The 60,948-nt window shown below is 36.3% G+C and overlaps 1 protein-coding gene across 1 annotated transcript; it reads right to left on the bottom strand.

The window, feature by feature from the left end:
- Positions 1–32,250: 32,250 nt before the first annotated feature.
- Positions 32,251–60,273, bottom strand: XKR9 (XK related 9; the record flags this gene model as incomplete). Its single annotated transcript, XM_084230329.1, has 3 exons — positions 32,251–32,939; positions 42,230–42,438; positions 60,002–60,273. 3 exons carry the CDS (start codon positions 60,271–60,273, stop codon positions 32,335–32,337), a joined length of 1,086 nt encoding a protein of 361 aa, XP_084086455.1. The 3' UTR covers positions 32,251–32,334.
- Between the last annotated feature and the right edge of the window lie 675 nt (positions 60,274–60,948).

The raw sequence follows: 60,948 nt of genomic DNA on the forward strand, positions 1-60,948 counted from the left end.
CTAAAGAGAGAACAACTAAACCAATCTTCAAGAAAATGTCCCTCTCAGTAAAAGATGAAGATAATCTTTCCAAGATGAGATATCTTGTCAGGATCTGCGATAACAATGTATGAGTTTAAAATATTTTATTATGTTAAGGAAAACTTTGAGGGAAGGTATAAAAGGAGAAAATAAACTTCCTAGAAATGAAACTCAGAAAGGAATTTAGGCGGAGAAATTATCAAGGTTCTGAGCAGGTCACTCAATGAAGTAAAGATGAGAAGACTGACCAAGTCTAACCAAGAATCCAGCAGGAAAAAGCTTGAGAATATGATTTCTTCAGGAGTCAGGCAATAAGGGGGAGGGAAAGGCTACAAATTATAATTTATCATGCATCAAACAACTCAAACGAGGCAAGAAAATTTCTAAAGAAACTTCAAATATCAGAGAATCCACATTGAGAAAAAAAATAGCTTCATGGATAAATGTGGAACTGACTCAGCTCAATATAAAATACTCTTGCCAATGAAAGTATGCTGAACATTTTAACCTTTCTTTGATGATTGAGAAAGCACCAAAATCTTTTAGGGGTTCTGCTAGATTGTTGTTATTATTATTAACATCTCTATTAATACCAGTTAGATTTTACCTTAAATGCATCCTTGTGGGTGAGATACATCTCTCAAGAAATTCTTTCATTTAAATCAAGTCCATTAAAATCTGAAACCATATACACAATTGAAAAAAATTACAAAGAGCCGCCTTCATGTAATCATAGATATTTACCAGGCACTATTTTTTGCCCTTGCAAAATGTTCTAGGGTATAAATTTGTAGTCATGGCTCCTACATGGAAAAGAGAAAGAGAGAGAAAAAGAATTTAATGTTCATTTTCTTTTAGTTCCTCATAATACTGTTGGAAAGATGATACGATCTCCTTTACAGATTTTCAAATCTACCTAATCCTTGCTCTTTTGCATAAACCTATTTGATAGTCTGACTGAATTATTGAAGCAGTAAAAGGCATTTTGCTCAAGGTGATTGTATGGACTGAATTACATCTCTCCCAAAATTCAAATATTGAAGTCTTAACTCCTAGAATCTTGAACCATGTTTGAGATTGGGTCTTTATAGAGGTAGTCAAGATAAAATGAGGTCATATATGTTGGTCCTAATCCAACATAACTGTTAACCTTTTAGTAAGGGGAGATTAATGCACAGACAGCACATACAGACCAAGGAGAAACCATTTGCGGTCACAAAGAGAAGGTGGCCATCTACAAGGCAAGGAGACAGTCCTCAAAAGAAATCAAACATGCCAACACCTTGGTCATGAATTTCCAGACTCCAGAACCGTGAGAAAATAAATTTGTGTTTAAATCAACTAATTGGTGTTATTTTTAATTTGTGTTGTTTAAACCAATTAATCGGTGTTATTTTGTTAAAGCACCCCTAACAAGCCAACACAGTGATAATGAAAAACCTTAAGAATAAGATTATTAGGCTATGAAATAGAGAACTAAATATGTCAGCCCTGAATAAGGAAAAAAAACCATAAAAACTAATGAAAAGCAAACAAAGACCTTAGCTTATACTACAGAAAAATTCTAGATCCAAAACAATTATGTTCTATTTATATAAGTTATGCTAAAAGTAACACATAAGTTTGTGAACTTACTATGTGCAAGGCATCACATTAACATTTAAAATAGGTAAAATAGAAAACAAAATTAATAAAGTGTTCAGATATTCCTTTTCTAAAAAATACAATGGCCACAAATGTCATTTTTCTTAAATTGTTTTGTATTTCCTTGGTCATTATCTCAGATTTATAGTATATATAACTCATATTTTTCCAGTATTACCTGCATTTAAGCCTATCCACTCCTTAAAATGTTGTGATCTAACTTTTTTATTAAAAAATTCTCAAAAGACTACAAATTATTTTGATAATATAGTCCAGTGATTCACAATTCCATAAAAAAAGATTTTTTTCTAAGAAGTTAGATGTCAAGTTCTATGAAAATTGAGATTTTATTTCTACTTTAAACAAAATAGTAAAATGGACAGCTAATCCTCAGCATTACTAGTACTCTTCCTTCAGCACCTCTAACTCCTTTGTCTAAACCCCTGTGCACTGAATAAAGGACTGAGAAACTATTGTTTCCCTTTCTTCCCTAACTCCCACCCTTACCTATCCCCATCCAAAGCTTCTCTCAGAGGACATGTCATAAACTTACCTCAATGAGATATAAAAATATTTTAAAACAATAAAAATACCTTCACCTATGTACAAGAATCATTTTCCAACAGTTATTTTCTCTTACCAGAAATTCTAGTCTCTGGTATATTTTTCTAGCAACCATGAGAATTTGAGTTCCTGAATACATAAGTTATAAGTAATTCCTATTAGAGATAACCAGAAAAAGAAGAAACTAGTGATTAGAAAATGAAAACATAAAAGTAGATGACCAAGCAACAGTAGAAATTTTTGCAATGGCCCCTCTCCAGAGACAAAGCAAGGGAAAGCAAACTTAGGCATTGATACAGCAGTTCTACTTCTGTAAGGTGGGGGAAAGCTGAGTTACCATAGGAGCTGGAGGCAAGTTTTCATGCAAATTGCAGTGGTATCAGAGTCAAGTTTACAGAGTCTTAGGTTGAGGACATAATTTAGAAATGATTATTTAGTTGTCAAGTGTGTTTAATAACGATTACCCAAAGGTTTATATAGGTGCCTAAGCCATGCTGTATTTCTGGGACCACAGTGGAAGCTGGAGGTTGAAATCAATAATTCTGAATCAAAAAGTCAAAGGCATTCATTCAAGGCATTAGATACAAAAGAAATAACCCCTTACTACGAGTTATCTACCATAAGCAAGTTGAAAAATTTTTTTACTTCTCATTGAAACTTTAGCAGAGATCCTGAAAATATTCAAAGCAAGCAGTGATTGATGGAAATTATAAAGTACCCACTATTATTACTACCAAATGGTTAAATTATTACAATTTATTTAAAGTAATATGTACTTTATTTTATTTTCTTGACTTAAAGTTAGTTATAAATACTTTTATAAGATCCTAAAATCTTCAGCTTCTCTAACTCTATCTGATAATATTTATATTTTTTAACTATAAATTTTCCTACCAATGAGTTTTTCAGGAACCTGGTCTATTCTATGAGCAAGTACATGTGTGCCTGTGTGTGTTGGTGGGAGGGGTTCTACTCGTATTTTCAGGGAATAGAGAAGGAAGTGAATAAGTCTTGTTTGCTGTTAAAGCTTACCTTACTGCTCAGAACCAGCCTTCACTAAATACTGAAAGTGTTCATTCACTGTCCTGGGCAGTCATTAAAGTGAATATCTAACCTATATCCTGCTGTTAGAATTTGAATCACTCTTCATTTTTTAATATAAATGACTGTATTATTCATTATTATTAATTATTTTAAAAATATAACCTGCAAATTATATTTCTATGTTTTGAGGCAAATATAGTTATTGTAATAGTTTGGGGGAAATTAGCAGATTTAAATATAAAGAATACTTCATCTTCTACTTGCATTGTTCATGACCACAAATATTTCTGCTCTTCTCAAACTGTTAGGGGGAAAAGGATGTCCCAAAGCAAATTCCATATAGGCTTTGTGGACTCCATCCCCACCCCAGGTCAAAGCCAAAGACACTGGGAACTCCAAATCCCATCACCACCAAAGGGAAGGTGGCTGGGACCTGAGGGTGGGGTTAAGCAGCCAGGTGGATACAAAAGGCAGACTTGTGGGCTTTGGGGGCTCTCCATTTTTGGGCTCTCAGCCAGCTCGGAGCGTCTGGTCAGCTCTGAGAGTGACTTTGGGTTTCCAGGTCGTCGGATCAGGTAGGACGCATTAAAGACTTTATTTCCCTATTTTCTCCCTGAGTTGTACATTTTCCTTATTTCTTTTTCTCTTGTAAATAAACCTTTTATTAACCCTTTTGCATGTGTCTGTAGTAGAGTATTCATAAGTCCCTTTAAAGCGCGCGGGTGAGGACCCACAGCCAGGAACCCGTTTAATATCGGGGTTGCTCTATAACAAAACCATCTGAAATAATTTCAATAAAATCTCCTGCTATGACAATTATGTAAATTGACAAGACTTATAATTAAATCATTAAAGCTGTCCTGATGAAATTTAGAGGACGAAATAAGTTTCTAATCAAAATATTGTTGTTTTGGAAAACACACCAAAAAATGTTATGCAATACAATGAATTAAACTGATTTTTAATTCAGATTGATATATATGTGCAAAGGTGCTTCTGTTTTGCTTTACAGTCAATGGATTATTGCTATTAAATTAATGCATTTATAATTTCCCTTTCATAGGCACATACTAACATTATTCTTCCACTATGCTTCCTATCATAAGTTTCTACTTCCATGGGGGTCTTATAGAAGAGACATAGCAAGGAAAGTCTTTTATATGAGCCAGCCCACCTCTATTTGAAAACTGATGGGTTACTTAAAATATTCTAGGATTTCTTCTCCACTTTCCTCCAAATCTCTTCATTGTACCTAACACCTGTTCTCGCTGCAAAAAAAAAAAAAAAAAAAAAAAGTGTGGCCGTAGAGGAAATATTAGCTAATGGTTGGAGAATGTCAACATTTTCTTTAAAGAAAGAGGGGAAGGAAGGCTTGGCAAGGATGACAGTACATTTTGCAAAGAGCTTTACAGGACACAAAGTACCTTCACATCCATTATTTTATTTGATTCTTAAAACAACCCTATAATTTGGTAGAACAGCTGTTATTTCTATTTTACATAAGGAAATTGAGGTGCAGAGATGTTAAATGACCTAAAGTCCTTAAATTGTTAAATGACAGTAATTATTTGATCCCTTTTTTAAATTCCATGAACACCCTGTTCTTCATCATTCAGAAAAAAAAAAAAAAAAAACTGACTACCAGAACTGCAGTGGACAGCTTCTTGGAAACATGTTCTAGTCTCTCAAAGAACAAATGGCAACACTTCATATGTAAGTTAACATATAAAGTTTGCTATATTTTATATGTTCTAAAAGATATGATTATTTTTTTCAATTTTTCTAAACTATCACAAAACTTTTTTTTCAAGGAAGCAACAGAGAAACAGAAGTGTTACCTAGCTTTCAATATCAAGGATGAAAACTCAGACATCTGCAGGTATCTTATCAATAAGTCAGACACAGAGGGGAAGTTGGAAGTATAATAGACAAACCAGGAAATCTGTTTCCATGCAATGCTAAACAAACAGCTCGTGGGGGTGAGAGAACAGATCCAGGCTGCTGTTTGTTGGGCAGCCAGATCTCTTTCTTCACAGCTTCCTGGTGTATGCCTATGCCTGTAAGCAGTGTTATGAAACAGTGTGATTTTAATCAGCTTTGACTGTACCTTGCTCTAAAGGTTTACTCAGTTCAGTCCTTAGAGGCACATTACCATTCGGCCCCATTCCAAGGAAGAAGTCTGTTCTTCATCAGCTTTAGAAAGACAGGAGTGCTTTTGTCTCACCAATATAGAGCTAAAGAAGGACCTAAGACACAGATGGCCAGTCATGGACTTAGCCTTGCCAAACTGCAACCACATTGTAAATAGGCCAGTGTTTAACCTAACTCTCTAGCAATGACTTAACAGAGATGTGTCAAATGGCACAAACTCTTAGACCATTCAAATCCCCATTTACATTTCCTTTTAGCAATTTAGTGCAAACAAGTCTCAGCCTATCTAATGTTTTCTGTACAACCCAGCACAAATATCTAATGCTACCAATGGGTATAGGTATTTGTCCCCAGATTTCATAGATTTCTGAGGGTAATGTAGGTCTCATAGATACAAATAGTTTGAAAGCATTCCCTCGTCCTCATTTTTTTTTTTTTTTTAAGAGTTTGAGCAGGATAGGTATTAGTTCATCTTGAAGGTTTGGTAGAACTCATTCATTCATGAAGTTGTCTGGTCCTGGACATTTGTTTTGGGGAGACTTTTGATTACTGTTTCAATTTCCTTGCTTGTAAAATTGGTCAGTTGAGGTATTCTGTTTCTTCTCTATTCAGTCTTGGATTGTTGTATGTTCCTAAAAATTTGTCCATTTCTTCAAGGTTATTAAACTTACTATCATACAAATGTTCATAGTAATCTCTTATAATCCTCTCAATTTCTGTGAGTCTGTTGTAACTTTTCTTCTTTTGTGCCTCATCCTATTTGTTTACGTTTTCCCCCTTATTTCCTTTGTAAGTCTAACTAGAGGTTTGTCTATTTTGTTGTTGTGTTTTTTTCTTTTTTCAAAGAATCAGCATTTTATTTCATTAATACTTTGTTCTGTCTTTTTTATTTCTATTTCATTTATTTCTGCTCTATTTTTTAATTTCCTTCCTTCTACTGACTTAATTTTGTCTGTTCTTTTTTTACTTCCTTAATGTCAAATATAAGATTGTTTTTTAGAGCTCTTTTTTGTTTCTTTATATGGGTCTACAGTTTTATCTACCACATTAGCAACTAGACAAAGACAAAACAATGAAATTCTAGACCAATTTCACTGATGAACACAGATGCAAAAATCAACAAAATCTTAGCAAACTGAATTCAACAATACATTAAAAATATTATATACTAAGACAAACTGGGATTTTTCCAGGGATACAAAGGATGGCTCAACATCTGAAAGTCAGTCCGCATAATTCACCATATCAAAAAAAGGAAAGCTAAAACAATCATATATGAAAATATCAATGATATTTGACAGCATTTGATAAGATTCAATATCCATTTATGATGAAAATCCTCAAAACCCTGAGAACTAATGGGAAATACCTCAAAATAATGCAGGTCATATATGACAAACCCACAGCTAACATCATTCTCAATCATTAAAAACTGAAAACTTTTCAACTAAGATCTGGTACAAGACAAGGATGTCTGCTTTCACCAATAATATTCAACATAATATAGGAAATCTTAGCTAGAACAATTAGACAAGAGAAAGATATAAAAAGAAATCAAACTGAGAAAGAAGTAAAGTTACCATTATTTGCAGAGACATCTTAATATACATAGAGAACCCTAAAGACTCCATGAAAAAACTAATTGAAACAATAAATCACTTAAGCAAAGTAGCAGGATACATAATATACAAACATAAGTTGCCTTCTTATGTGCAAGCTATGAGCTAAAAGAGAAATCAGCAGGAGAAATGAAATATTTTAGGATAAATTTGATAAAATGTGTTCTAAAAATTATAAAATGTTAAGGAAAATTAAAGACCTATGTAGATATGGATATATTAGAGAATGCAATAGGGTTAAGATATAAATCCTCCCTCCCTAAATTGGTTCAAAGAATCAGTGAAATCCAAACCAAAGTCCCAGGAAGCTTCATTATAAATGCTGACAAGTTGATTGTATAGTTGCATATAAGTAAAAAAAAAAAAAAAAGGCCTAAAACAGAGGAAACTATTTTGAAAGAGAATAAGTCATAGGACTTATATTACTTATTTCAATACTTACAGCTACAGTAATCATTATACAATGGTCTAATGATAGACATATAGAGGAATCGAATTGGATAGCCAGCCCAATAATGGCTCCATTATATATATGGTCAATTTATTGTTTACAAAGGTGTTAAAGCTATTCAATGACGAGAGGACAGCCTTTTCAACATTGTTCTGGAACAACTGAAAATCCATATGGGAGAAAATGATATTCAATACTTATCTTAAACACACATACAAAAATCAACCAAAATGGCTTAGGCTAAAGTTAAAATTATAGTGCTCCTAGGATAAAACAGAAAAATCTCTGAAGAAGTGTAAAGCTATATACCTCTGAATCATCTACAATGTTGTAAACCAAAGTTACCTCAATTTTTTTTAAAAATCATGAATGAATAAAAGCCTTGAGAATTTATGCAAAAAAGAAATCTTTGAGAATTTGCAAATACATAACATAAGAGTTAAGCCTTTGTTATATTAACTTACTGAGATTTGGGCATTCTTTGCTACTGAAGCAATTCTAGCCCAATCAGTAATAAACATTAGTTTTGCAGTTCATGTGTTATTTCTTAGATATGTAAGATCTTATAAGCAATTTTATCTAGAAAGATAAAAAATCATCGGTTGAGAATTTCCATTATGCATGAAATTACAGGACAACCCTCAATAAAGAAATGTGCTATCAAAGGTGACTTGCATCTATGCTCTGGGAAATGCAAAGAAAAACTGATGTTTTATTAAAGAGTACCAATAATATGCTGCAAAATCATTTCTAGTGAGCAACTGCTCTAGATTTTAAATCTCAATATTTTTATTCTATGTAAAAATGACTGAATACTAACAGCCACACTCTGCCTTCTCACTAAACCTTACAAAGTAATTCATTGGCTTAATGACTAATTGAATATTGACTTCATGCTGGGATTCAATTCCAAATATTACAATGACACACTCAATTTTTCCATTCATTATCTTTATAGGTAGCAAAGAAATTACTGTTTTTGAACCTAAACACTTCCCCCTTTTTAAAATGATAAATGAGAGTTAGAAATGGTAGGCCAACATTTTACCATAAACTCTCAATTTCCTTCACATAGTCTGGTCAGACACATTCCAAAAGATTAATACACAAAATTAATCCAATTTCTCCCTTTTCCCAAAGTGCACAAGTTGAGGCTATTTTATAGGAACCAGGATCACCCAGTTTTGCATGTGGAGTTTGTTAAGTGCTAAGTTAAGAGAAGAGTAAGCCTGCTGGGAAAAAGAAAAAAAGGCTGTGGTGCTCTATGACTATGGCTAGTAAAGTATATTCAGTTGACGTCTTTCAGGAATAATCTATCATTGACAGTGTCAAGTTCTAATGTATGATCTCTGGCTGAAGTAGGCCATAGCTCTGCCACCCTGAATAACATATGTCCACAGACATGCCAAGTAATAATCCTTTTTTCAGTTGGGCAACCCAAACTAAAATTCCCTCAAAGACATTTGTAAACTGCTTACCTCACCATATCTATTGGTCATATCTGTTGATAACCACTGAAAGAACATTTTTGAGCACTTAGTAACAATAATATTGGGGTTTTATATCCAAGACATATGTTATAGTACAATGACTGTGAAATAGGTTTATATAAAACAACATTTCCCTTACATATACAGATAAACTTTTTACTTTTATATTCTTATGATCTATTAATTTCACACCAAGCCCATGGACAAAAGAATTCTCAAAACACCTATTCAACTGGAACCAACAATGCTTTATCCTTGCCTTTAAAATTCTTTTCACACCAAAATTCTCTCCTTTACCCAAAAAAATGCAAAAAATTGGAAGATTTTCAGGCCCTAAAAAGTGAAGACTTGCAACTTAAAAATTAGAAACCAAAGAACGGATTTTATGACTCATTTCACAACATTGATTTAAAAAAAAAAAACACTTAAGCAATTCAAAAAACTTGCCATCGCATTTCAATGTGATATAATGACCAGGAGATATTACAAGGGAGAGTCCTAAAATACATCGAGTAAAACCTAACACAGCAAACATCTTAAAACTTCTATCAGTGTCATAAATGACATAGGACTCCTACTTGTTAGCTTGTGGATATTGTGATATCCAAAGCATTTTATAGAGTTCTAAATTAGACTGAATTGTCCAGAGATTTATTTCTCCCCAACTTTCCTTATCTATTGTTAAATATGGCCATTCAAAATCATTTCAGGATCAACATAAAATTCAAATTATTTAGTTCCTTTGTCATGGAATACTATCCTAAGCATACATTTCTAAAAAGAGATGTACATCATTTCCTTTGTGTTATCTTTCACAAATCTTTGTTCAGAGTTCAGCAAAGATCTATATAAATAGTAAACGTGTGTTCCAGTTATCATGCTATACTCGGGGGTTACAAAAACTGAATAAGCAGTCCTGGTTTCAAGACATGAAAACTCACTTTAATTATACAAAGTTACAAATATACCAAAACACTTAAACTATTAAAGTATTCAACAGCACATTTTTTTTATTTTTTATATTTTGTCTTATGGATCAAAAACTCATTTTGAAAATTTTCTTGAGTGTTTTTCATAAACCACTTTTCATTTGTTTTTTAAAACTGGGTCTTGCAAACATTGGTCAATATGCAAAATTCTTTTTTATGAGGTCCTAAAAGATTCATGCTACATCATGATTGGGCCATCTGCTTTACCCAAATTGCAGGAAACAGGGTTTGACAAGTGAGAACAGGTTCTCTGAAATCGATACACAGATTATCATTAGTGGACACAATCAGGATCATTTCAGCTACTAGCACCATACATGTAATGGTATATACCACATTTTCTTCTTTCTATTCTATCTTCACTTATAGTCTAATGTCATATGCAACCCAAATTAGCTAAAACAATCAGAGATTCATAGAGAACACGCATAATATTTTTAAGTAAGTTAACAGTATTCCTTCTTGCATAACACACACACACACACACATACATACATGAGCAATACTTATCTCTTACTAGCCATTTTTATTTAAAAGAGGAGTAAGGAGATTAGGATTGTTGCAGCATTATAAAGAGAAATAAAAGGTCATAATCTCAATCTCTTGGACAATAAAATGGAATTTTCAAGTCAACAAAAGTAGAAAATATTCTTGAAAGTCAGGTTTTATGAGAGAAAAGAATATTCTAAATTCTTTTGTCGCCTTGTTTAATGAATAAAGTGGCATATTTGGCTGATGGGATGATAGAAGATCACTTCTTTTACATAAGCAGTCCAAATAAGACAACATGAAGTGTGAAAACCTTGTCCTTCCTTTGCAAGTGGATTTTAGAGAAGAAAAGCAAAGGGAAGGTGTTCTGCAGGCTAGATAGGTTCATCGTCCGTTCAGGCAGTTTGAAGGAGAACCTTGGAGCCCTTGGCATCATCTGCACAGATTAGGGGAAAGGAGCCAGCAGGGAGACAGCAACTTGGGCACCCCTGCAAATCCCTATATGCTTTTTCCTCTTAGCAATTCTCTGACACGGTCCACCACTCTCCACTGGACTCTGCTGCCCGTGCTCTACCGCCACACTGCATCTTCTGTGACACTGCCTTTATATACTCAGCCTCTCAGATTGGGTGTGTCCACACACACATGCCCACACCCTACTCCAGGTACCGGCCATCAGCCAAGTGCATAAGACCACAGGTGTCAATTATAGACACTAATGGAGGAACGGCAGAAAAAACCTGATAACTTCCATTTACCCTACAGAAGGGAAGAAGCAAAAGAAACAAGTATTTTCTGACCTACTCTCTCTAAAAACTTTTATGATGAGGAGCAATGAGACCTGCCGAAGAGATAATGGAAGGCAATCAGCATTATCTACAATACACAGCAGAGACTTAAGACAAATGCAGGAGTGCAGAAAGATGGCAGCAGGCCTCCTCCATACCCTCACAAGATTGCAGTAAAGCGGAGGCCAAAAAAAAACCTGAGGCAAAAACAAACTAACACACAACAGGAGCAATAGTCTGACAAAAGTGATAGGAAAACCTTTACGTGAACTCCTTTCATAGTGATACATGGACAGTACAACCCACAAGAGGGAGGGGAGGCTACTGTGTAGAGCACTTACAGTTGTTGACTCCGGCACATTTCAACGTCAGGGACTCCTGGGACTTGGCACTGCACTGGATATGCAAGCTGTCACCCAGGACACCCAGTACACTCTTGTAGAGCTGCAGGGATGGGCTGCAGAATGAGGATTACTGGCTCGAGCCTAAGAGTTTCAACAGAGAACATCTAGAATCTGAATTAGCAGGGTGAAACAGGTTGGAACACCTGTGTCTCCTCATAGACAACACTACTACTCAAAGCCAAGGCTTGACTATTCAAAACACCTGCTGCAACCCCCACATTAGGACTAAAACCAAAAGCAACAAAGGAAACTTGAACTAAAGCCCAAGCATCTGTCAATAACAGGAGCAAACACCCCAAAATCAGACTCTGTGTTGGAAAAGAAAAGGGAACAAATCCCAAACTGTAAGCCCATATCAACTACAATCTGTGTCCAGTGTTGCATCTAATGTTTACAAATAGCCTGGGATAGAAGTGGATATGATAATATAAGAAACATTAAGAACAAGCAATTGGCCTAGGAGAGGGAATCACTGTGGCTCTCCACCACGCAACTATCATACCCACAGCACAGTGAGGAAACTTGAATTCCTGCATTTACTGGAGGTAGCCCTTTGGTTCCCCGCTATCCGAGTTCTCTTTTATAACCCTTCCCAGTACCAATGCTCTGAATACTTCAATCGAAAGGTACGAAGAAAATAGTCTGAAACTCTATTGCTATTAATACCCTGTAGGGACAGGAAAGGACACAGTGCAGGTTTTCTATGATCCAGCAGATCGGGTAAAGGAGGAGTCAGAATCCTCAGTGGCTTTTGCAGGTCTTTTATTGGGATTTACTGGGTACACAGCAGGCAGGGGTGCTGGGGGGCCGGGAGGCTGGCAGGCCTCCCAGCCCCCAGCAAGTCTTCACTCTATCTGGGCTCTCCGGTGTTCTCTGCTTCTGCTGCTCCTTTCTTGGCTTCTCTTTCGGCTTCTGCTGGCGTCCCCGTGATGCCGCCCTTAAAAGCCCAGTCTGAACCCCATCTACCTATGCCCACACCCTATTCCAGGTGCCCGCCATCAGGACGCATTCAGGACCACAAGGATCCATCATCTATCCTGATGGCGGGAGGGCAGAAAAGCCTGACATTTTTCCTTACCCTACAAACCCATAAATATTAAAAGTAAGAAGACAGAAGAACACATCACAAAAGCCGGATCAAAAAAAGCCTTGAGTCTCAATCCAGCAGAACTGCAGAACATGACTGAAGAGGAGCCCAAGTTAGCAGTTCTAACAATGATTATGGGATTTTAAAAATCAATGAAAGATATAAAACAACAACATCATAAAGATAAAGAAAATATGCAGCAGCTACAACTAGAAATAATGGAGTTAAGAAACACTATAATTGAATTAAAATATATAATTGAGGGGCCTCAACAGCAGACAGAAGCAATGGATTTAATTAATGAGCTTGAAAATACAATGTTAGTGCCTGCCTCGTGGCGCAAGTGTTGAGCACAGTACTGGGGGAGCTGTCTGCAGCCTCTGCAGCATGAGTTAGAGCCCCAGCCAGCCAGGGAGCTACCCACATAGTACAGCAGACCTCTCCTGTCTCACCTGCTGCTCCCCTCAGCAGTGGATTTCAGTCAGTCTTCTTGTTCTATTCCCCACTCTGTCTCTGGTGAATCCTCTTACCCGCCCCCAAACTCTGGCCTGTACCCCAGTTCTTGCATACAGAAATAAATGAATCTTTAAAAAAATCCTAAAGAGGCCATCAAAAAGTTATCAGAAATAATGAATACAGAAAAGTGGTAGGTTACAAAATCAATATAAAAATAGCCTTATTATATACAATGGACAAAACGCAAAAGAAATTAAGAAAACAACTTCCTTTATAATTGTTTCAAAACAAATCAAATACCTCAGAATTAAACTAAGGAGTAAAATACCTATAAAATGAGAACCCTAAGATGTTATTAAAGGATTTAGTGACATAAGGAAATGGGATGATACCCCATGCTCATGGATGGAGAGAATTAATATAACCAAAATGACTATCCTTCCTAGAATCCTTCCTAGAATGTGATCTCCATCGCATTAAATTATGCCAGCAATATTTTTCAAATAAATTGAACAAAAAAATATTGAAATGCATATGGAAAAAAAAGTCTCAAATTGCAAAACAACCTGAGAAAAATGGAGGTAGCATGTTATCTGACTTTAAATTTTACTACAAAGCAATAGTCCTAAAACAATTATGTCACAAAAATAAATACATGAATCAATGGAATAAAATTGAAATTCCAAAAATAAAGCCACAGCTAATTTATGAAAAGCACCTAATTTATGATAAAGCATCTAGGATCATTAAATGGGGAAAATACAGACTCTAATAAATGATGCTAGGAAAACAGAAAAGCCACACCTAAAAGACTGAAGCTATATCACTTTCTAACTTTATGCACAAAGTAAACTCCAAATTGATTAAAGATTTATATATAAGGCCTGCAATAATAAAATACATATAAGAAAACATTGGCAATACATTCCATGACATCCACAATAAAGATATTTTTGGTGATTTGACCCCTATGGCAAGGGAAGAAAAAAATAGGATTACCATTTTGAGTTGATTTTTGTGTATGGTGTGAGGTAGTGGTCAAGCTTCACTCTTTTGCATGTAGCGACCCAGTTTTCCCAGCACCACTTATTAAACAAACTTTCTTTGCTCCAATGCATAGTCTTTGCTCCTTTGTCAAAGATTAGTTGACCATAAATCTGTGGGTTTATTTCTGGATTTTCTATTTGATTCCATTGGTCTGTGTGTCTGTTCTTGTTCCAATACCATGCAGTTTTGATGATTATGACTTTGTAGTAGAGTTTGAAGTCTGGGAGTGTGATGCCTCCATTCCCTTCTTTTTTTTTCAGGAGAGCTTTGGCTATTCGGGGTTTTTTGTGATTCCATATGAATTTCATCAATAATTGTTCTATTTCTTTGAAGAATGACATTGAAATTTTGATTGGAATAGCATTGAATCTGTATATTGCTTTTGGTAGGATGGCCATTTTAATAATGTTTATTCTTAAAATCCATGAGCAGGGGATGTCTTTCCATTTCTTTGTGTCTTCTTCTATTTCTTTTAACAGTGTTTTATAGTTTTCTTTGTATAGGTCCTTTACCTCTTTTGTTAGATTTATGCCCAAATATTTGATTTTTTTTGTTTCAATAATAAAATGGATGGTTTTTTTGATTTCTTCTTCTTCAGATTTATTGTTTGTGTATAGGAAGGCTACTGACTTTTGCGTGTTGATTTTGTATCCTGCCACTTTACTGAACTGATTGATGAGTTGAATTAGTTTTTCTATGGAGTTTTTGGGGTTCTCTATGTATATTATCTTATCATCTGCAAATAGTGATAGTTTGACTTCTTCTTTTCCTATTTGGATTCCTTGGATGTCTTTCTCTTGTCTTATTGCTCTGGCTAGGACTTCCAGTATTATATCGAAAAGCAGTGGTGAGAGTGGACATCCTTGTCTTGTTCCAGATCTTAATGGAATTGCTTTCAGCTTTTCACCATTGAGAATGATACTGGCTGTTGGCTTGTCATAGATGGCCTTTATGATGTTGAGGTATGTTCCTTGTATCCCAAGAATTTCAAGGGCTTTTATCATGAATGCATGTTGCACTTTGTCAAAAGCTTTCTCAGGGCCTCCCCGGTGGCGCAGTGGTTGAGCGCTGGGTTGCGAACCTGCCCGCAGCCTCTGCGGCGCCAGTTCGATCCCCGGCTGCTCCCCGGCCACCAGAGGAGGGTCCCACATGGCGCGCAGACCTCTCCTGCCGCCCGCTGCTCCCCTCAGCAGTGTACTTCGGTCCTTCTGCCTGCTTTGCTCCCTGCTCTGGCTCTGGTGAATTCTCTCACCCTCCCGCGCTTCTGACTGTACCCAGTGCATGTATAAACAAGCAAACAAAACAAACAAACAAATAAATAAATAAACATCCCTCTATAAAATAAAAATAAAAAAAAAAAGCTTTCTCAGCATCTATTGATATTATCATATGGTTTTTATATTTATTTTTGTTGATGTGTTGGATAACGTTGATTGATTTTCGGATGTTAAACCATCCTTGTGTCCCTGGAATGAATCCTACTTGGTCGTGGTGAATTATCTTATGAATACATTGTTGGATTCTGATAGCTAAAATTTTATTGAGGATTTTTGCATCAGTGTTCATTAGGGAGATTGGCCTGTAGTTTTCCTTTTTTGTGTTGTCCTTGTTTGGTTTTGGTATTAGTGTAATGTTGGCTTCATAGAACGTGTTTGGTATTGTCCCTTCCTTCTCAATTTTTTGAAAGAGTTTGTGAAGGATAGGCACTAATTCGTCTCTGAATGTTTGGTAGAATTCATTTGTAAATCCATAAGGTCCTGGGGTTTTGTTTTGGGGGAGGTTTTTGATTATCATTTCAATTTTGCTAATTGTAATTGGTCTGTTTAGGTGTTCTATTTCTTCTTTATCTAACTTTGGGTGATTGTAGAGTTGTAGGAATTTGTCCATCTCCTCTAGATTGTTGAACTTGTTTCCATATAACTGTTCATAGTAGTTACTGATTATTCTTTTGATTTCTGCTGTGTCCGTTGTGATTTCTCCTCTTTCATTTGTGATCCTGTTTATTTGTGCTTTCTCCCTTTTTTCCTTTGTGAGCCTGGCCAGGGGTTAAAGAACTAGACATAAGACCTGAAACCATAAAATATATAGAAGGAAATATAGGCGAAACACTACGTGATTTGCACATCAAAGACATCTTTACAGACACATCACCCAAAGCAGTGATAGTGAAGGCAAAGATAAACAGCTGGGATTACATCAAATTAAAGAGCTTCTGTACAGCAAAAGAGACAATAACAAAAACAAAGAGAAACCCCACCAACTGGGAGAACATTTTTGCACACAACACTAATGATAAAGGACTGATCACAAAAATCTGCAAAGAGCTGATGAGACTCAACAACAAAGAAAATAATCCCGTCAAAAAATGGGCAGAAGAGCTAAAAAGAAACTTCTCTGAAGAGGAAATGCAAATGGCCAACAGGCATATGAAAAAATGTTCAACATCACTTGTAATCAGGGAAATGCAAATCAAAACTACCATGAGACACCATCTTACACCAGTGAGAATGGCACATATTAAAAAAAACTAGCAACAACAAATGTTGGCGAGGGTGTGGAGAAAAAGGAACTCTTTTGCACTGTTGGTGGGAGTGCAAACTGGTCCAACCACTATGGAGAGCTGTGTGGAGATTTCTGGACCTACTAAACATAGAGCTTCCATATGATCCAGCAATTCCACTCCTAGGTATTTACCCAAAGGACACAGAAACATCAATTCCAAAGAACACCTGCACCCCTATGTTTATAGCAGCACTATTTACAATAGCTAAGCTTTGGAAACAGCCCAAATGCCCAAAAATAGATGACTGGATCAAGAAGATGTGGTACATATATACCATGGAATATTACTCAGCATTCAAAAAAGATAAACACATGTAATTGCAGCAACATGGATGGCACTGGAAGGGATCATGCTCAGCGAAATAAGCCAACAAGAAAAAGAAAAATACCGGATGGTCTCACTCATAACAGGAATCTAGAAAACTTAAATAAGGGACCAGAAAAATGAATAACTATAAGAAAGCGAAAATCAAAATCAACAAAAAACTATGAACCGAGACACTTTTTGAGGGGTGAGGGGCGGGAGGGGAGAGATTGGGGTCAGAATGGGGGGGTTGCAATTGTATGGGGAATATAAAAATAAAATTTATTATTTTAAAAAAAAAGGGAGAATGCAAAAAAATAAATAAATAAAATACAACATTGGAAAAAAAATAAAAGAAAATAAATAAATAAAAGAAAAAAAAAAAAGAACAAAGCTGAAATAGTAAATAGTAAGGGTGTTTTCAGGTAAACAGATACAGAGGGTTTATTTTCAGTGCTGCTCCACTAAAGAAACATCTGAAAGACCTTTAGAAAGGAAAAAAAAAAATAGGATTACCTAAAGTAAAAAAACTTCTATATGTTAAGATAAAATAAAAGACAATTAAAAAGACGCCCTATAGGGCCTCCCTGGTGGCACAAGGGGTTAAGCACAGCACTCTGAAGCTCTCCACAGCTTCTGCAGCACGAGTTCTTCCCTGGCAGGCCTCACTTCCCCTCTCCTGCCTTGCCTGCTGCTCCCCTCAGCAGTGTACTTTAGTCAATCTGCCTGTTCTGTTCCCCACTCTGTCGCTGATGAATCCTCTCACCCCCACACCTCTGTCCTTTACCCCAGCTCTTGCATGGATAAATAAAGAAATCTTGAAAAAAAAATAGTTGCCCTATAGATGGGGAGAATATATTTACACAATATATAGCTAATAAGGGATTAATATGCAAGATATGCAACTCACATAATTCAATGATAAAATATAAACAACCTTATTAAAGGGGCAGCAAATATGAAGAGGCAATTCACCAAAGAGGATGTCTAGAAGGCAAACATACGTATGAAAAATTGTTCATTGTTGCTTCCAATAAGAGAGATTTAAGTTAAAAGCACAATGAGGGCCTCCCTGGTGGCGCAGGCAGTTGAGCGCCGAACTGTGAGGCTGTCCGCAGTCTCTGCACTGCGGGTTCAATCCCTGCCAGCTGGCGAGAATCCCACATGGCGAAACAGACCTCTCCTGTGTCACCCACTGCTCCCCTCAGCAGTGTGTTTCTTCAGTTTCCTGTTCTGTTCCCCGCTCTGTGTCTGGTGAATCCTCTCACCCTCCCGCACATCTGGCCTGTACCCTGGCTCCTGTATAAAAATAAATAAATCTTTAAAAAATAAAAAAAAATAATAAAAGCACAATGAGTTACCATCTCACACCCATGAGGAAGGCAAGTATTAAATAAATAAAATTCATTTAGAACCAGTATTACTTCATGATTCCAGAACCTCAGGTTTATGTTGCTAAAAGTAAACCAATCAATCACATTTGGTTTTCTAAAAAATTATTCACCTAAATTAAAAAATCTTAAATTAAAAAAAAGACATCCAACAACAGGTATTAGAGAGGATGCAGAGACAAAAAGAAAACTATTACACTGTTGGTGGGAATGTAAACTGGTGCAGCCATTATGGAAAGCAATCTAGATTTGCCTTAACAAGCTAAAATTGAAAATATAATATGACCCAGGGGGGGCGGGGGCGGGAGGGGAGGGATTGGGGTCAGAATGGGGGGCTGCAATTGTATGGGGAATATAACAATAAAATTTATAAAAAAAAAATAAATAAAATGAAAAAAAATAAAATAAAATAAAATGAGGACGTAAAAAAAAAAAAAAAAAAAAAATATGTATGTCTGGGCCTCCCCTGGTGGCACAGCGCTTGAGCACTGGGCTGCGAGGCTGCCGGCGGCCTCTGCAGCACCCGTTCGTTCCCCGTTGGCCGACGAGGGTCCCACAAAAAAAAAAAAAAAAGTATAAAAAAAAATAAAAAAAAAAATAAAAAAAAAAAAAAGAAAATATAATATGACCCAGCAATCATACACTTGGACAGATATCCAAAGACTATGTATTCATCAACATAAAAACCAGTATGTTTCACTGTTCACAGCATCATTATTTACAACGGCAATACATTCCATTGTAAATGGACATAGAAACAGTCCAACCATCCAAGACAACTGGATCAAGATGATGTGGAATATACACACCATTTTCAATAAAATGGAACATACTTGGGAGAATTGTGTGCATTAAATTAAGTCAGAATGGTAAAAATAAATTCTGAAAAATATTTACAGAGCAGAAAATCTGATAAAATGAAACACTTTCAAAAACCAGTGGACATCAATAAGCACCATGAGGGTTCTAAGGTTAAGGGGGAAGGAGGAGAGAAAGGGACAAGGAAATATAAAAATAAGGAAAGATAAATGCAGCATCAGTGACAGCCACGGTAAAGCTATGCCATACACTCCAGACAACCAGATCCTGACAAAACTGAATTTTAAGTTACATCACAAGTTATGTAGGCTTCAAGAGAAGATGCTAGATATTATCTAGGGATAGAGTTTTACTAAATCTGCTCACCAGTTATCAGTCACTGTATACTCAAGCACTAACACAAGGCAAGGGTATAAGTCCACCTCCCAACACCCCTGAGCACTAATTTGAAGTGGAGTAAAACCAGTGTTTATATTTGTGGTTCAAAAAGGAGACAGATAGTTCACTAGTCTTATGTCTATTATAAGATGACGGGGGGAAATTTTTTTTTCTTCAAATATGAGTTCTAGATGTATTTTTTAATCTGAAATTTTCATTCAGGCTAAAAATTCAAACACATATAAATTGAACATATGCATTGTTTGAAAATGCTGTTAGTACTGAGAACTCCTGAGGCCCAGGGCAGTCAGCCACACATTCTCAAATTCTGTTTCGGATGACGCCTACAGAGGGATCTAAACTCATACCCAAATTTCTAGAAATGCTGAAAAGCAGAACATGAACTGACAGGACACCCATATTTTTTTTAAAGAACTTTATCTTGATGAGCTCTACAGTGGCCCAGGAGTTCCTATGAAAAAATGAACTATTTGAGTAAGACACGGCCTCAGGATATTTCTCAAAATTCATCACCATTCTTCTGAAGTAGTGATGAACTTTGTTCCACCCTACATGTATTAAGATTTCACTCAAAATTTAGGAAGAGAATATGCAGTGGAAAATCCTTAGTCCACATTACAGCCCACCATTTTCCCACTTGAAACTCTTTCTCAGAGACACAGGCTGATTCCTTCTTACTCATATCATGAAAGTTGTAAGAACTACTATACAATTTACAATACTTTTTACAGCCTTTTATCACAAAATTACTTAGGATCTGATCATAAGATTATTCAGGATCAATCTTTCTTTACCAAAAGTCTGCCACATATAATTTATAATTTCAAATGTCTCTATATTTTTTATTAAAAGAATAATAAAAGTATGAGAAACTTATTTCTGCTTCTTAATTCAAGTAAGTAAAGCTCACCAAGTTTTACAGAAGGCTTAAGGTTATTACTAGTGACTGAATTTTCCTAAAACTTAGGCACTGTAAGTTTCCCTTATGATAAAAAACCTTATTCTTTAGTGACTCTGTGACCTAACTCTTAATTTGGAACACGGTCTCTTAAAATATTTATTGATGTGAACAGTTAGATTTAACCTGTTTATATAATAACATTTTCCAAAAATACCATGATTTAGGATGACTCTAAATTTAGCAGAAAGAATAATACTGTAAATAAATCTTTGAAAGGAATAGTGAGGTTCCTCAAAAGGTTAAAAATAGAATTAATATATGATCCAAAGATTCCCCTCCAAAATAATTGAAAAAAGAGACTCAAACAGTTATTTGTGCATGAATGTTCATAGCAGCATTATTCACAAAATCCAAAAGGTGGAAACAGTACAAGAATCCATTGAAAGATGAATAGATAAAATGTGGTATATACATACAATGGGAAATTATTATCCATAAAAAGGAAAGAAATTCTGATACATGCTATAATATGGGTAAACCTTGAAAACACTACAAGTAAAATAAACCAGGCACAGAAGAACAATTACATGATTCCACTATATGAGAAACCTGAGGTAATCAAATTCACAAAGAAAGAAAAATACAGATTACCAGGACTGGGAGAGGGAGTAAGGTAGAGTTATTATTTAAAATACAGAGCGTTTCTGTTTGAGAAGATGAAAATGTTCTGAAAATGGATAGTGATGATGGTTGTACAACATTGTGAATGTATTTAATGTCACTGAATTGTATACCTAAAACTGGTTAAAATGGTAAAGTCTGTGTTATGCATGTTCTACCACAGTTAAAAAGAAGATAGTATTAAGTTAATTTAAATAATTAATTTATTAAAATAATGCTTCAGAAGGTGCTTTCTTTCTAACAAAGTACTCTGCAAGGTAAAGGTTGAGAGGCATCCATGCTGTATAAATTACTTATCTTATATATAAATGTGAGCTTACAATAGACACAAAGACTAGTCTGTTAATGATTAAACAGGCAAAACAGCTGAAATATATAAAAATAAAGACCAACAACAATTCTCTTATCAGAACCATTATCATTTGCAAACTAGTTTGAGGATCTTGTCCTTTTGGTTCTTAGAAGTAAACTAACTGAGAATGAATAAATACATGTTATCATAATGTAATTTGAAATAGCTATAGATTGTTACGTACTAAACATAGGCAGCTTCATAATTGAATAGTTTCAAATACTACAAGTCTTTAGATTCATTCTGTAACAAGTACCTTAGCAAGTGGGTATTAAATTACACATATTTGAAAGTTAAAATATGATAGAATATGGTGAAACCAAGCAAGTTAAAACACTAAATCCTCTAAAGAGTTAAAATAAGCTGTAGTCTTTGAGCAAGTTACCCTCACTGTGTCTTCATAAATTTGATTCATTTATAGAGTGTTTTTGATGATAGGCAATTCTTTGTTGAAAGTTAAGTGCTCTTTTATATGAATAAATAAAGAAAGCTTTGGTTTGAACGAATACATTATTTTGACAAATGTTTATTGGAAATCCAATTATGGGTTCATAAATCAGGGTTCATTGTGGTTCATCAGGTGAGCTCACCAATGCCACCAGATGTCACCATGTATAGTGATAGGATAATTAAAACTACTCTGTGGAATGCTGTCTCTCATAACAACAGTAGTCAAAACAGAGGAAGAAATAACATTATCTTTAATAGCTAAATACTAAAATCTTTTTGCCATGATCATACCTTTAAGAAAAAAACATTTGTTTTCTATTTACTGTTAGATTAAAATGGCAAGGTTAAGAATGATGCATGACCTGTCAGCTGGTTTTTAAACATTCCTGGTAACAAAAGGGGGAAGGAGAGATTCATCTGCATATATCTCATGACTAGCTATGACCTCAGAAGAGTTATTCTGTTTTTCCTTTTTTTCTTCCCATTCTTGCTCTCTTCACTTCTTTATAAATAGTTGTAACTTTCTGAAGAAGTCGAGCTGGTAATGCCTAGCATGCCTAGAACAATGCATATTCAGCCACATGAACCTGACTTGTACAAAAAATTCCATAATAAAGGCTTACTGCCTTACCAAAAAGAAAACAGTTGGCAAGACAATTTTGGCAAGACAACAAGCTTATATTCAACTGAAAATTGGAAAAACTTTTTATACTAAAGACTTTTGGAAATCCCTAGTCACTCAAATATACAACCATTAAATACCAACAGGGTATTTAATGAAAGCAGACATCTGTGGGCCTCCCCTGGTGGGGTAGCGGTTGGGCGCAGGGCTGTGAAGCTGCCTGCAGCCTCTACAACACCAGTTTGATCCTCCGCCGCTGCAGAGGGTACCACGTGGTGTGCAGACCTCTCCTACCACGCCTGCTGCTCCCCTCAGCAGTGTATTTTGTCAGTCTGCCTGTTCTGTCCCAGCTCTGGCTCTGGTGATTCTCTCACCCTCCCGCGCTTCTGACTATACCCAGTGCTTGTATAAATAAATAAATAAATCTTTAAAAAAGAAAGCAGACATTTGCTCATAGCCAGTGGGACATTTTCTTGACATTTGTCTATCTAAACCCAATGAAATATGTAGAAAAATCAAATCTGATTAGCAAGATACCTAAAATAAAACCTAACAATTCTGTCTCTTATCAATACCAAATGTGTTATGATTGTCTCTAAATATTTTAAATCTTCCCTTGTTAAATTCTTTAACATAAGCAGTTTGCTCTCTGTGTGAGCAAAATATCCCTTCCTTGATAGAATAATACATGATTTGAAATATTTGAGAACATCACTCTTTCATAAGAAACATTCAACAAACAAGGTATGGAAGAGAACTTCTTCAACCTAATAAACATTGAGAAAAAAACCCAAGCCAATATCATAATTAATGGTGAAAGACAACATTTTCTCCGTAAGATGAGGAACTATACAAGAATATCTGAACTCACCACTTCTATTCAATGTTGCATTGGAAGCTCCAGCCAGGAGAATTGAGCAAGAAATGATTGATAAATGATACATGTATACATATATACATACATTCATATATAATATCCAGATTGGGAGGTTGTAGGTAAATGGTTTTCAGGCTTTTCTGCCCTCCCACCATTAGGATTGCCCTGCCACAAGGGGCACCTGCAGTTGTTACATTGTAGTAAGCTGTGTTGTTTACTTGGGTTGGCCAGGGCTCAGTATTGATATATTCTTCCTTCTGAGAAGCAGAGGCAGAAGAAGGGGAGAAAGAAGGCCTGAGAAGCCCAGAGTGAATACATGCCTGGGTGGGGGTGGGGGATTTTGAGGCCTACTGGCCTCCTGCCCCCCTCCCCCCACACACACCCCTGCCTGCTGTGTAACTGGTTGCTGCAAAAGCTCAATAAAAGCGTGAGAACCCCACCAAGGGCTCCAGGACTCTCCTTTACCCCAGTCTGCAAGGGGTCATAGAAATCCTGCTCAGTGGCCCATCCTGCCCTGACAGGAGGGAAGGAGTAAAATTATCTTGTATTTAGAAAATCTTAACAGTACCAATAAAATGCTATTAAAACTAGTAAATGAGCACAAGATTTCAGAATACAAGATCAATATACAAAAATCAATCACATCTCTTACACTGACAATGAAAAATATGGAAATAAAAAATAATTTCACTCAAAATAGCATCAAAAATAATAAAATTTAACAAAAGTGCAAAATTTATACTCTGAAAACTATTTATACTCTTTATATTATTTATATTTTATATATAAATGTATTTATTTACTATATAAATTCTATATATACTATTTATATAATTTATACTATTTATACTCAAAACTATAAAACATTGTTGAAAGAAATTAAAGCTCTAAATAAAGGGAAAAACATTTCACATTCATGGATTGAAGACTCAACACTGTTAAGCTGGCAATACTCCCTAAACTAATACATAGCTTGAACATAGTCCCTATCAGATCCCCAACTGACTTTGTAGATTCTATAATTCATATGGAATTGCAAATCACATAAAATAGCCAAAACAATTCTGAAAAACAAGAGTAAACCTGGACTCACATTCCTCAATTTCAAAACTTACTGCAAAGCAACAGTAATCACAATAGTATGTTGCTGACAGAAGGATAGACACATAGACTGATAAGTTAGAATTGAAAGCCCAGAAATAATATTCATCTGAGGGAAAATGAACCTATTCCCCAAAATCATATGCAGTGCTATAAACCAAAGTTATATCAATAAGAGAAATAGAAAGAAGATGAAAAAAAAATAGAATCCAGAATAACCCTATATATCTGTGGTCAACTGATTTTCAACAAGGGGGCCAGACCAGTCAAAGAGAAAAAGTCTTTTCAACTAATGGTCCTGGGACAACTAGATAGTCACATGCAAAAGAATGAAATTGGAGTCTTACTTCACACCATATACAAAAATTTACCAAAATGTAAGAACAAAAGCTATGAAACTTAGGAAAAACATACGGAATTCTATAGTAAAGTCCTCTCAGGGACACAGAAATATGATCTATGTAAGTTATGATCAATTATCAAGACATACTACTTAACTCAAAACCAAAGCTATAGGTAAAAATATTTAATGTTAAAGCAACCATACCTAAAGATGGAGTTCTTTAATACATTAATATAATTACTGTATTTATACTAGTATAAATACAGAAATACTTATATTTAATGAATCTTATTTGTATAAATGCATGCATACACATACCACACCTACATTCATGCATACTTCCAAAGACCAAAAAATGATTTGCGATTTAAGTTTTAATTCTGATATTATTGCTAACTAGTTGTACTTAGCAGTCTGTAGATTATATCAGGAACAATACACACCACACAAGATTAAAATGCAAAACTAAGGTATTACATGCTAAAGTATTAGCTTCTTTGCCATATAATTCCCAATTATTTTAATGAGTATTTTTATTTATACATGTAGGTATAATGATATCAAGACTAAGTTCAAAATACACTGCATACTGGTGGAAGAATGTCAAAATGGACTATAGTGGAGGGTTATGGGTGCCTTGGTGGTGGGTGTGGTGTATCACATAACATCTGAAGAGGTAGTGTCCTATATTTCTTTTGCATTATAAACCAAGACTACGTTGGTAAGAGAAACTTAATAAAAAAGGAAAAGTTTCACAAACAGTTAGAATCACTATCACGTATAGTACCTCACTAATTTTTTCACAACAGCTCAGGGCAATTGTTGTTATGTAATTCTCACTCTACATATATAGAAACGAAGACAGATTAAATGACTCATCAAGGTCACCAGGTAATAAATTCAAAGGAACTGTTTTCAAATCAAAATTTCTACAATCCAATGAAAAGCAATTGCTGGTTCTAGCCAAGAATTAGGATTGCTCAGAAAGGAGTCGAAGACCCTACAGCTATTATGTAAAAGAAAAACTTTAATGTCTAATAACAGTAGCAGAAAAGAAAATTTTCAAATTTTGTACAAAGCAGGGCAAAAAGAAGCTATAACAGTCCCTCCAAATTATATTACATCTTTCTATTTTTCTCTAGTCCTCTCATACCATGAAAGCAATATACTTCGAGAAAGGAATTACAAAATCCCCACACCCTGTGGATCTTTAGGTTATGTAAATTGAAATTAGTATATACTAAGTTTAATATTTTTAAAAAATACTTCAGTCTCACTTTCACAAAATACATGGCACTTTGTCTAAGACAACAAATACTTTTATTTTTATTTTTATTTATTTTTTTATTTTTTGAATAATAAATTTTATTTTTATATTCCCCATACAATTGCAACCCCCCATTCTGACCCCAATCCCTCCCCTCCTGCCCCCCACCACCCAAAAAGTGTCTCTGGTTCATAGTTTTTTGTTGATTTTGATTTTCACTTTCTTATAGTTATTCATTTTCCTGGTCCCTTATTTAAGTTTTCTAGATTCCTGCTATGAGTGAGACCATCCGGTATTTTTCTTTTTCTTTCTGGCTTATTTCACAGCCCAAATGCCCAAAAATAGATGACTGGATCAAGAAGATGTGGTACATATATACCATGGAATATTACTCAGCATTCAAAAAAGATAAACACATGCAATTTGCAGCAACATGGATGGCGCTGGAAGGGATCATGCTCAACAAATACTTTTTAAAGTATGGAATTACCTCCATGATAAACTAAACCTTTTATCAATATGCAGTTTTCTTTGGGGAACCACAAAGGATTCATGTTGATCTCAAAGACTACTAGGTAGGTATATGTGAAAATGTCCATTTAGAGAAATCCAACTTTTAATTTATTGTGATCACAAAATGGGCATCTGCCAAAGCTGGAGTTATATTATACATCTCTGACATCCACCATCACAAGGAAAACTGTTTTATATTGCAATCGAGAGTATGCTTCAAGATATTCTATAAGAAACGAGGCTTTGGTATACTCATGGCTTACAGCAATATTTCAGTTGGTAGCATAAACCAGGAAACCTATTCACAGCACATGCAATTTTTTTAATTTGTTTTATTTTATATATTTTTACATCATTTTTCATTTTTGCACAATGTATGCATTTTCATCTTGGTTATAGACCCCATACAATTCCCATCCCCCTTGTTTTGATCCTACTCCCTTCACCCTCCTGCCCCACCTCCCATTGTGTGTCTCTGGTTTATAGTTGCTTGTTGATTTTGATTTTGATTTTATTATAATTAATCTTTTTCCTGGTCCCTTATTTAGGTTTTTTGTCTGTGGTTCCATTGCCCTCTAGTGGCTACTGTGAAACTAGTATTATTAACAATGACAGTAGCTTTCAAAAATCAGCAGTGATTCTCAAAGTAGATTGAGCAGAATGAAAACATGAAGGAAATTTCTAGACTTACATTTCAAGCCCTACCTGAGGTATATTGAAAAGTAAGTCTGTGGATGGTGTCCAGCAACTTATTTTAATAGACCCTCCAGGTGATTCTGAAATACACCAACATTTGAGAACCACTAGTCTAAGGGAAGTCTTGTATTCCTATTTGAAGTGAATGTGACAGAATATAAGTTCATGTGACAGTCAATTTATATGTCAACTTGACTGAGCTAAGGCATGCCCAAAATTAGTAAAATATTATTTCTGGATGTGTCTTCAAGGGTGTTTCTCAAAGACATTAGTATTTGAATTGAACAGAAAAAGCAGTTCACAGATTTGGGTGGGTGTCAACCAATTTGTTGAGGTCCTAAATAGAGCAAAAAAAGGTAGAGGGAGGGCAATTTTCTCTTTCGTTCCTTCAGTTGAAACATCTATCTTCTCCTACCATGAGACATTGGAACTCCTGGTTCTCAAGCTTTTAGATCCACTCCACGATTACACCTTTAGCCCCACAATTTTCAGGCCTTCAGACTTGGACTGACTTATATCACCATCTCCTGGAAGTTTCCAGCTTGCAGATATTAGACCATGTGGCTTCACAGGCTCCTTAATCACGAGCCAATGCCTAAAATAAATCTCCTCAGATAGATGATACATATCTCATACATACATACAAATATAGTTACATGGATTACTTAGATATATATAGATTAGATAGCTAGATGAAAGATGATAGAGATATAGATGAGAGAGAGGAAAGAGAGAAAAAGAGAGAGAGAGAGATCCTATTGCTTCTGTTTCTCTGGAGAACCATGACTACTACAGTGCATATGAGTGTTCTTTCATAACAATATTGCTCATAATTATTTCTATGCCTTTTCTAAATTTCAAAAGAATTTTTATAAGCACAAAATAATTGATCAAAAGCTTAAAATTCATTAGGGAGATTTCAAAGTGCTATAAATTCATAACAAAATGAAGTAGAAAACAGTAAGATAAAATGAATAAAAGTAAATTCATTAGCTATGTGACCTTTGGGTAGATTCCTAGGAGTGAAATTGCAGGGTAATATGGAAGCTCCATTTTTAGTAGTTTGAGGACCCTCCACATAGCTACATAAAGCAATTTAAAGATTCAATTTAAAGATGGCATACCTATCAAAATCCTAATCACTTTTTCAAGAAAATAGAACATTTACAAAATTTATATGGAACCACAAAAGATCCGAAATGGCTAAGGATATCCTGAGAGAAAAGAAGAAAAATGGAGGTATCACATTCTTTGACCTCAAACTATACTGCACAGAAACAATAATCAAAGCAGTATATGGCACTGGAACAAAATCAGAAACACAGAACAATGAAATAAAATAGAAAGCCCAGAAACAAACCCACACAATTACGGACAATTAATCTTTGACAACGGAAACCACAATAAAACAATAGAGAAAGGAGTATCTCTTCAACAAGGGACAGAACTCTCTTCTATACTTGTCTTGTGTTCACAACAGTACCTAGCAGAATACTAGACAAATAGAGCTAATGGTTAACATTTACTCATTTGTTGGGGGGGAGGCACTTGTAATAAATTTATTTTTAACTGAGATGCTATTAGGACAACCCCATAATGTATTATTACCATAGTGCACCCATTACCAACTCACCCATATTCTACCACCAGAGACCATTGTGCTTCCTTCCCTCTTTGCTCTTATTCCTCCCCCATCTCCCTCTTTCAGTGCTTCGGTTCTGCAGTCAGCTATGAAGGGATAGTTTTTCAGCTTGTCTTTCTGTGACTATTAATTTATGTTCTACATATTAGTGACACATATTAGTTAATTTTTGTTCTACATATTAGTGACACCACCCAGTATTTATCTTTTTCCTTCTGATTTCTTTCACTTAGAATTATCCTTTCCAGCTCCATTCATGTTGCCACAAATGACATGAGTTTATCTTTTTTGATCACTGAGTAGTATTCCATTTTGTATATATACATCTTCTTGATCCATTCCTCTGCCTGGCACTTAGATTGTTTCCATAATTTAGCTATAGTAAATAGTGCTGCAATAAACATGGGAGTGCAAGTTCCCTTTCTAATTTTTGTTTTTTCAGTTTTTTGGATAGATGCCTAGGATTGGAATTACTGGGTCAAACAGCAGATCCATGTTTAATGTTTTCAGGCACCTCCATACTGCTTTCCATAAAGGCTGGACAAATTTGCATTCCCACCAGCAGTGCAAGAGGCTTCCCTTTTCTCCACTCCTCACCAGCACTGTTGTTCCTGATCTTTCTAATATGGGTCAGTCTCAGAGTGTGAGATGATATCTCACTATGGTCTTGATTTGCATTTCTCAAATAAAAAGTGATTGTGAACATTTTTTCATGTTCCTGCTGGCATTTGAATGTCTTCTTTGGAGAAGTATCTGTTTGCTTCTTTTGCCCAGTTTTTGACTGGGTTGTTTTGCTTTGTAGAGTTTTATGAGTTCTTTGTATAGCCTTGATATCAGGCCTTTGTCAGCTACATGATGTGCAAATATTTTTCCATTCAATGTCTTTTCATTTTATTTATGATTTCTTTCACTCTACAGAAGATATTCCATTTGATATAGTCCCAGATGTTTATGTTCTTTTATTTTCCTCGCTGTTGGGGACAAATTGCTCAGGGAATCTAAGGTTTATGTCATGAAATGTTTTTCCTATGTTTTCTTCTACGTATATTTTATGGTTTCAGGTTTTACATCCATCTTTGATCCATTTTAAGATGATTTTGGTGTATGGTTTGAGATCATGGTCTAGTTTCATTCTTTATCATTCAGCTGTCTTGTTTTCCCAGCACCAGCTGTTGAAGAGGATATCGTTATTCCAGTGTATGTTTTTTTGGTTTCTTTGTCATAGATTCAGTGTTTATATATATATGGGTTTATTTCTGGTCTCTCAGTTCTATTCCATTGGTCTCTGTGTCTGTTTTTGTTCTAGTACCAGGCTGTTTTAATTATTGTAGCTTTATACTATAGCTTGACATCTGGCAATGTGGTACCTCCATTCTTTCTTCTTTGTCAAGATTACTTTTATGATTCCATATGAATTTCAGTAGCATTTGCTCCAGTTCTTTGAAATATACCATTGATATTTTTATTGAGATTGCATATGTTGAGGTGGCTAGGATGGCCATTTTGACAATGTTTTGATTCTTCCAATCCATGAGCAGGGAATATTTTTCAATTTCTTTGTGTCGCTCTTTCAACAATGTTTTGTAATTTTCTTTGTATAATTCTTTTACCTCTTTTGTTAGATTTACAACTAGATATCTATCTATCTATCTATCTATCTATCTATCTATCTATCTACACACATATTGGTGTAAGTGTAAATGGGATCCCTTTCTTAATTTCTTGCCATTCTATCTCATTGTTTGTGTATAGGACAGATACTGATTTATGTGGAGAATATTTTGGGTTTTTTTTTTTGCATAGAACTGGGGTGTAGGCCAGAGGCGTGGGGGCCACAGGGGTGTGAGAAGATTCACCAGAGACAGAATGGAGAGCAGAACACGTGCTTTGCTGAAATACACCTCTAAGGGGAGCAGCGGACAAGACAGGAGAGGTCTACTGCACCATATGTGTGTTAGCCCCCTGGCCAGGGATCGAACCCAGGTTGCAGCAGTGATAGCACTGAGACTTAACACCTAAGCCATACGGAGGCCCTGTGTGTTATTTATATTCTTCCACTTTGCTAAACTGTTTGTTTCCATTTTTTTCCATGGGATCTTGAGGGTTCTCGATGTATATTACCATGTCATCTGCAAATAATGATAGCTTTACTTCTTCTTTCACAATTTGGATTCCTATTATAGTTTTCTCTTGTCTAATTGCTCCAGCTAGAATTTCCAATACTATGTTGAATAGCAATGGTGAGAGTGGACATTCTTGCCTTGTACCAGATTTTAATGGAAAAGTTTTTTCACCATTGAGAATATTAGCTGTGGATTTGTTGTAAATGGCTTTTATCATATTAAGTATGTTCCATTTATCCCCATTTTTTCAAGGGTTTTTAATATAAATGTATATTTGGATCTTGTCAAATGCTTTCCTGGTATCTATTGATATAATTACATGGCTCTTATCTTTGTTTTTGTTGATGTCTATCTGCCTCCAACTCAAAATATATGTAACTGAATCAAGAAAATAGAGGAAATAAGAATGAGTGTTCTGCTCTTCTTTTCCCTATGTGTTTCTCCACAATAGTTTTAGTTTAAGAAAAATGAGGAAACAGGGCCTCCCCGGTGGCTCAGCGGTTGAGCGCTGGGCTGCAAAGCTGCCTGCAGCCTCTGCAGTGGTTCGATCCCCGACCGCCAGCAAGGGTCCCACATGGCGCACAGACCTCTCCTGCCACGCCCGCTGCTTCCCTCAGCAGTGTACTTCGTCAGTCTGCCTGTTCTTCTCCCCGCTCTGGCTCTGGTGAATTCTCTCACCCTCCCGTGCTTCTGACTGTACCCAGTGTTTATATAAATAAAAAAAAAAGAAAAATGAGGAAACAGATGGAGGGAAGCTCATTTCCAGCTTTCTAATTATGGGGACCAAACTATTTCTGACAAGTCAAAGTCAACATGGCAACTCTACCCAAGCAGTAGGCATAATTCCCAAGATCATCAAAATCCAGTGAGAAATTAATTTATTAAAAATATCATCATGCTATATTCATAATTAATATACCAGAACTGAGCTCAAATCTAAGAAGGCAGAAATAAGAAACAACATACATATGCACATTTTCTTTATTAAATATTAAACAAACAAAAAAAAATCTCATAAATCAATAGCTTATTCCATTAGGAAAAATTTCACTCTACAGTTTTTTGAACTGGGTTTCCATCAACTTCATCAAAATTTTTTTCTTCCCTGTTTGGGTGCAAAGCTCCATAATAAACAATAAGAAAAATGATTCCAAGGAGAAGACTAAGAACTATAGTTATACTGATAGCTATAAAATAATCTGAATAAAAAATAGAGAGTGGGAAAAACCAGAACACAATCAAGATCCCCACTGTGGCTAGCACCCTTACAATATAATAACAAGACATTGGACATTTGGTATTTTGTCCCTTAATATTAAAAAATGTAAAGATAAGAATGAATCCAGCAACAATTCTGTACAAGCATTCCATACTTTTGGAAGCACAAAACTTAGTTTGTATTTTACATGCCCACAGTATACCTAACAACCAAAGAAAAAACAACAGCGATAAAGCAATTTTAACATTTAAGAATAAAAGAAAAACAATACTCAGCATCCAAGATGATAATGTAAACAACTTGTAAAAGAGATATGAGAATATGGAATAGCATGCACTGAGGCGACTTTTATCAGGCAAGGATTTTCTCAAAGCTATTTGAAAATCAAGAGTTGACAAAGAAATAGCAAGGCAAGAAATCAGGATGGCTGCATCTACAAAACAAAAAATTGTAAAAAGTACATGTTATAGGAATAATAGCAACATTAAATTACTATATGTCATACATGTTTCATCTGTATATACACACAAATACAAGTCAGGTACTTTATATACTCATTGTATCTAGTCCTTTGAGATAGATAATAATGCTCCCATATTAAATATGAAGCAGCTGATGCTTAGCTTGACACAGTGAGCAAGTTGTAGAGAGTTGAACCTAAATCTCCCTAACTCCAAATATGGTGTACTTAACAATATATTGAACTGCTTTATAGAATTTTGCATCAATTCATTGAACAAATTTGTTGAGCAACTGGCATATAGAAACTGCATTCTCCAGAAGTTCTTTAGGAGACTAGGGGTAGAATCCAAGCTTTTCCAGTCTTTAGCTTTGCCCTTGGGCATGAATCTAAATCACAAAGAGAGCATGTGAAAGAGAAAGAGAAAGGTGGGAAAGAAGGGAGAGGTAGAGGAAGAAGGGAGGTTAAACAGAAAATTTAACTTAAGTATAAGGTATCGCAAGTTCAATTTCCCATATCTTTGGGATGATGAATCAAATGGACAAATATGTCCTAAAACAAACGTCTATTGACTTGACATCTCTGCTCAATATTTGCATAATTAGCAGAAGAGAAAATTAAGTTCATTACTACTTTTCAAAGGGATGTCATTATTAGCCCCAGTGTTAAAACTGGGGTACCTTATAAAACTAAAAATAATTGGAAGAATTAGAAATAATTTAGAACAGAATGAAGAATGTTAGTCATTACCATTTAGCCTCATTTGGATACCTATTTATTATGAAAGAAAGGCATACTTAAAATGGATTACCTATTAAATAAGATTATGAAGATTATAAATGCCATTATTTAGTCTCCTGGTTTTATTGCTATTGGTATTTCTATACTACTCTGGGTAACACAATTAGCTGACTTCTTTTCTTTTTTTTTTTTTTAATAGAGGCATGTTTTATTTATTTGTTTGTTTGTTTTGTTTATACATGCACTGGGTACAGTCAGAAGCGCGGGAGGGTGAGAGAATTCACTAGAGCCAGAGCGGGGAGCAGAGCAGGCAGAAGGACTGAAGTACACTGCTGAGGGGAGCAGCGGGCGGCAGGAGAGGTCTGCACGCCATGTGGGACCCTCCTCCTCCGGTGGCCAGGGATCAAACCAGCTCTGCAGAGGCCGCGGGCAGCTTCGCAACCCAGCGCTCAACCACTGCGCCACTGGGGAGGCCCTAGCTGACTTCTTTTCTTTCTTCTTTAGCTCAAAAATATTTGAATTGTAACATTGCTTTCTCCTAAATTGCCTTGTTGGTTTTAACTAATATATGTACATCATTTTTTAAAAGTTAATATGTATCGCAGAACTTATAAGAAAAACAGTAGCATCTTGTTCCACCTGCCTCACTTCAGTCACAACTCCCAGAAGAAATCATTTCTTCTAGCTTTTCCTCTAATATTTATTGCCATACTTATAAAAATACATATATTGTGCTACTTCTTAATTTATTTACTTTAAAGACTAATTATTGAATTTGCATTTGGAAAGAGGATAATTTAGCACATACACATATATATAAATACCCTGCTTCCATTTTCCACTCTGTCCATCTGCCTAAAAGAATAAAACCACAATTTTTGGCAAAATCAGTATTTACTATTTACCTTATAAAGTACAGCATTTTTTTAATTGCTCAACCAAGTATTATACTCTGATCATATTTTCTTTCTTTTAAAACTTTTTGTTGTTTCCTTATTTGCTTAGTTTTTCATGAGCCTATCACTATTGCTTTGCAAAATCTCCAAATTAATGAATAAAACTCCAGGTACTCCTATTAGTTTTAAAGATTCTCCTGGAAGTGGACTTTTAATGGTGAAACAGATGTTAGTCTAAAATTTGTTACAATCTGTAACAAATTGTTATAATACAATGTTACTTAAAAAAATAATATGATACTCCTTCAATACAGTGGTTGTTCTCAAAGTTTGTTTGCTAATTTCTCAGAACTGCCCTGCACCTACCTATGGTATTGACTTCCTATTTCCTGTCCTTATATTTCTTTCTTGCTTTATTCTCATGCTCTGACCAAGCAGTCTCTAGGCACTCCTGAGAAAAGTTACATCTAACTAAATATTTTGAGATCCTGTATGTCTCAAGATATCGTTATTCTACCCTCAGATTTGATATATAGTTTTGCTAGAAATAAGTTCAAAGTTAAAAAACGTATTCCATTCCAGACTTTCAGTGGTGAAAAAAATGTAATATATATAGATTGTTGATTTATAATATTGTACACCTAAAAGTTATATAATGCTATTACAATTTAAAAATTTAAGGTTTTCATTAAAACTTTAAAGTCATTATTATAGTCTAATTTCACATGCTATGGTTAAGAATATCAATGTCATTCAGTTTCTTTAACCTAAAAAAAGTGATCTTTTTTCTCTCAAATCTTCTAGCCACTTTATCTTTACTTTTCTGAAATGTTGTAATGATGGGCTTTTCTATTTAATAGTCCATGTTCTTTAGTGACAAGCTGGTTTTATTCTTTGGTAATTTTCCCAGAAATCACATGTATATTAAACATATCAAAGTTTAAAGTTAATAAATATTGTTACCAGAGAGGTGGATTTTATCATAAAGGTAGTGAAGTTTAAATTTTAGGAAACAACACTGGCCCAGCCTCCTTCCAGCCTGGTTAATCATAAGCAATATGTTTGTTCACCTTGTCATATATTTCTAAATATTTGAAAAAATTAAAGATTTTAATTGCATTCATTAAATTTCCTATCTCTATTCTCTCACATTTTCCCTTAGTGTGTTAAAGTGGCTATGGTCATTTTGGTTATCTGGCTTTAGGAAACTGAACAGTGAATACATTTAATTTAAATAACTAAGATTAGTAAGTAACAGAGCTAGATTTTCAAGCAGGTGGCTGATGTTAACACTTCGCCATATTGCCACCAATAGGTCTTGGACTACTTAACATTAAGGCATGATTGTTTCTCCTCATCCAACTGACACTATACTTTGACATTATTTCCCATTTCTCACTTACCTACTTACTTCCAATATATTTTTTTTTTATCATTTTGCTACCCTATCCTATATGTAACACCTTATCCAAATTGAATTTCTTGTCTTTGCCAAACCATGCCTTGGCTTCTGAATTTCTCTCAGTCTAAAAGGGCGTTGCCTAATCACATCTACATCAATTCTTATTAATTTACTTCTGATTGTACATTACCGATACCAGTGAAGAAAACATAAGACTCCCTGTAGGATAAGGTAAAAGTATCAGTCTTTTCTGCCCTTCCGCCATTAAGATAGATAATGGAACCCTGTGGTCCTGAACGCATGCCTGATGGCAGGCACCTGAAGTGGATATACCTGGGCTGAGAGACTGAATTTATAAGGGCGGCATCACGGGGACACCAGCAGAAGCCAAGAACGAACGGAAGCAGGAGAACAGAGAAGCAGAGAGAACATGAGAGAAGGCCGGAGAGCCCAGATAGAGTGAAGACTTGGTGGGGGCTGGGAGGCCTGCCAACCTCCCGGGCCCCTGGCACCGCTGCCTACCGAGTGCCTGGTAAATCCTAATAAAAGCCTGCAAAAGCCACTGAGGGCTCCAGGACTCCTCCTTTACCCGGTCTGCTGGATCAGAAAACCTGCTCAATGCCCCTTCCTGCCCTTACACTCCCAAAGTCATTAAATGACACAAAATAGTTTAGTGTTGTTGTAGGGTAAAGAAAATATCAGGCTTTTCTGCCCTTCCGCCATCAGGATAGATGATGGATCCTTGTCCTGAATACATGCCTGATGGCGGGCACCTGGAATAGGGTGTGGGCATAGGTAGATGGGATTCAGCTGAGTTAAGACTGTGCTTTTTTAAGGGCGGCATCACGGGGACGCCAGCAGCAGCAGCAGGAGCAGCAGCAGGAGCAGCAGTAGGAGCAGCAGTAGAAGCCGAAGCAGAAGCCGAAAGAGAAGCCGAGAAGCAGCAGAACGTACTCCAGAGAGCCCAGATAGAGTGAAGACTTGCTGGGGGCTGGGAGGCTGGCAGGCCTCCCAGGCCCCCAGCCAGCACCCCTGCCTGCCATATGCCTGGTGAACCCCAATAAAAGACCTGCAAAACCACTGAGGACTCTGACTCCTCCTTTACCCGGTCTGCATGGGATCAGAAAACCTGCACTGTGTCCAGTCCTGCCCTTTACAATTAGCGTAAGTCGGCAAGATCCATGCAGACGGGTATTGGAGCCTTCCGAAGACCTGGAGGGACTAAGAACAGACTGTTTGCCTGTGATGACGCTGGAGGCACCATGGCGGCACAGAAGGTGGACAACGTCCACGAGCTACAGGATGAGACCTGGCGTGAAGCAGACGCCCGAGAGGACCAGCCAACGACACCGGAAAGGACCAGCCAATGACCCCTGAGGCAGCAGGCCGTTGCTGAAGCAGGGAGAGGCCAATGGACTTGAACTGATGGACTGACAATCCCGCCAGAAGGCAGAGGACCTTGGCAGGTTATGGGGGGTTTTTTTTGAGAATCTGGGGGTGGCCAGTGGGCCTTGATGGCCAAAAGCAGCCTGTACATGCCCAGCAGCCAGGTGGAGGAGAAAAGCCAACTAAGAAGGCAAAAGCTGGTACTGATGCTAAGTTGAGAAGCCCTAAGCGGCTGTTAAGCAGCCTGGGTATGCTGAAGCCCTGTGAGTCTCATAAAATCACCTGTGGGTGATGCCCCGCTCATTCTTGAGTAAGGGTAAGAAGCTAAGGAACCTGTCCTTGGGGGACGGGTGGGGAACATGGCTTGGGGTGGAGCCCAAGCCGAATGCAGTTTGGATCCCCAACCCATGTGCTTGTGCAGTGGGTTGGCTTGAGTGCAGGGGTCTGTGAGTCGCATTGGTGGCTATGAAGGCCGAGTGTTGGAGCGACTGCAGACAGAAACCCTGAGGGTTGGCGATTACCCCCAACGGAATAAAATTGCCAATCCCAGAGCTAGTGCATCCTGGGGGTGGATGCTGTGTGTGGCTTGTAGCCGAGACTACAGCCAGAGAAGGCCAGGAAGCCTGACGGCTCCTGGCGTGTTGCAATAGATGCCGTGAGTGATTCCCCTCCCTCGTATGAGCAGTGCCTTCGGCAGCAGATTTGGTGGCTCATCTGCTGGTACCAATAATTGTCTTTTGCACTAGGTTGGGGCCCTGCCTGGACTTATTTGTGTTCTGTTGTATTTTGTTATATTTGATGTATTTGCTTTTGTGGGCCATGGCTGCATTGTTTGTTTGCTTAGAAAATTGTATATATATGTATAGACTGTATGGCAGAAAACCCTGAGGGGGTGGACTGTAGGGTAAAGAAAATATCAGGCTTTTCTGCCCTTCCGCCATCAGGATAGATGATGGATCCTTGTCCTGAATGTATGCCTGATGGCGGGCACCTGGAATAGGGTGTGGGCATAGGTAGATGGGATTCAGCTGAGTTAAGACTGTGCTTTTTATTTTTTTTTTTTATAGAGGCATGTTTTATTTATTTGTTTGTTTCTTTGTCTATACATGCACTGGGTACAGTCAAAAGCGTGGGAGGGTGAGAGAACTCACCAGAGCCAGAGCAGGGAGCAGAGCAGGCAGAAGGACCAAAGTACACTGCTGAGGGGAGCAGCGGGCGGCAGGAGAGGTCTGCGCGCCATGTGGAACCCTCCTCCGGTGGCCGGGGAGCAGCCGGGGATCGAACCGGCGCCGCAGAGGTCGCCGGCAGCTTCCCAACCCAGCGCTCAACCGCTGCGCCACCGGGGAGGCCCAAGACTGTGCTTTTTAAGGGTGGCGTCACAGAGACGCCAGCAGCAGCAGCAGGAGCAGCAGCAGGAGCAGCAGCAGGAGCAGCAGTAGAAGCTGAAGCAGAAGCCGAAAGAGAAGCCGAGAAGCAGCAGAACGAACTCCAGAGAGCCCAGATAGAGTGAAGACTTGCTGGGGGCTGGGAGGCCTGCCCGCCTCCCAGCCCCCCAGCCAGCACCCCTGCCTGCCATATGCCTGGTGAACCCCAATAAAAGACCTGCAAAACCACTGAGGACTCTGACTCCTCCTTTACCCGGTCTGCATGGGATCAGAAAACCTGCCCCGTGTCCATTCCTGCCTTTACAGTTGTCCAGTCAAATGATATTTAAAATTAGTTATTTCACAACAAAATTCAAATACTCTGATATTACAGGACATTATTAAAGAAATTTGTAGAGTTTTCCCCAAATTTGATAATAATCAAAAAAAAAATCAAATCAGAGAATATGCAAAATTCATAAGTTGAATCCTTAACCCCTAATGTAGCTTTATTCTGAAATAGGGCCTTTAAGGAAGCAATTAAGGTTAAACAAAGTCATATGATTGAGGCCCAATCTGCTAGAAGTGCTATCCTTATATAACCAATCTGATAGAACTGTGTGCACATTCGTGCATTCTCTCTCTCTCTCTCTCTCTCTCATTACTATGCAAATGTAGACTTTCCCATGGGCTGAGAGACTGAATTTATAAGGGCAGCATCATGGGGACGCCAGCAGAAGCCAAGAACGAATGGAAGCAGGAGAGCAGAGAAGCAGAAAGAACACGAGAGAAGGCCAGAGAGCCCAGATAGAGTGAAGACTTAGCGGGGGCTGGGAGGCCTGTCAGCCCCTCACTTTCTTTTGCATATTTTCTTCCAGACATTTCCTATATAATAATTAATTTGTATCCCTAAAATTATTCTGATAGAAAAAAAATTTTTTAAAGATTTATTTATTTAGGGCTTCCCCTTGTGGTGCAGGTGCTTGAACGCAGCACTGTGAAGCTGTCTATTTTGATCCCAGCCAGCAGGCAAGGGTCCCACATGCCTCGGCAGACCTCTCCTGCCTTGCCCGCTGCTCCCCTCAGTAGTGTATTTCATCAGTCTGCCTGTTCTCTTCCCTGCTCTGTCTCTGGTGAATCCCCTCACCCTCCTGCGCATCTGGCCTGTACCCCAGTTCTTGTATAAATAAATAAATATTATGAAATACACTGCTGAGGGGAACAGCGGGCAACACAGGAGAGGTCTGCTGCGCCATGTGGGATTCTTCCCGCCTGGCCAGGATCGAACCCGCACTGCAGAGGCTGCTGAAAGCTTCACAGTGTGGCGCTCAACTGCCTGCGCCTCCAGGGAGGCCCTGATAGAAAATTTTATAAACTGCTTTTGTATAAATTTCATTTTGGAAATATTTTTCCATTATGTTTATAGCAGCACTATTTACAATAGCTAAGCTATGGAAACAACCCAAATGCCCAAAAATAGATGACTGGATCAAGAATATGTGGCACATATACACAATAGAATATTACTCAGCAATCAAAAAAGATAAATACATGCAATTTGCAGCAACATGGGTGGAGCTGGAAGGAATCATGCTCAGCAAAATAAGCCAGAAAGAAAAAGAAAGATATTGGTTGGTCTCACTCATAGCACGAATTTAGAAAACCTAAATAAGGAACCAACAAGCAACTATAAACCAGACACACACTAAGGGGTGGGGGAACTAGGGCCAAAATAAGGGGGGTGGGAATTGTACAGGGAATATAACCAAAATGAAAATGTGCAAAAATGAAAAATGATGTAAGAATTATATAAAATAAAAAAAGTTCTCTGTAAATATCATTTCTAGTGGCTACATAATTTTTATACTAACAGACTATAACTTATTTACCATATCTTCTATTGACAATCAGATTATTTCTCATATTTTGCTGTTTTTAACTTATACCTCAACTTCTTACTTCAAGAAGAAACTAAAATGTGCGGACAGAACCATAATAAAAATACCTGTCACTGGATCCCATGCCTGGTCCATATGCTATGAACTATTTGAAATTATCAGCAAATTTACCATAATATAGGTTGTAAGCTCGAAACATTGAACTTCTAGCTTTAGAAACTACATAATGTAGAATACTGAAGTCTCAACTCATATATTCTTCGTATCACAAGAAAAAGAGGTTGCTCACACAGTAGTTTCATTTCTGTGTCTTACTAACAATAAACATAAAAATCCTAATAGAGATTTATGATATATTGGGTACAGGAAGACTTGAGGGAAATGAACTAGTCTCACAGGTGAGTTGCATATAGAGGGAAGTCCAGGGAAGATGGCTATCTATTCCTATGGATACTGGGTTGTCAGAAAAGTCAGGACACATTTTTTCCCTTTGTTTTTCAAAAGAAAATATGCCCTCACTTTTCTGACAACAAATAAATCCATGTCTGCATGAAACCCTTTTCATTAATGAAAATTGGGTCTATTATCTAGCAAATTGTTTTTTTAGTATATCAAATTAAACACCTACTAAAAGATTTTTCAAAGGAAATACTAAACTCCTTTAAAAAATGAACACTTCAACATTAGAAAGAAATGTGCTATAAAAGAGCAAACATATATGCCAACTTGCAACACTTTCATTAGTTTTGTAGCATTTGCACTTTCACCCAGTAATTCCAATTCTGGAAATATATATAGATATTCGTCACAGATACAAAAAGTTTCATGCATAAGATTATTTGTTAAGTATTTTTTGCAATAGTTAAATATTAAAAATGACATAAATAAATCATGGTACATCCGCAATTTATAATGCTCTGCAGATAATAAAAACGAATGAGGGAGCTTTCTGTACTAACATGGATAGCCAAGATACACTGTTAAGTGCAAAATACAAAGAGAATTTTTGTTTTACGTTACCATTTCTATAAATGAGAAAAAGAATAAGCTTTCAAAACAATTCTCAAAAAACTAACAATAACATTTTCCTTTCTGGGCAGATAAAGGAAGGCATAAGAAGAGGAAGGGCGGAAGACAACAGCTATGCTTTTGATGTTTGAAACACATAATTTTCAAAAAATAAATAATTCTAGAAAAAAATGTTTTACAGGGCCTCCCCTGGTGATGCAGGTGGTTGAGCGCCGCACTGTGAAGCTGTTCGCAGCCTCTACAGCGCGGGTTCGATTCCGGCTGCCGGCCAGCGAGGGTCCCACATGGCAAAACAGACCTCTCCTGTTTCGCCCACTGCTCCCCTCAGCAGTGTATTTCATCAGTCTGCCTGTTCTGTTTCCGGCTTTGTCTCTGGTGAATCCTCTCACCCTCCTGAGCTTCCGGCCTGTACCCCAGTTCTTGTATAAATAAATAAATAAATAAATCTTTAAAAAAAAGTTTTACAATATTCTAAAGGCTGTCAAAGAGATATGTAGTTGACATCTCAGTGCTATCCAACTAAAACAGTGCGTTAGCAAAGACTTACATTGACGGAAATATATTTCACCACGTTCCAGAAAGATGTAAAGCTGAAGAACAAGTTGTGGGCAGCCTTCCAAGTAGGTCTCAAACAGCCTGAGCAAGCTCAAATCAGTCACTCTATCTATAACTTCATTGTGTTCATCTGTGAATGTATTATCTTTGCTGCTATCTTCGAAAGCCACACGATAACCCTTTTTCAAGGCAAACCAATACCTGTGAAGTAAAGAATAACATTTATCTTAACATTTTCTTTGGAACATGTATATTAATACAGACATTTTGAGAAAAGCAGCATGTGTTTAGGCATAAAATTTTCTGAAAAACCTCCTCTACTATAAATTTCTCTCAACTTTGTGAACATTTCATGGTGGCTTTATTGAGATTCTGACTCCATAAACTTTTATTGCATGCCATTGTACACCACCACTGTTAAACATACAAAATATCATGTCATCATCACAAATTACATGAGATGAATAGATATTAGTCCCATTTCACACATGGCAAATCTAAGGCTGAAAAGCGTAGAATGAATTATTCAAAGTTACACAGAGAGTAAGGGGCAGACCTAGAATCCAAACCTCATGTTACTAGTCTTAAACATGACTTTCTAAAAGATAAACTACAATTTCAGTTCATGCAATTTATCTGCGCTACAAATACAGATAAATGCCCTTATAATATCAAGGTTGAAAATAAGATTGAATCTTCTTTTAACTTAACCTAGCAATGAATATCTACAAGGCACTAGGTTCTTTGACCATTACAATCCTAGATATATATAAAATCTCAAGGAGTCTTAAAATATTCCTTGTTCAGTCTATTCTTTGGAAAGGATTTTAAAATGAACAGGACTTACTTACCATTAGGCAAGTAAAATTAATAACAACATGATGAAATAAATCCGAAGCAGAATTCCAGCCCAAAGCTTATCAAAACTCTTCATCTACACCTCAGTTTCTTCATATATAAAATAAGGGCAGTGATATATATCCTGTTTCAATCTGTTTCAACTTTTCTAAATCCCAGGTATTTTGCAAGTTTACTCCTTAACGGCACTCAGGTCTCTACCCACATGCTATTTCTTCTTAGAGTCTTCCTAGATCACGCTAATGTATCTCTCTCAATTCTCTTTGCCCTATGTTATTTTTCTTCATTTACACTTGACACGGTATTTTTATGATTTAAATTTATTTTATTAAAGTTATTATTTTAATTTATTAATTATTTTTATTCTTTTCACAAGAATGAATTCTACATAAAAGTCAGGTGTTTGTTTTGTTCATTGCTAAACACTAAACAACTAGAGCAGTAGTGGAAACACAGTAGATCTCAGAAGATATTTACTGAATGAATGAACAAGTGAAAGCTCAAGATATTTTTTCTACAAAGCTAAGAAGAATAGCAGATATGAAAGAACTCTGAAACATTAAAAATAATACACAAATTTAAGATATTCCTACTGTAAACAAATGTATACCTATATGCCTATGCAAAGATTCTTCATCTGGCAAATTGTAATCTTACCATCACAGTTTTAGAATAACATGTCCATCATAATTAATATGGGTTTGATGCCAGGGTAGAATGTCTAAAAATCTGATGAAAGCATGAGCATCATCCTTGATGAACTTACAACCTAATAAGAAAGTAGATCAAGCCTATAAACTACTAATGTAATACAAGGCAGAAGAAATAGCCACTCAATAGAAATGTAAAAACTATGTTTGTGGGCCTCCCCAGTGGCGCAGCGGTTGAGCACTGGGTTGCGAAGCTGTCTGCGGCCTCTGTGGCGCCGGTTCGATCCCCGGCTGCTCCCCTGCCACCGGAGGAGGGACCCACATGGCGCGCAGACCTCTCCTGCCGCCCGCTGCTCCCCTCAGCAGTGTACTTCGGTCCTTCTGCCTGCTCTGCTCCCTGCTCTGGCTCTGGTGAATTCTCTCACCCTCCCGCGCTTCTGACTGTACCCAGTGCATGTATAAACAAAACAAACAAACAAATAAATAAATATAAAATAAACATGCCTCTATAAAAATTAAAAAAAAAAAAAGAATCTTTAAAAAAATAAATAAATAAATAAAAACTATGTTTGAGTAGCAAAGAAAATAATGATTAATACTGTCAAGGATTAATAGGGGAGATTTATAGGGTAAGTTATATTTGAGTCTTTTCTGAGTATCTGGCACAGTAGTGGGTTCCTTTGTATATATTATGTAATATATCATGTGGTTCCTTTTTCAAAGTAGGTTATAAACCGGGCCTCCACGTTGGCTCAGCGGTTGAGCACTGGGCTGCTAAGCTACCTGCAGCCTCTGCAGCGCTGGTTCGATCCCTGGCTGCTGGCGAGGGTCCCACATGGCGCACAGACCTCTCCTAACACGCCCGCTGCTCCCCTCAGCAGTGTACTTCATCGGTCTGCCTGTTTTGTTCCCCACCCTGGCACTGGTGAGGAGTTCTCTCACCCTCCCGCGCTTCTGACTGTACCCAGTGCTTGTATAAATAAATAAATAAATCTTTTTAAAAAAAAGTAGATTATAAGCCAATAGGATAGGTATTGAAAAACTAAAAAAAATTTCAAATATTAAGGAAGTATAGATCATAACTAGTACAAACAGCACAGAGCATGAAAGGGAGGATAGCATAGTGGTTAAAAGGACAAGTTCTAATAGTCAAAATGCCTGGGTTCAAAACATGGCTCCATTACTTCTCAGCTTAATCTTTCTGTGCTTCAGTTTCCTCATCTGGGTTGATAATGGGGATTAAAGGAGGTAATACATGCAAAATGCTTTGACCAGTATCTGACACATGTTCAGTGACATAAAGATGCCTGTTGAACAGCAACAAAAAAGGAGGGGGGTTACTGATGTGCACATTAACACTTTCGGTAACTTTAGGGTGGAATGTTTTCTAATTCTGTAGCAATTAATTGCAAAGCTATACAAAGTTCTGATTATCTGATGATAATTTCATGGGACATAATGTATAAATAAAAGTACTTAATACGGTATTATTTCAGTTTTATGGGACCAATGATAAAGGCAAAAAAAAAAAACCCAACAGGGTGCATTCTTGGCATATTTTATCATAACATTACTTGAGATTTTAGGAAGGCACAAGCTTCTAGTAATGACGATTACTTTGTATCAGGTTAACCTTGCTACTGGTGAGAATGATAAATTCTGGACAAAATATAAAAGGAAACAAGGAATTCAACCCTTCAAAGAAAGGAAACATACTGAATAAGGTGTAATTTATCTGGTTTTTCCTCTGAACACATCCCACAGTCCAAATGGCATTAAGCAGAGCACGCAAGCAGAAAGTCATAAAAGTACTGGCAAAAGAGTCAAAGAACTGAATAGGAGTATGCCATATGGTTAAAAACTAAGGGAGGAGGGCCTCCCCGGTGGCGCAGCAGTTGAGCGCTGAGTTGTGAAGCTGCCCACAGACTGTGCAGCACCGGTTCAATCCCCGGCTGCTCCCCGGCCACCAGAGGCGGGTCCCACATGGCGTGCAGACCTCTCCTGCCACCCGCTGCTCCCCTCAGCAGTGTACTTTGGTCCTTCTGCCTGCTCTGCTCCCTGCTCTGGCTCTGGTGAATTCTCTCATCCTCCTGCTCTTCTGACTGTACCCAGTGCTTGTATATATAAATAAATCTTTAAAAAAAATAACTAAGGGAGGATCCCAGAAAATAGGGAGTCAGAGTGAACCTCAAAAAGTCTGCTATATTATCCTCAAATCCTTGGCTGATTCCTTATTAAAACCTAAAATCTATAACTAAAATAAATATATGCTCTGTTGAGGGAGATACAAAGAAACGGAAGAAAAATGGCTAGAAGGAATCTGAGGAGAAATTTCTGTCCATGGTTACCACGGGGAAGAGTTTGTAGTTTGAGTTCCCCTGAATTGGAGGGGTCTTAGCAAGTACCTCTCAAGCATTCCTCTGAAACCTCAAAAGGATCATCTTTTAGGAATAAAGTCATATTTTAGGTCTACAAGATTTTCCCTAGAACAAAGGACAAAAGCAAAACAGAACTTCCTAACAAAGCCTAAACCAAGTATCTATTATGTATTAAGGTAATTTGGCAGTGTTTTGTCTGTTTTCTCTAAAATGGAAATTAACAGAAACTAGAGTCTCTACAAAGTATCAATCACTGTGCACTACACAATTTAAAAAAACTACTTGATATGTAAATAAACATAATGTAATGTAAAGAAAAAAATCAGTTTTTAGAAACATATAAATTAATAGAAATAAACCCATAAAGACCACCTGGGTGTTCAAATTAGCAAACTAAAGCACAAAGAGGGGAAACATGAAGGGAAAAAAATCAATAGAACCTCAATAACACAGTTGTAAATGAACACCCAGACCAAATAGAGAGAAAACAGGCAGGAAAAAGAAAATACTTGATGACACACACCAAAAATATTTTCCAAAATTGCTGATAGATCCAAAAAATCTCAATGATATCAAATAGAAAAGACAAATAAAATTATACATAAGCACTTCATACTCAAACTGTTAAAAATCAAGAGAAAAATCTTTTAAACAGAGAAAATACATACATTCCACAATGGGAAGCAGTAAGAATGTTGACTTTTGGAAACAACAAAAGTCAGAAGACAACTCCATTATCAATAATAATTACACAAGTTATAAATAAATTAAACATCTCAATTAAGAGAGACTGTCAAACTGGATTTTAAAAATGAAGAATCAACTCCATATGATTTGCAAGAGATTTTACAAAGACACAGGTAGTTTGAAAAGAAATCACATAAAATACTTCATATGGCTATGATTATTAACATAATCCAGACAAAACAGACTTTGGGTAAAGACAATTGCCCAGACTTAAAATGATCATAAAATACTAGAATAAATTCTTCATGAAGCTATCACACTAAATCTATATGCATTTAAAAATGAAGCTTTAAGATATGAACCAAAAATTATCAAAAATAAAGGCAGCAAAAGACAAATCCACAGTCTTAGTTGAGGATTTTAATAACCATTTCTTGGTAGTTGAAAGAAAAGTAGATTCCCCCCAAAAAAAAACTCAGTAAGGATACAGAGTTTAATAACACTATCAGCCAAAATGCCCTAATATTGCACTTATATAATACAACATGCAACAACAAATTATAAAATTCTTTTCAAATGCACATGGAATTCACCAAGCTGGACTATATGCTGGGGCATAAAAAAAAAAGTTTCAATAAACTTGAAAATGTAAGTATACTAAGTATTTTCTCTGACCAAAATGAAGTTAAATAAGGAATCAATAACAAGACACCTAGAAAACCCGAAAAATAGGAGGTTTAGGTAAAAGACACAAAATGAAGTTTTTATAAATATTATACCCCGGGAAATATGAAAATTACTAAATGATCTATTTCTCTAAGGAGTTTCAAAAAAAGTTAAGAAGGAGGGTACACGTAGTCCTTTATTAAAAACTATAATGAAGGACGCCTTGAAAGGGAGGACATCTAGGGGCCTTGGAAAAAAAGAAACTCATATCCATTGTACCCTCTCTTTTACAATTTGAACTTTTTTATCATATATTAAAAAGGGGGAAATAACTTCTGTATTTTAAATAATTCACATGCCTTTCATATAGCCATCAAAGGGAAAATCTCCTTTAGTAAAGAGAGAGGCTTTATCACAAATTATATGTAAAATGGAAAACACATATTCTTGAAAATGAAACACTCTGCTCCACAGGTACCTAAGCAGTAACAGCATACTTAGTAAAACAGGGACTTTGCCTAATAAATAATTCACGTTCATAGTCCTTATTTTTCATCTACCAACACAAACTCAATTTATCTAGTCTGTAGGGAAGTAAATCCATAATTAAGCAAATCTCATTATTCCCTTGACAAACTGTGTGGTTCATTTTTATAAACTGTTGTAACTTTTAGTTATTCCCACTATTTAACTCAGTAGTCTATCACTTTCTAAGAAAAGAAAAAAGAAAGGCAAAAGGGAAATATCTATTCTCTAGAGGGCATTTTTCACTCATAGTCAACCTAACTCAATTTTGTCTTTTTGTTTTCAAATCTCTGAATCGAAAAAGTACTCACATAATTCAAAAATCAAAAAATACAGTTATTTGATGAAAAAGCACCACTCTACTCCAATAACCCAACTACCCAGTTTTCACCCTCGCCCATGATCACAAGAATTCAATTCTTAGTTTCGTATGTACCCTTCCAGAGTTTTTTATGTATATACACAAATTGTAGCATATTATAGCTTCTATATGCACTTTGTCTTTTAAATCAAAATACATCTTGGAGATCTTTCCATTTCAGCACATTAAGTACTTTATCATTCATTGTTATGTATGTCCATATGATAAACTCCCAAAAGAGGAACCTCTGGCCTAAAGTTATATGTATCTGAAATAAGATTAGATTGCCCTCCCCCCAGGGATTGTATGCCTTATCAAGAAAGTCTAACTTTGCCAATATGTTAGGTGAAGAATATCTCAATGTAGTTTCAACTGGCATTTTTTATAATGAAGGACATTTTTACCATCTTCCATACAACTTAAGAGCCATTCACATTTCCTTTTCTATGAACTATTCTTACTCCTATTCCATTTTTCTTTTGAGTGGATGACCTTTTGCTGCTTTACTTTCAGAAGCATTTTAAATATTCAAAGGTAAGTTCTTTGTTATAAGTTCAAATATTTTCACTGTTAACGTTGATTTGTTTTTGTTCATTCGTTGAAGGGATTTTTATTTTTACACTAGCAAATAATTTTAAAATTTACAGATTTATTTGTATCTTTTACATTATTGTTTGTTTCTGTACAATGTATGCTTGTATGCTTCCTTTTAGGTGTATTCCCCATAAAATTCCCTTCAATTCACCCATGAACCATCATCATAGTCCCTGTGCTCTTCTCTCCCGATTTGATCCCCTTTCCTCACCCTCCCTCATTCTGGTCTCTGATTTATGGTTGCTTGCTAATTTTGTTGGTTTTTTTTTTTTATTATTAGTAGTATTGTTATAACTTTTCCTGATCCCTTATTTGGTTTCTCTATATTCCTCCTATAAGTGAAACCATACGATATTTTTTTTTTCCTTTTGGTTTATTTCACTGAGCATGATCCTTTCTAGTTCTATCTATATTGCTGTGAATGGCATGAGCTTAGCTTTTTTGACTGCTGAATAGTATTCCATTGTGTATATATACCACATCTTCTTGAGCCAGTCATCTATTTTTGGGCATTTGAGTCATTTCCATATCCTACCTATTGTAAATAGCGCTGCAATAAACATAGGGGTGCAGGTATCTTTTTGAATTAATATTTTTTTTTCCTTTGGGTAGATTCCTAAGAGTGGAATTGCTGGGTCATATGGTAGCTCCATTTTTAGTTGTCTGAGGAACAACTCATTACATTATTACACAGCTTTCCATAATGGTTGGACCAGTTTGCATTCCCACCAGCAGTGTAGTTGAGTTCCTTTTTCAGCACATCCTCACCAGTATTTGTTGTTACTGTTTTTTTAATATGTGCCATTCTCACTGGTGTAAGCTAGTATCTCATTGTGGTTTTGATTAGCATTTCCCTGATTATAGATTATCTTGAACATTTTTCACATACCTGTTGGCCATTTACATTTCCTCTTCGGAGTAGTATCTTTTTAGCTGTTCTGCCCATTTTTTGACTGGATTGTTTACTTTGTTTTTGCTGAGTCATGTGTGCTCTTTGTAGATTTTTGTGATCAATCCCTTATCAGCTATATTGTGTGCAAAAACTTTCTCCCAATCAGTAGGGTGTCCATTTTGGTAGTGTCTCTTTTGCAATACAGAAGCTTTTTTAGTTTGATGTAATTCCAGTTGTTTATCTTTTCCCTCATTTTCTTTGCTTTGGGGGATGAGTCTTGAAAGATGTTACTGAGATGTACACCATGTACTGTCTTGCCTATATTTTCTTCTATATATTTTATGGTTTTAGGTCTTACATTCAGCTCTTTTATACATTTTGAGTTGTTTTTTGTGTATGGTGAGGCAGTAGTCTAGCTTTATTCTTTTGCAAATAGCAGTCCAGCTCTCACAGCACTATTTATTGAACAAACTGACCTTGCATATTCTTTGCTCCTTTGTCAAAGATTAGTTACCTGTAAATATGTGGGTTTAGTTCTGAGTTTTCTACTCAATTCCATTGGTCTGTGAGTCTGTTCTGGTTCCAGTACCAGACTGTCGTAATTATTATGGCTTTGTAGCAGTATGGCTTAGTTTGAAATCAGAGATTATGATACCTCCATTTTCCTTCATTTTAGTCAGAAGAGCTTTGGCTATTCGAGGTATTTTTGTGGCTCCATATAATTTCATCAATATTTGTTTTATTTCTTTTTTTTAGATTTATTTATTTACTTATACAAGCACTGGGTACAGTCAGAAGCACAGGAGGGTGAGCGAATTCACCAAAGCCAGAGCAGGGAGCAGAACAGGCAGATGGACCAAAAACACTGCTGAGGGGAGCAGCGGGCGCAGCAGGAGAGGTCTGCGCACCATGTGGGACCCTCGCAGGTGGCTGGGGATCAAACTGGCACTGCAGAGGCTGTGGGCAGCTTTGCAGCCCAGCGCTCAACCACTGTGCCACCGGGGAGGCCCAATATTTGTTTTATTTCTTTGAAGAATGCCATTGAAATTTTTATCAGAATAGCATTGAATCTGTAAATTGCTTTCGGTAGGATGACTATTTGATGTTAATTCTTCCAACCCATGAGCAAGGAATGTATTTCCATTTCTTTGTGTCTTCTTCTATTCCTTTTAACAATGTCTTATAGCTCTCTTTGCATAGGTCATTTACCTCTCGTGAGGTTTATTCCCAAGTATTTGATTTTTTTTTGTTTCAATTATAACAGGCATAGTTTTCTTAATTTCTTCTTCTTCAGATTGATTGTTTTTGGGAAGGCTACTGATTTTTGTTTGTTGACTTTGTATCCTGCTACTTCACTAAACTGGTCTATCACTTTGATAGTTTTTCTGTAACATTTTTAGGATTCTCTATGTATATTATCATAAAGTCTGCAAATAGTGATAGTTTTACTTCTTCTTTCCTTATTTGGACCCCTTGTATGTCTTTCTCTTATCGTTCTGGCTAGGACTTCCAGTATTATATTGAAAAGCAGTGGTGAGAATGGATATCCTTGCCTTGTTCTAGATCTTAGGGGAAAGACTTTCAACTTTTCACTTTTGAGGATAATATTGGCTGTAGGTTTTTCATACATGGTTTTATTATGTTTAGGTATGTCCTTCTATCCCAAGGATTTCAAGGACCTTCATCATCAATGGATGTTGAACTTTGTCGAATGCTTTCTCAGCATCTATTGATATGGTCATACGGTTTTTATTTTTCTTTTTGTTGATGTATTGGATTATATTAATTGATTTTCGGATGTTGAACCATCCTTGTTTCCCTGGAATAAATCCCACTTGGTCATGGTGTATTATCTTTTTGATGCATTCTTGGATTCTGTTGGCTAAGATTTTGTTGGGGATTTTTGCATCTGTGTTCATTAGAGAGATTGGCCAGTAGTTTATTTGTGTTGTCCTTGTTTGGTTTTGGTATTAGTGTAATGTTGGCTTCATAAAATGTATTTGGTGGTATTCCTTCCTTCTCAATTTTTTGAGAGTTTGTGTAGGCTAGGCACCAGTTTGCTTCTGAACGTTTGGTAGAATTCATTTGTGAAACAATCTGGTCCTGGGCTTTTGTTTTGAGGGAGAGTTTTGATTACTATTTCAATTTCACTGCTTGTAATTGTTCTGTTTAGGTGTTCTATTTCTTCTTCCAGTGTTGGATAATAGTATAGTTCTAGGCATTTGTCCATCTCTTCTAGATTATTGAATTTGTTTGCATATAACTGTTCATAATAATCTGATCATCCTTTTGATTTCTGCTGTGTCAGTTGTAATTTCTCCTCTTTCATTTATGATCCTATTTATTTGTGTTTTCTCCCATTTTTTTCTCTGTGAGCCTAGCTAGAGGTTTGTCTATTTTATTTTTTCAAAGAACCAACTTTTGGTTTTGTTGATCTTTTGGATTTTTTTAAATTTCTATTTCATTTATTTCTGCTTTGATTTTTATTATTTCCTTTCTTATACTGGCTTTTGGATTTTTGTTATTCTTTTTCTAGTTCTTTGAAATGATAGACTAGGTTGTTTCTTTGAGTTCTTATTTCTTGATGCAGGCCTGTATTGCTATATACTTTCCTCTGATTACTGATTTTGCTGTGTCCCATACATTCTGGAAAGTTGTGTCCTCATTGTCATTCATCTCTAGGTTTTGTTTTTTTTTAATTTCTTCTTTGCTCTCATTAATCCAGCGGTCTTCCAGTAGTATGGGTTTCAATCTCCATGAGGTAGGAGGGTTCCTTGCTTTCTTTTCATGTTTTACCTCTGGTTGATGACTTTATTATCAGAGAATACAGTTGGTATAATTTTTATCTTAATGTATCTGTTGAGGTTTGTCTCATGACCAAATATGTGATTAATCCTGGAGAATGATCCGTGTGCACTTGAGAACGTGTACTCAGATTATTTTTTTGGTGTAGTGTCTTATAGATGTCTGTTAAGTCATGAGGTCTAGGTCCTTACTTAATGCTCTAGTGTCCTTGCTTATTTTTTGTCTCATTGATCTGTCCATTGGTGAGAGTGGGATCTTGAAGTCACCTACTATATATGTATTTTCTCTAATGTCTGTTTTCAGGGTTGATAAAATAGTTTGATATATTTTGGTGCTCCTTTATTTGGGGAGTGTATGTTGATGAGTGTTATGCTTTCCTGATGTATTGTCCTATTACTCATAATGTAGTGACCATCTATGTCTCTTTTTATGTTTTTTAGTCTGAAGTCTTTTTTTATCTGCTATAACTATAGCTGTTCCTGCCTTCTTTTTTGGTCCATTTGCTTGTAGGATTGTTTTTCAGCCTTTTACTTTCAATCTAGGTTTATCTTTTGTAGTTAAATGTGTTTCCTATAGATAGCAGAAGATTTTTTTTTAAGATTTATTTATTTATGCATACAAGAACTCTGGTGACACAAGGCATTAAGTCACAGCACTATGAAGCTATTCATAGCCACTGCAGCACAAGTTCAATCCCAGCCAGGGAGCTAACCCACATGGGTTCTGGTTTTTAACCCAGCCTTCTACTCTGTCTTTTTATTGATGAGTTTAGTCCATTTACATTTAGAGTTAATATTGATACACTGGCATCCTTATTTGCCATTTTGTTTGTCTTTCTGTGATTCTACTTATTACCTCATTCTGTTCTTCCCATTCATTCCTCTGTTGGTTTGGGCTTCAGGACTTCTTGTAGTATTTTTTGGAGTGGGAGTTTAGTAGTAATGAATTTCTGAAGATTCTGTTTTTCTGAGAGGTCCTCATTTTTCCTTCATAGAGGAAGGAGAGCTTTGCAGCATAGTCTTTTTGATTGACATCTGTTGACTTGGAGTTTGTAAATATGTCACTCCATTCTCTTCTTGCCCGTAGTGTTTCTTCGGAGAAGTCTGATGTCAGCCTGATTGGTTTTCCTTTATAGGTTATCTGTTTCTTCGCCCTCATCATTTTCATTATTTTTCCTTGTCTTGGACTCTTGGAAACTCTACTATTATGTGTCTTGCTGTAGTTTTCCTTTCATTGTGGTAATTTAGTGTTCTTCTGGCTTCCTGTATATCTATTTTCATTTCCTTCTTCATGCTTGGGAAGTTCTCTTTGATTATCTCCTTGAATAGTTCCTTGCTCTCTCTCCTCATCTTCTGGGATACATATGGCTCATATTTCCTTTCCTCATGGTGTCAGTTCTCAAAGTGTCTCTTCGTTCTCTTTCCTTTGTACTTCTCTTTCCTTTTCTTTTTTGGTTCTTTTTATGTCTGTATCTTCTAGAGTACTGATTTTACTTCCATTTCTTCTATTCTATTTTTGTGGCTTTCCCTAGAATTCTTAAGTTCCTCTACTAATCTTTGTATAGTCTCCACTTCCTTCAATTTCTCCTTAGGGATTCATTCTCATTCTTCAGTTCATGTTTACATTTTTTTCCCTTTCTATATTTTCTCTTAATTCTTTAGGTGCTTTCATTATGGCAATTCTGAATTCTTTTTCTGTCAGGCAACGATATTCTTCTATGTTCATATTATTGGGTTCTGGTGGTTGACTTTCTTTCTGTGGTGTATTGTTCCCATAGGACCATTTTGACCGCCTGTACTTTTTTTCTTCCTATTGTTTGCCTTTTGCTTTGCTCTATTCATAATGCCCCATTACCACTGGTGCTGGAGGGCATGACTGATTTTCTTGCTGAGACCTAGATGTGTCTGAGCCTGGTGTCTGAGTTGCTGACTGATGAGTAGAAGTATAGGTGGGGGTACCTGTATTTTTCCCCTTCCACTGTCTTCAGCTATAACCCTGCTCCAGATAGGTGGTAATTCCTGTCCATCTTCCCTGGGCGCTGGGGGCTACCAGACTTGGGAGTTGGGGGGTGGGTTGGGGGGTGAGTTCCTGCAGTTCCCACTTGGGTGCACATCTGGGTGCTCTTTTATTGTGGTGGAAATTGTTTTGAGCTGTGATTTGCTCCAGGAGCCCCTGCTTTTTCAGCCCCCACTATATAGGATAAGACCTAAGGTCTTAGCCTGTGTTAGTCAAGAGTCTCATGTGAAGCATTGCACCTCCAGACACATGCTGAGGCCAAGTCCACTGGGAGGTGCTTGCAGGCTGGGTGGAATGTACTTTTCTGTTGAACTGCTAGGTCCCTCTAGGCATGTCTGTCACTTTCTGGAGTTGTCAGCTGTCTCAGAATCCTCCTGGCATCATGATTTCCAAGCTTTTTCTCCTCATTTTCTGCTAGGCAAAGTGGGCCGGCTGTGACTGTGAGAGGGGAGAAAGAGTCCAGATAGATCATTTTCTCTCCTCCCTTCCCTTGTCATTCCAACTTTTCCTCTGCTCCTGGGAAGATCATCAGTGTCACCCAACACGTCTGGGCCCCTCCAGGAACTCGCTATTTCTCCCTATTAGTTGCTTTTATGGGAGAACTTAATCTTAGCATCTCTTCGCCACTATTTTGGTGATCTAGTTTATAGATTTTGAGTCATGGTTAGAAGGCTTTCCCTATTACAAGGTTATAAAGGAATTCTCCCAAAATTTCTTATATACTTATGCTTTTTTACATTAAATATTTGATTCCCTTGGAATTTATCCTGGTGTCTTACCTAGATGTATAATCTATAACATGCCATCTTAATTACTCCAACTCTGAACTTAATCAAAATTTTTATTGTTCTGAAGCTGCATATGCTGACTATTGTTTCATCTCACTTCCATCCTACTCAGTTTCAAAAATTTGTGATCTCTCTCCATATAGCATATAGTGTACAGAAAAGAATCCTTTTATACTTGTGGTTTGGATTTGGGGGCAGAGGGATTGCTACTCTGCAAACAAAATCCTTCCAGAGTATGCTTTCAGACTTTTTTCAGGGTAGGAGGTATCAGAGCCCATATTTTATCGCATCAAAAATTGAAAGTCTAGAGACATAAAACAAAAAAATTTTAAATTCTCCAATATTCACCTCTATGTTTTTACCAATATAATTCTGAAGGTATCACCTTCATCACAGAACAGATTGAACTCTTTTCCTGATTGTGTGACATGCTAGGGCATGACCTAAACCAGAACTTCATGGAAAAATTATTACTGTCCAATTATAAATTACAAAACTTTTCTTTACAAATGGCTACTCAGCTCACTATTAAGCAAAATATCAGTAAGAAAATACAATCTTAGGACCAAGATAGTGACAGAGTGACAGAGGAGATCTTTGCTTTGTTCCCGAGAGCATCATGTAACAGTGCCCCAGAGAGACACTAATACCTAAGAACCCCATGGTATGGAGCAAAACTGGAATATCCACTGGACATTGGATGTCAAAATAGACTGTGGAAAGACAGAAAGGAGAGTCATGTTTCATTAAACAGAACGTAGAAGGAAAGAAATGCCTACAGGCTGTGGTCTAAGACTGGTGGATACATCAGCAGGCTGTCAGCTCAATCACAGGCTGTAGAGAATGGAGACGTAAATGGAGTAGAGGCACACACCATTGAGTAAGAGAAACACCTTTGAAGAAGCTGGAGGTCTCCATACATGCTTGACCACCAGTAAGGAAAGTAGACATTGTACTCTGGATTGGACTCCCCTCCCCCCATGCCTTGGGATTGGAACTAACATCATGAAACACAGCAACATTGCAAAGAAAATGCACAGTCTAGGACTGGAACCCCAGAGAGGAGGAATATATGGGGTGCCACAAACATGAGCCAGTCCTCTTCCTTAGTACATTCATTCAACACCAGTGGCTGGAACCCTGCAGACCTGTCTCCCACCCTCTGATTCAACAAATGCAATATTAAATCTCTGGGCCTACAGAGCCAGCAAAGATAAAAAGCTAAAAGTAAATAAAATCACAGCACCACCTGCTAGAAAAGTAATAGTCATTCAACTCTCTAAGTTACTGCTACAGATACTAAAAAAAAAAAAAAACCACAGGAAATCCAAAAAAGCAAAACAGGCAGCGGCAGCGATAAAACAAAACATGGAAACTTGAGACTTCAAATGAATGTGACATCACAAGTAGAGAACGCTCCTAAATACAACCAAAAGTAATGGAAGATATTACCTCCCTATCAAATAGAGTTCAAAATTGCTATCATTTAAAAAAAAAAACAAAATCAAAGAGTTGGAAGAAAATTCAGAAAGTAGTATCTGGGGGTAATAACACTTTGGTCACAGCAAAAGAAAGTACTAATGAAAGAAGAGTTATGAAAAAATTAAATAGAAAATAAGAGTCAAAAAATAAAAATTTTAAATATCTAACATGTATGTGTAAAGTTAGTCACAATGAGAAGGTCTAACTTACATCTGCTTAGAGTCCCACAATGAAGAGAGAAATGTGTTAAAGAAAATGCTGGAAAAGACAATGGCTAACAAATGTACAGAACTGATGGAAGATAATAATCCACAGAATCCAGGGGACCACCAAATCCCAAGCAAGACAAATAAAATATATTCAAATATAACATAATAAAACTATACAAAACCAAATATAAAGAGAAAAATCAAGAGAGCAGGCAGAGAAGATAAAAGACAAAAATTTTTTTTTTTAAAGAACAGCAAAAAGACTGACATTTAAGTCCTCAAAAGCTACAATGGAAACCAAAGACAAGAGAATAATAATATGCTGAGAGAAAACACCTACTCAATCTAAAATTCTATAACCACTAAAATATCTCTCAAGAAAGATGGTGAAATGAAGGTTAAAGAGCCAAGACACAAGAAGATAAAACATAAACAAAATTTAGTAAAATTTAATTATATAAAACAGTAATAATAGGGCAGTACCACTATCATGTAGTGAAGTTAAAAATAGAAAATGAAATACCAGAACAATTAATGTATAAATTGGGAACACGGTAAATGGAATTCAAGTATTTTGAAGTCTTTATATGAACTGTGAGTACAGTAAAGTTCTGTTCAACTTTAGATTCATGGAAATAAAGACTGCATGTTAAGGATTACACTTCTACATAGGACGTAGTACCCTGAAGCAAGCCAATACTCCTGCTGAAATAGCTAAAGAAACTGGAAACTCAACCAATGTTTCCACAGATATATGTTGCCTAAAGATACTTGCTGATTTTGTTACTCAGGACAAGAAGTTGAAAATCTGAAATTTGTCCAAGCAGAGAGTGTTATTGTTAGAAACTAGCAAAGGTTTTAAAGATCTCACAGGACTGAATACCACGGGAACCTCAAAAGCTGTTTTCCTTCAAGACATCTGCCAAATTTTGAAACTATGAGAGGCTTTAGCACAAAGTCTATGCTTTCTAAAGCTAAGCAGAAAATACTGGAAAAGAAAAGCAGAGTTTCTAGCAGCCTTATGGTGCCAAGATGATAAGGACTAGTATTCAGGACATGAGGAGAAGCATGACCATACCAGACTCTCAGTGCCCTGAAAGGCTGCACCCAAGGCATAGGGGCAAACCAAAAGTAAACTAACCCTTATTCAAAACACCTAGCACACAAAAGGAAAATATAATCATCTGGAAAGTCTACAATGTTTTACATACAATAGCTGACATTCAATCAGAAATTACTAGGTATGTCAAGATACACTAAGACTTAAGATAATGTACCTTTGTTTTATAACACAATTTATATCTTATAGAAGCTTCAAGTCATTATCTGAAAGACCAATGACAATAATTCTGTACCTATGAAAATTTTCCATTAACAGAGTGGCAAATAAGGATTTTTCTTTATTTCTAAATTCTCTGCTATGGGGCCTCCCTGGGGACCTACGGGTTAAATCTCAGTGCTAATCACCAGTATGGCCTGAGTTCAATCTCTGGGCAGGAAGCTAACCCACACAGGGTGCAGCAGACTTCTCCTGTCTTAACTGCTGATCCCCTTAGCAGTGTATTTCAGTAAATCCACTTGTTCTGCTCCCCACTCTGTCTCTGATGAATCCTCTCTGCCCCGCCACCCTGTACCTCTAGCCTACACCCCAGATCTTGTACACAAAATAAACATGTATTTATTTTTAAAAAAGTAATTTTTATCCTTCTCTAGATATTAATTATAATTACATAATTCTTATTATTGCCTATAAAGAACATACATTAAATCCTACTTATTACACATACATTTACTTATCAGCACTAATTTTTACACCGTTTCTTTAAATATTTTCACTTGAGAATGTAATTACAGTAAGAACAGAGTTACAAGACTAACTTCCCAAACCAATACCTTATGTGCTTTCTTTCCAATTTCCATAAAACTTGTATTTTTTCCTCACTGCATATTTTGTTTTTCACATATTTGGAAAACTATAAATCTCATCAACTGAATAGCATTTATTATTTAATTAAATTATGAATGCCTGGAATTTTTTAATACCTTCAACTAATTGCCAAGAATTTGTTGTTTTTTAACATGAGAAAATCAGAAATTAAGCTTAATGAAAGCTATTAAAATAGTCCAAACTCAATCTCTAACTACTATGAAATAATATGCTATCATCTTAATGTCTTTAATTTTTCTCTTTACTTTTAAGATGTATATTTGTAACAGAATTACACCCCTTAAAATTATAATGTAAGGTCACGTGAAATTAGATATGTGAAGAATCATAGGGTTTTCAAAGACTATTAGATCCTAGTTTCTTTAACTACAAAGCTTTGCACAATATAAATCTTAAGGTGTTTTTCATTCTGTGCATGCTTATATACCCAACTAACTAAATGGCTATTGCATTATTACAACAAAAATTTCAGTTAGTTAAAACAATAGTATAAGTACTTACTAAATTAAGTGTTCTATCAGACTTTCAAGTGATAGGCTATATTTGCACAATCAGGCATGGAATAAAAAATATAAAACATTCATAGACGTGCAAATGTCTTCACAAATATAAGTACATATTAAGTATAGGTACACATTAAATATAAAGTACATATTATTCACATTAAGTATAAGCACATATCAGAATATGTCACTTAATTGTGTAAATTAAAACATTCAATTAGTGAACCTGGAAAATCCTGACAGTACAGCAATAAGTCATATGAGCATTGACAATGAGAAGCAAGTAACCTTTACACTACATGCAAATATGGGACCTTTGTACATTTGACTACCCAGATACATGAAAGCAATTTCTGTTTGGATAAAAGAAAAATGGTGTTAATAATCAAAGCGTAGGCTTACCTTGTAAAAATTCCTCCTTGCAAGCAATGAAGTAGGAGTAAACTACACTGACTTTCTTGACCAGATTTCTTTAAATCAGCCTTAAACCAAGAATAACTAAAACACTGGACAGCAAGTGTTCCAAAGAGCATAAAACTTATTGTTAAAGCACCAAAAACATTTTGTTCTTCTTGGAAAAACTTGACAGAAACCCAGATATCCACAATTAAATCAATTGTATAGATTATAAAACCAATAGCTGACAATATAAAATTCTTCTTAGTATACTTCATTATGAATCACTATAGCTGCTGGCTATCTACTTTCTTTTCTCATACAAAAAGGAAAAGAATGCTAGAACAAATATTAGTGCATCCTTTGGTATAAGACTGAAATATAATATCTACTCCTTAAATCCATTTAGATGAATAAATATTATGAAATTGGAAGGCTAAAAACCTAAATGACTAATTTTAATTTTCTTTTCTAAATCTCTTAATCCAGATCCAGTGTTACAAGACTTTATTCCATCTTCAGCTTCACAACGATCTTTGTTACAGATGACAACACCTAAAATTAAACATATATATGCAAGATTTTAAAAATGTTGAGTAAAATACTAAAAATCCTAAGACATGACTTTATCCAAGCTCTACTTTTTCTAAAAATAATATATTACTACTAAATATAGTTCTTATAATAATAGCTTTGGGAAATAGCTTTGGCGAAATAATAGCTTTGGGAAAATAAATAAATCAGAAATATACTTACTAGTTGACAAATTCCTCTTAGACTATTATCCTTTAAAAAACAGAACCCAGGGCCTCCCCGGTGGCGCAGCGGATGAGCACTGGGTTGCGAAGCTGCCCGCAGCTTCTGCAGCTTCTGCGGCTGCCGGGGGAGGGTCCCGCATGGCGCAGACTTCTCCTGCCACCCGCTGCTCCCCTCAGCAGTGTACTTCGTCTGTC

The sequence above is a fragment of the Talpa europaea genome (genome assembly GCF_964194135.1).
Source record: "Talpa europaea genome assembly, chromosome: 3".
Lineage (NCBI taxonomy): Eukaryota > Metazoa > Chordata > Mammalia > Eulipotyphla > Talpidae > Talpa > Talpa europaea.